Raw genomic sequence first — 60,948 nt, 5'->3', positions numbered from 1 at the left:
TGGGTTTTCCACTTTTCCAACAGAGAGACAGCAGCATCAACACTAGGAGAGAAGTAGTTATCAAAGCACTGTGTGAATACCTGTATGAAAAAAGGGGGACCTGATTAAAGACTCTCCGGTAAGTAGTACCTGGTTTGAGTGGTGAGGACTGTGTATGTACTATTATAATTGTACAGTTTACTTTTTCTGGTTGTTTTCCATTTGGTAAAATGAAAGCTTGAATTTTCTAATTCGATTCTGGTGACATATATGGACTTGAGAGGTAAAACCTACTTTATGGTATTAATAAAAAAAAAATTAAAAACCAATAGTCATTTTAGATAACAGATGCAATTTAACAATTTTAAAATGCTTTGTAATATAAAAAAGCAAGTTATGTTTGTTTTAATGTCTTTCTTGTAGTGTAATTATCTGGGAATCCGTTTTTATTAGGCTACATTGTACTTAATGGCATGTTCACTTTACAGTATTGTTTTTACATTGTATACTTTGTGTTGTTTACATTATGATGTTGGTTTGCTTTGTCCAAGATGCCACTATCTTTCCCTGTAAAATACAGTAGTATGGCTAAGGAACTTTAACTATCCCTGCACCTCCTTGACTGCCCAATGTTATATCAGGTAGAGAATTGCAAGACTAGTGCCAATCATAGTCTGTGAAACCAGCTAATACGTTACTTTTTGTTAGGATTAGACCAGGTCCCTTAGGCTACTGAGACTCTAAGATGTGTGTTGGCATTACAATGGTTACAGTGGCTGATCCCTGAAGCTAGTTCTGTACTGCTGGGCAATGTAGTGCAATCATTATTTTATTCTCCAAGGACTTCACATGTGGTTTGGCCGGTCCAGTGGTGAGGGAGCGTACCGACGGAGTCAAAACACAGGGAGGCAGGCTTGAATGTATTAAATGACAAGTTTATTGTTGCACCGAATGTACAAAATAACAAGCAAATGGACACTTCTCTCTGTTCTTTCATCAATATGAAGTTATAAATCTAAAACCTATGACTAAAGAGCATGTCCAAAGGTCCAAGGCAATGCATGGGTTAGAAAGACGACACATATCCAATTCCAGATTTACTTAACAATAAAAATGAATAAAAACACATTATTTACAAGTCTGTCAGAACGTATACAACATGCCATCTATATATTTATACAGTATATGAATGTACACATATACGTGTATATAAAATATATTATTAGATCAAGTTAAACTTTCTAGCGCTACGAATATCCACGGTACAGTACTGCTTTATTCTTTTTGTATTTTTGTTTTTTTTTGTATTTTTGTATTTATTTTTTTCCTATCCAATTCATTTTTGCCTCGGCCATTTCTTTACCCATTACTTTTTATTTCAAAAGAAAGGATTCTTTAGCCTGTTCATCACAAGCACATGCTTTAAACTGCAATCAGAGCCTTGATCTGATACAGTTTACACATGTGGAATACCCTAACGCTCTTGGCTCCTCTCATTTCACCCAATATCATCTCCAGTATATGCGCTTTAAGGTCTTGGAAAGTTGCATTATCTTTCTTAGGGATGTTCTCCCTGCATGGTTTCGAATCCATTCTGTAAACATTGCTGCATATTCAAGTCTTGGTAGATATACTGGTCTCCACCCCCTTATTATTATTATTTTAAATATTATTAAATGTATTTATTTATATGAGGTAAAATCATAGCGATGCTGTTGTTCCAATACTTAATTACATCTTACATGATGCTAGCCATCATGACAACCCTATGACTCTACCTCAGCAAGCACCGTTCAGATTTATAATTTAAATGAAAGACACTACTATCTGTATAAACAAATGTGCGACTATGGCATCTTCCTTTAAGGGATTGGAACGTATGTATCCTGGACTGTTTGCAATCTCCGAAATGGTCATTTAGTAGAACTCTGTTTACAGTGAACAGCAACTCGGTGATGTAGAAAATGCAACTTGTTGTTTAAAAGAAAAAAAAAAAAGTGTTATTGTATCCCCTTCTCCAAACTAAAAGAGTTCCTGTTTATCACATTGACACAGTCAAATATGATGTATAGCAACTCAAAAAAAGCACCCAAACCCCCCCTCAAAATGATACTGAATATTTTAAATCAAGGAAAAAAAAGAGGAATACCTTTTTTTTTTTTTTTTAAACCTCCCTGTATTTCTTGAGCAGACGAACGATGATGGTGCATTGACAATTCTGCAGTATTTCGAGGCCGTGGTAGCATGTTATCTGTTGTATTCATAAGAACATTTAAGTTTACGTAAACGTTATTATTATGCCCCAAATGCTGCCTTATATTGCATTACACTGCTACTGCCTCTTGTTGCTGAGGTCAAGGGGGCTTCATTCATGTATTTCTCTGGTTCAGCTTCCAGACAAAATACCCAAACCAAGAAGCTGTCCATATTGAGGGTTAAGACAAATAATTTTGATCCTAGTCTCAAACTTGAAACTGTGGATTTGTTCCAAAACTATATTTGTGTTTGTGTTTTTTAATCATCAAATTAAGTTCAAATTGCATGAAGCTTAAATATTAATGGAACCTAAGACAGTTTTTTGATATGTTAAAAATGCATCTTCCAGCTGGCAGGTTGTTAGTTTATTAAGTAAATTCTCAAAAGCAAAACATTTCAGACGTCTTAGATGCATTAGCAAGGCAGATAGCCAATCAGGTTTCAAGGAAATGGTAGTATTACAGGAGTCACATGATTGCCTCTAGGCTAGGGCTGCTACACGGGAGAGATGGACACCCATGGTGACACAGGCCCTGCCATAGGTGACTGAACAGACTGAGACCAGTGGAGATGATGGGATTCCCCAATGAGGATTAATGCAGGAATATGGAGATAACTGTACAGTTCTTTTCTAGCTTGTTTTTACGGTGAGACCAAGTGATGGCATTTTCAGTGAGTGCAAAAATACTCTTCAGACTTACATTGTAACGATGCAAGAACCAAGTAAATGGACTTTTTTTTAAAAAGTTTAAACTTTTAATATACTTTTATTTCTCTTATCTATTTTTAATTTGTACTTTGTATTTTATTTATGTATTTATTTATTAACTATTTTTTATTTATTTTTACAAAATGAGAGACATGGAGATGAACGATTGACAATATACTTTTTTTTTCTTATTCTTCCTTTCAGGTTATTGACATTGAAATAATTTTGCATTTTAATTCATGTAAACAAACACATTACTGAGGTCGAGTTGCAGAGACTGTCGTGTTGCTCGTTCCATTGCAGTCTCCCAGGAACCCCTTCTCTCTGTTTTTTTTCTTTTCTCTGTTCCGTGCTTTTTCTCTCTCTCCCTCCCCGTCACTCTCTCTCACTGCAGCATGGCCCTGATTTGTTTGGAGGTGCTATCATCATTTAGATGCCGTGTGGTGTACCTGTGGGTGAGTTAAGAGTTAAAAGCATATTGGAAAGAAAGAACTAACTGCAATGAAATTAAGGCTCTTTCAAGGTATGTACAATAAACAAATGTGAATTTGGACAGATATGCATGTGGTCCCAGGTTCATGTGTATACCATTTTGCCTGAGAACATTTTAATACATTTGGGGGATGGTAAATTATGTTGTATTAATTCACCCTCCCAATGAAGAAACAACACAACTCACTACACTGCCCATGGCCTCTCCTCAAATATCCCACCCCCGACCCAGCACACTGCCGCCCCCTGCTCCTGCAAAGTACCAACCTCAGGGCGTTCAGCAGTCCCTCCACACTGTTTGATGGCTGCTCTTTCAACACCTTGATGCAGCCTTTCATCTGCAGACAACAAACACAGACAGGGCTCTTTTAGAGGAAAGGTCAACGCCACGGCAACCCAGCCCCTCACTGTCCCCATCAAACGAACCCTTCGATCGCAGCACGTACCAGCGCTCGGCTCCGAGCAGAGCTGCGTGCCGCCTGCGTGAGCTCCCTTTGAGGGGAGTTCGTCTGCAGTGAGAGGTGGCCTGCACTTTTGTCATGCTTCTGCAGAACACAGAGACTCTGCTGCATTTGCAGGGCTGAGTTCCCTGTCCTTTCACAACGGAAATGACACTGGTACGTATGGTGAGCTGTATACTGTGTTAAAGCTGGAGCAATCCACAGAAAAACATGCTTCCACCCCCCATCCCACATTTAATGCTGTTCCATCATCCTGGCTACTGCTTGGCCTGCAGTAGTTGGACTGGCTCACAATTATACTTTAATAGGCACAGGTATGGCAACAGCAGCAGCTTAGCAGACAGACTGTAACCAAAGACGTCCCCCAATAAAAAAAACTACACTGTGTGGGTCTCCTGGTGAATGTAGACGGGTCTCTTACATCAATCTTTGAGGTCTTGGCAAAGGCGCCCACCGGATGCACATGGTCATACAGGATGATCACTCCCACCATCACCCGCATGCAGAAGAGCATCGTGTCTGTGTTGGTGAACCGGCATCGATACTCCCTGCATCCCGAGACACAAATACAAGTCAAATCAAGACAAGAACAGCATCACCCCACTACTATTAGTACTACTATTATTATTATTATTATTAATAATAATAATAATAATAATAATAATAATAATAATAATAATAATAATAATAATATATTATGCTGTCCCCTCAGGGTAACTTGCAGTGGCTGCAACTGCTAAGACCATGTTAAGTCACAGTGTTGTAACTAGTACTTACTGCAAGAGCAAGCTCAGCAGTTTTATAATGGTGGTGATATTTCCAAGAGGAGTCGAATAACACTGACTAGGGAAGTTTTAGATCCTCATTTTAAACCTTTCTGCTTATTAGATTACAGTTTTAGGTTTTCTCCACAGTAGCGTTAACAAAACCATGAACAGGGCGTATATCTACATTAAACACAACTGGTCACCCTGGTAAAAATACAAAATAAATAAACAGAATTTATCTGCATGTCAAATCAAATCAAATCAAGATGCATGGCTTTCATGTGGATCTCATTATCTAAGACTTTTCTTGTAAATATCTGCATAGTTTAAAAACAAACAAAACATGGATTTATACATTTGCCCTCTACACCAGAGAGGTTGTTACCATGCAGACACCAATAAACAATCAATAGATAAAATAAATGGTTGGTAGCAAATATTTGAGCCCTGCATAAAAATGAAAAAGTAACAATTTGATCTTTACGCATGACCTCAGTGACAGAACGGTTTGTTTGCTCCAATTGTTGGTGACAGCTCTGGTCTGGGAGGTCCACCCACAGGGTTTTTAAATCCCCATGCTGCTTGACCTCCTAACTATCACAATTTCAACACAATATTGGTGCCACTGAGTGCACTAAACCACTCTCCACCATTTGTAAGGCACAAGTGATTGGCAGAGACCTATAAACTCCCGTTGGACCAGGGGGCACCAATAAAGGAACAAAGGAATGAGTTTTCAGGGAGATCAAACAGAGATGTTACTCACGGAGTCTCCAGCATGACCCGGCAGACGCACGCCATGGTGCTCAGGCAGTCTGTCGTGTCCTCGATAGGGAGGGTTTTATTCTGCAATGAACCCAAAGTCAGTGTCAGGTCAGTGTCTTAGTAATACCAGGCATGGCCACTAGAGGGGGAGGGGGAAGTGTTCTGAAGTTGCGTGCTGTACTGTGCACTTCCTCACAAGATGGCCTTCTTGCACCACAGCAGAGGACAAAAAAAAAAGACACGAGCTGCACAAACAGTGTTACTACTTCCTTCCTTCCTGGGCCTACAACACATGACCAAGAGTGCACTACACATTCGTCTATTAGGCCTAATTCATAATGTGCCAGAAGTCTTAACATCTCTTAAGGATCATTTTCTGTTTTTTTATTTTTCTGTATTTTCCCAATTACATTTTAAGTTGTCTTCCATAACCTCACCCTCACAGCTGGCTCTACACTCAATTTCAGTGTCTTTAGTGGGGTTCACATGCTTTAATATAAAGTATGTATTTGTGTAGCTATGTGGTCACAGAGCACTCTGCCGTAATGAAGCACTGTGCCACCACAGAGAGTTTTAAATAGGTTTTATGACCTTTCTGTGATATTTAAAGAATGTTTTTCAAAACGGGCAAAATAAGAAGTTGAATATACATTTTTCATCACATAATTTATGTTTTTAAAGCCTGAGAAAGAGGATGCATTTTAGTTTAGCCTTAGAAGTTTAGAAAGTGATCAAATTAGGTTTTAGAATAACTTTGCAAACCAACATGTTGTTTTGCCCCTGTTGAAAAACCTGCTGTTAATGATTGCCATGACTGGGGACAAAACTGTAAAAAATGCAGGTTTCTGATGTGTTGCTGGAATCCTTGGAGTAGTAAGGACTCTCTGACAGCATGGTGTAAATTGTACACTGTCCACTGTCCACTGACTGTTAGGAACTTACCTCTGACACAAACTTGGTGGTGGCATTGCTAAGGGTCTTCAACATAGGCGTGGCCTCCGCATAAAACAGTGACATCCGATTGGCCATCTCATTATTCACCTCATTCTCAGCATCCAACTGCAAGAGTGGTGTGAAAGAGAAGGGTGTAGTGGGCAGACATTAAACTTTAATTTGACTTAATTTAATCAGGATTTGTTTAAATGTATTCACAGTCTATGAGAATGACTTTCTTTGGGCTACAAACCAACATAAGAAGTGCATCACTTTTTTAGGTACTTAGGTAGGATTGGAAGATTAAAAGTAAGATCAAATTGAAGCAGATTCCATGACTGAAGCACAGTTTATTACTTCACCACAGCAGCTCACCTGTTGGTTGTTTAGCCGGTTCCTGCTGATGGTCCTCCTGTAGTAGCTGAAGTCATTCTGAATGGCAGGGTTTGTCATCTGAGGGAGAGAGACAGGGCATTAGGTAACAGCACAGAGCGTGCAGTAACAGTGTGCAGTGAGTGGGAGTGTGCAGTGACGGTGTGGATTGACAGTGTGTGTCTGTGGCAGTACCTTGAGCTCGTCGAAGCTCAGTGTGAAGTGCAGGATCTCGGCGAACTGCTTGGCCAGGGCCTGCTCGCGCTCCAGGTGCTGCATGGGGGCATAGGGCGGGCTCGTCAGCGCCTCCAGCAGGCTACGCAGGGCGTTCTCTGGAAAAGAGAAGCGTGCAGAAGTGGTCAGTCACTCACAGCCTCCCCTGCCGTTGCACACGCAGTAACGCTGCTCTCACTGAACCACCCTCAGCTAATCAAGCGGCGGCTGAGGCCCAGTCCTGTTTTTGTATTCTCCTAATTTCCTAATTGAAATAATATGTTTTTAAATCCATCTCACTGTTTTGCAAACTGTAATTAATACATATAGTTGTATTTGGTTTGTAGCTCCGACCGCAGTTGTACAGCAGTTGTGTTGTGTCTCTGCAATAAGACTCGAGCAGCATTTTAAACCATTAAACCCACTGTGAGTAGGGAATACAGCGACATTATTCTGTTTGGTCTTTGAAAACCTTCGTATTTCACTTCCAGGACCCATAGAAAAGATCGATCAGAAGCAGAAAGGTAGGGCAGTGCCGTGTGACCGGGACGCGCAGGCAGGTGCTGTCGATCTCTGCCTCCTGTCACATTGTCGGCAGCTCGGTGGTTGCCATGGGAACAGTGCAGCGGGTCACACAGGAAAGAGTCTGCTGTTACACCACCCACCTAGCCGAAGGGAGAACTCATAGAAGCGCTTCAGCTTCGCCACCAGGGGGCAGACGGCATTCCAGGCCTTCTCCTGGAGCTGGAGGTCGCTGGGATGCTGAATGGCCTGCGAAGGGGAAGGAGAGCAATACTCATGGACTCTGAGTGGGTACTGAAGGGGATGGCATCACAGGATATACAGTGAGGGAAAAAAGTATTTGATCCCCTGCTGATTTTGTACGTTTGCCCACTGACAAAGAAATTATCAGTCTATAATTTTAATGGTAGGTGTATTTTAACAGTGAAAGACAGAATAACAACAAACAAATTCAGAAAAACACATTTCAAAAGTTATAAATTGATTTGCATGTTAATGAGGGAAATAAGTATTTGACCCCTTCGACTTAGTACTTGGTGGCAAAACCCTTGTTGGCAATCACAGAGGTCAGATGTTTCTTGTAGTTGGCCACCAGGTTTGCACACATCTCAGGAGGGATTTTGTCCCACTCCTCTTTGCAGATCCTCTCCAAGTCATTAAGGTTGCGAGGCTGACGTTTGGCAACTCGAACCTTCAGCTCCCTCCACAGATTTTCTATGGGATTAAGGTCTGGAGACTAGCTAGGCCACTCCAGGACCTTAATATGCTTCTTCTTGAGCCACTCTTTTGTTGCCTTGGCTGTGTGTTTTGGGTCATTGTCATGCTGGAATACCCATCCACGACCCATTTTCAATGCCCTGGCTGAGGGAAGGAGGTTCTCACCCAAGATTTGACGGTACATGGCCCCGTCCATCGTCCCTTTGATGCGGTGCAGTTGTCCTGTCCCCTTAGCAGAAAAACACCCCCAAAGCATAATGTTTCCACCTCCATGTTTGACGGTGGGGATGGTGTTCTTGGGGTCATTCCTCCTCCTCCAAACACGGCGAGTTGAGTTGATGCCAAAGAGCTCGATTTTGGTCTCATCTGACCACAACACTTTCACCCAGTTCTCCTCTGAATCATTCAGATGTTCATTGGCAAACTTTAGACGGGCCTGTACATGTGCTTTCTTGAGCAGGGGGACCTTGCGGGCGCTGCAGGATTTCAGTCCTTCACCGCGTAGTGTGTTACCAATTGTTTTCTTGGTGGCTATGGTCCCAGCTGCCTTGAGATCATTAACAAGATCCTCCCGTGTAGTTCTGGGCTGATTCCTCACCGTTCTCATGATCATTGAAACTCCACGAGGTGAGATCTTGCATGGAGCCCCAGACTGAGGGAGACTGACAGTTATTTTGTGTTTCTTCCATTTGCGAATAATCGCAACAACTGTTGTCACCTTCTCACCAAGCTGCTTGGCGATGGTCTTGTAGCCCATTCCAGCCTTGTGTAGGTCTACAATCTTGTCCCTGACATCCTTGGACAGCTCTTTGGTCTTGGCCATGGTGGAGAGTTTGGAATCTGATTGATTGATTGCTTCTGTGGACAGGTGTCTTTTATACAGGTAACGAGCAGAGATTAGGAGCACTCCCTTTAAGAGAGTGCTCCTAATCTCAGCTCGTTACCTGTATAAAAGACACCTGGGAGCCAGAAATCTTGCTGATCGATAGGGGATCAAATACTTATTTCACTCATTAACATGCAAATCAATTTATAACTTTTTTGAAATGCGTTTTTCTGGATCTTTTTGTTGTTATTCTGTCTCTCACTGTTAAAATACACCTACCATTAAAATTATAGACTGATCATTTCTTTGTCAGTGGGCAAACGTACAAAATCAGCAGGGGATCAAATACTTTTTTCCCTCACTGTAAGCACCACAGCAGTATCCTGACAATAGGAGTCCTGTGTTGTCCTGCCCTTTCCGAACACTGGTCCTCACCTCTCGTATCTCCTGCCCTGCACCATTATAGGACTGCAACTCCGCCAGGATCCCATGGGCCTCCTCCAGCACCGCGCTCACCTGGTTCCACACGGCTGTCTCTGCCTCTGTTGGCTGCGCATCTGGATGGAGAAAGGGGAGGGAGAAGGGGAGGGGAGGGGAGGGGAGGGGAGGGGATGGGGGTGGGGAGCAAGAGTCGGCATCACACCCAGATTCAGAACAAAACACACAAAGCGCACACACACAGAAGCGCCATGGGCAGCAGCGTGAGGCCTGTCTCTGGAGTTCCCTCTATGACAAAGTGCAACTGAGCTGCCTTCAAACCCTCCAAGGAAGCACTGACAGAGTAAAGGGAAAAGTAGCAGGTTGGTCAGGGGCCAGGGAGCACCATGTAGAGTATTATATTATTACTATATTGTGAGTGAAATGCTGAGAATGTCCTTTTCTGCTCCGTCGACTGATTTCAGTTTGCCTTTAGACTTTTCAGCCTTTCTGAAAGTCTTCCAATGAATAGGGTTAGACATCCTGACCATATGATACAAGATACAAGATAGAGATCTGGTGGCAGAGGGCACTGCAGCGTTTACAAGCCATCTTAGCAAGTCTCAACTGTCATGGGGACAACAACAGAGTCAATGTTAATTATCAAAGTTACGTAGCTGACTGCCAGAGAGGGGCTACCATGTCAGGAGTGGGTAGGGGGTGAAGTGGTGGACAGGACTGTGGGCTGTGCTGGCCTGAAGACTGTCCCTGGCTAGATCAGTCAACTCTCCCCGACAGAGGGTGGACAGACAGCTACTTTGCTGTTCGTTCTGGAGTCCTTCCTCTAATGCCATTGGTCATGCATGGCAGTGTGAGAAAAATCACATGAACAGCCATGCAGCAGTAGTTCCTTCTCTAGAGACAGATACTCTTTAAGACAGATCTGTCCAACTGCTCACACAGAAGCTCAGCAGCAATTAAGCAAATAATGAAGGCCAGGTCACTATTATTATTATTAATATTCATATTAATTAAGGGAACAGCAGATGAAGTGCACATTTCAAGTCACAAATCAGAGCCATTGAGCAACTGGAATGGTTCCTTGTTAACTGAGAAACACTTTATCAATGATCCTTAACTCGGTTCCCTCTAGATCCCTCATTTTGGTTTCTGGTGGCATGCCTGTACTGCACCTTGGCATTACAAGAATCCCAGCAAGCTGCCTGCCCCCTCCCTGTGCCACTTCTGTTTCATAAATCAACACATCATTGTTGCTGATGGTTGTTGAATAGACAGCTGAGGATGCAGGGCCATCTTTGTGCCGTTGTGCCCAGTCAATCAGACCACAGTTAATGCCATTCTGATACGAATCATGACATTGCTTTCTTTGTTCACGGGCAGCTCCTGAATGGCTAGGGAACATATTCTGTGTGTCCGTGTGTCTGTATGCATGTGATTGGTAGTGATGGGGGAGTCAGTTTGTCTCATTACTATGGAGGTAAGGATAAGTGTGTATGTAAAACAGGCTGCACAACCAGCTCTTCTTCCCCTTTCTGTGTAAATTGCTGTTCTCTTTTACTTAACCGCCGTTTCAGGAACTGTTTTTAAAAAAGCGGGAGATGTCCAACCCTCTCATCCATCCCCTGTGCCAAATAACAATTGGGTCAATGTTGCTCTGTTTGTGAGTGAATTAGACCGTGCATGTGTATGCTTCCCTTTTTCCTTTGCTCAGTCCCACTTCGCTGCCCCTTACTAGCTGCCCTTGCCTTATTTGATGTGGCTGCTTTGCCTTATCTAAGATTGAGTCTGACACCTTCTAGGAATCTTAGATGAATTGAGTTATTTTGCAGATTTAGTACTGCTTTGGGGAATATAGTTAGTGCTGTACTGTTATGAGTAAAAGGTGCCCCCTGTAGATGTGGAGGAATAGGGATGCCTGCCAGTGTTGCATTACCCTCCCAAGGTAAATTGGCAGTGCTTTGAAATGTAGCTTTACGGAAGCAGCCTATTGTGGAAAAAAGTGGGGTCTATAAATCCAGCACATAAATAATCCAAATTATTTTACTTAAAAAATTAAAATGTTTGAACATCATAATAGAAATGCATCAATGTAAAAAAAATGAAATACATAAAAAACACTAAAAACCAGGTACTCTTGGTGGGATAGGGATGTCGAATATTCAGTGGTGCACAGATTTACTGCCAATTTAAATTGGGAGGACAGCGCGGCTGTGGAGAGTGTTCTGCTCTGTCATAATTTAGCTGATTTCGTCACAGCTTGTTCTCTAGGGCTTTTATAAAATATTAACTTGGGTCGAAACAACCCAAACCCAAGTTGAAAAGGCAGAGTGAGAGCTGTCAGCGGGTCTGTAGGGGTTGAAGACAGTTTGAGTGCTGTTGGTATTTTGTATGGGACGTGACTTGGGCTGAAGCTGCAATAGGGAAGCATTATATAGGTGAGAGTTCAGAGCCACTGTAGAGGATAATGAAAGGAGAAAGGATTAGCAAGGTTAAGTGAGGAAACACAACAGTGTGGTTTTAAGATAAAGCAAACTATATATATAATATAATATAATATATATATATATATATATATATATATATATATATGAATATTAGCAGCTATGTTATGTGTAAACCCAGTTTGATTCACTCTGCTAACATAACAAAAGAGAAGGGCAGAAAAAAGTAAAAGGCATGGCAAGGAACTGGGCACAACTGATGAATAGTTTGCAAATAAATTAAACAAAAAAATAAATTATATTATATTACATGATTGTAAATAATTGCCACTACTATCCCAACACAAAACATTATTGTTAAGCAAAACAGGCATGATATTCAAAAGAAAATAAGGAAGAAAAAAGATCACACTCAGAAATAAGTGTCAGTTCTTTGGGTAATAGTGTCCATATGCATAGAAAGCAATTGTAGGAAGCCTAACAAGGACATTGTCTCATGAAGGTGAAAGTGAAGCCACTTTAATTGGGAAGAATGCGTTAATCTTGCATGGCTTATAAATTTATATCTGGCCGACTGACACTTATTAGTAGGAGTGAGAAGACTGCATTAACCAAAGCATTTTTCCCTGATGTACATTTGCACCAGTTTTTCAGATTTATATATGCAGCATCTATAAACAACCATGTCCCTGAACAGCAAACCAAACAGAGAGAGCCCAGCAGTTAAGTAAGTAGTTATGCAATGAACATTTTGTAACCCAGCCATTGCATACACAACATTTTCAATATCTATTCTTAATCTAGATTCTCACTGCACACCTGTCTACAGATATACAGTCAATTTGCTATGTACTGATCAGATAAAGGTAAAGGAGAGAAACTGGTGCAAAGTAGGGAGGATGAAAAATGCTTTTTGGATGTCAGCTCCCCGACAAACCCCCCCAAAATAATGTGGAAAATAAATAAATAAATGAAAGAAAGAAAGAAAGGAAAAAAACATAAGAAGCCAATGGTCTCACGTTCAAAGTCAAGGAAAAATATTTGGCCATGCTCAAGTTCGGTGCAAGCCAGCACTTTCAGGAGATTCCCCATGAGCGCCCTGGAACAGAAGAAGGGAGAAGCGTGTGGGTGATGGAATGGAAGTGTGCGTGGGACGAGGGGGAGGGGTGGGGGGGCAGGGATGGGAATGGGGATGGGACGGGGGGTTGGGTGGGAAGGGGCAGTTGTGGCAGTTTTGGGGGGGAGGGCTGGGGGATCACCCTGGGTGATGCAGACGGAGCGACACAGACACACAGACACTCTCCCCCCCCTTTCTCCATCCTGTTATCCCCCTGTATGCCCTGCCATCCACTAGGCACTTGAAGTCAAGGTGGGAGATAGGGGAGGGGCGTGTTGACGACTCAAAAATGTCACATGGGGAAACAAAATAAACTCATTGAGGTCTCGAGGTGGTGGGACACATTTGATCTTTCTTTGATCTCTTCTGGGGATGGGGCAAGTGCTGGGAAAAGGGGTGGGCAATAATTTTAACACAGGCTATTGAGTTTGTGTGTAAGGGCTGGGCTTATAAAGAATTGTAAAACCAGCAAAGAAAGACTGAGGGTCTTAAATTAGCAGTGGATGAGGTAGATTTGGAACCATAAACCACTTCTGAACTGGTTGGAAATGCATCCCCATACACACACAACTAAAACATGCTACTGATTGCACTCGGAAGAATACAGAGACTAGCTTATTTTCTGTTTTGTTTTCTTCTGTATTTTTCCCCCCTCTTCTGTAATTTTCAAACAGGGAAAGATTTCCTGGGAATCAATTTTCTGCATGCTGCAGGGAATGGAGTCTGTCTGTCGGTTTTTGAGACAGAAGGTGTGATTTTGGGGGCTTGGGCTAGGGGTTGGGGGGGGCCAAGGGGGATCGGATGGTCTGAAGCGAGATGGGAGAGCGTCTGAAGAACTGCACCACGACATCAACCCCCCCTCCCTCTTCTCCTCCTCCTTCACCATCTCCGTGTTCCTCCACCTCCCTCTCACACACACTTACTTTCAAAGTCCAGGAAAAAATGTGGACAGTTCTCTAAATCCTTGCCAAGGACCTTAATGAGGTTCCCCATGGCCAGCACACCTAGGCAGGAGAAACAACAGACACATACAGTACAGCACAATACCACACCATCTCAAACCACGCATGGGGGCTGACTGCTTTACACTCTCTTTCGCAATAGGGAGCGGTGTCAGATTTGCCGGTTTATAACCTATTCTCGTGTTGCTAGGATCCCACTTTAACGGATGTACGCATGCATTAATGAAAACATTACGGCAGAAATCTGAAATCTAAACAACACTAAGAAAGCGCCAACACAAAAGGTGTTTGCAACACGGTTACTTAGCATCCATGACTGAAGGGGCAGTGCTGCTGAGCAAGACACAGCATGTGAGTTCAGGGGCCGGAGTCCTAGCTAAAGAGAAGACTCAACTCAAGGGAACTTGGATCGCAATCATAACAGAAATGTGCAAAATAATTCCCAGCATGCCTGGTTCTTCATTCAGTGTTGCCTGTGGACTGATCAGTCTCTATAGGCAGCTAACAGTAGGACTTCCACACTCTCAGGGTCAACAGACATGCTCCTTGAATGTTCAAGAATCAGTCAATCTGCAAAAACACTGTGTGTGTGGTCATGCTGCTTTATTGCTGTTTCTCTCACACTGAACATCCGCAAAACTAACAGACTGTGCAGCACTTCAGATAAAAACAAGTCAGTCACCTTTCCTACTGCAAGGGCACTGAAAAGTCCTCATGCAAGAGGTAGAATGTCAGAGTTAATAGATAATAGTTAATGGTTAATTAGCTATGATGTCTGGAGCACTGGCACTGTTAAGAATAGTCAATGCATATAAATGTATAGATATTAGAGAATTATAAATGTTAGATGATCACTTCAGGAGATGACAAAGGAAGCAGTTTTACCAGTTTCCAGTAGGGCCAGTGTTTGAACTAGGACGGTGGAGAGGATACTGCGGCAGCCTCACATTTAAAAGCATGACAGTCAGGGGGGGCGCTAGAGAGGATCCTTGTTGTGGAGATGGGGGGAAAAAAATGATAGTGGAAAGAAATGACCCAGTCATGGACGAGAAAGCTTCAGTGCCTCTGCAGTTTGGCATAAGAGAGCAATACATAAGGATCCAAAAAGCGTAGCAGACCACGCAACAGTCTGAGATTTACAGTCCTGTTAAATGACAGCCAGCATTTGGAAAAAGAGGGCCTTGTGAATCCCCTGGCTGTGTGTGGGTTTACTAGCAAAGCGCCACTGTAACAGGGGCTTTAAAAGAAAGAGAAGAAAAAAAGAACTGAAAAAACAGAGAGCTTTGAATTCTGTTGTGAATAGCTGCCTTATGCCTAATACAGCATTTGCGACAAGCAGCCTTAGTTAGGTTAGGCCAGGCTGCAGTCTCTTTCTGACTCTTTTGTCGAGCAGGGCAATTTAGTGCAAGTCTTGCCAGGAGTGACTACAGGGCTGATCTGACCTCGTTGCTGAAAGGATGTAGAGGAAGAAAGCATTTGCAGGAAAATAAGAAAGCCATGTCTGTGTCTTAATTGTTACGGCTGGTCCCTCACTTGCGATTCACTAAGAAGGCATTATGACAGCTCAGCGCTGGGCAGAGAGGGAAACTGAAATGCACGTTTCCCCCAGGCGCACACCTTCTCTCGCAGTAATGGAAAAGGATCAGCTAAGCCTTCACACGGCACACGAGCAGGAGATTTATTTGGAAAGGTGCACGTTACATTGACGTTGTTGATGTTGTTGTTGGGCATAAACAGGTTGGCTGTAACTCTTCTCAGGTGAGATTGTACAACAAAACCTGCCTGGAGAGTTACCTTTTGGTAGCAACTCCACATGCACAAATGCTTGGAACCTTTGTAGTTTCTGTCAGTATGATCTAGCAGTATGCAGTCTGCACTTCACAATGCACCTTGACACACATGGTCATGCACTATTGAACTATTGGAAGGACTAAGTAGGGTCTAAAGGATTTTCTTGGCTAGCATAGGGATGCATGGTTATGGAGAACGGAGGCCAAGATTGCGGGCAAGGCATGGTACTAAACAACATAGCCAACTAAGATTCCATAAGATAGGGACCAACCTCAGGGAAGTTTGGGAAAACCTGGAACAGGCAACTAATGGTGAAAAACAGGCCCACAGGGAAGCACACTGAAGTCTGATCAAAGTAACGAAAAGACACAGCTGAACAGCAGCGGCTGGAAATTACATTTGGGCTCGTTCAAGGGCTTCAACAAAGCAGCCTTTAAGGGAGTAAAAACTGCATCCTAAACTGTTCTGATCTCGCCCTTGATTTTAAGTTTAACTCACAATACCATACAAATATACACATGTCTGCATTTAAGAAAAGTATGTTAGAATGCGAGCTAATCCTGAATTGCTGATAATGAATTTGGGACACACACAACACATGCATTGACCCCGAGGCCCAATACAGGATAGAGCAGTATGGTACGATATGAGTAGGGATAGTGGGAGACGCGTGATGCTGCTGCAGAACAGTGAGAGGGGAACCCACAGGTCAGTATCACATCTTTTCCAGCACTTTCATTTCTCACATAACCATGCCCTCAACAACCGCAGAGGGCTCACATGCCAAAAAGCATCTGAGGGTTCTGCCAGACGCACTGTGAGGCAGCAAACCCACGATTCAGGAACAACACGAGGGCCTTAAACACGTGAAGAAAAATCTACAACCCGCCCCTCCAATCCACCTCCCGCAAATGTGGTGGGAGACATGGAGCTCCTTCACAGCACCAAGAGGAAGTGAAGCCATGGAAGGCCATCTTAAAATGGGTGGAGAGAAACTAATTTCCTCCTGCCGGCGACTCGTGAACACAAGAGTTGGGAAACCACCCGTCCACTACAATCTCACTCTTCGAAGGGCAGTCTCTTCAAATGTTGTCGGGGGCTGTCAAACAGTAAAACAGACACTCACATAATAAGCCTCAGTGCACAAACAGACTTTCCTCGTCCCAACCTCGTCCACTCATCCCAAATGAGTGAAAGGAGATGGTAAACTAAGAAGCCAGCTCATGGTCAAGGGCAGCTTATTGAATGTGTGATAAATAAATCACATCACCTGCAACTATGACAGTCACTCAGTGTGCCTGGTTGCTGACTGTTCCTGCCAATTGGATCATCCATTCTGGCAGTCATTATATTACATAATTTCAATAGTACCTATTTGTAAAAGTAGCGATTTAGGGGTTGTGAAACTGAGCGATACTTGTGGTTTGATGATTCAGTGCCGGAGTAGGTGGGAGGGGAGGGAAGTTCCCAGGCTAAGCTCTGAGCCCACCACTATCACTGGACTTCATATCGCAAGACTCGCATATTCTAAGATTTGCAGACACACAGACTAACAGATACGCAGACAGACACACAAAACAACAAATAAACAGACGTACACAAAAACGCCCACCCACAGCCAGCAAGGTCAGCCCCCAACCAGGTGTAAGGAGGACCCCCGTTTGCAGCTTCACACCATCTCTCCACTCCACACCTGCCCTCAAAACAGCTGCTGAACATAAACCCGGCCTATCAACCACCACCACTACTACTACAACTCCTACCATTGCGCCAGCTTATCCTATTTTTCATATTCTTATTTGCAATTACCATTCATGTCATAACCACTCTAACTAACACACGTAGAAACAGCAGGAGCTGCAGGAGCATAGTCCCAGTCTAACCAAAAACAAATCGTGTACAAAGCACAATAAGAAACCAACTTATTTTTTTATAAAACAACATTCTTTTACCGTCGAGAAACCTGCACCCAGAAGTCTTCTCAATGCAGTTCTTCTTTTTCTTTCCCTTTGTTTGCTCGCTTCTTTCTTTCCTTTTCTATCTTTTCCTGTCCTTCTTTCCCTCCCTCCTTGCCTCGCTCCCTGTGTGCTACAACTCTGCCTAGGTCCACCAGTGGCAAAGGTGGATGAAGCAGGCAGCGGGTCGAGGTATCTGCAGCGGCAGGGGAGCTGTCGGTCGCTGGGAGAGGCAGCTGCGAGATTAGCTCTCAACAGCAACCCAGCCTGCGCACAGCAATCCCCTCACACTTCTCTTTTTTGGAGTCTATTTTTAAAAGGTTAGCAGCTAGCAAAGTCTTTTTTGTTGGTTATGCTGCAAGGGTAGATTTGGAGGGAGGGAGGGGGAAGGGAAGGTGTCTGTATAGCTTGTGGCTTCCTGTGACCATTTCTGAATCACTTTTTTTTTTCAAATCAAATGATGTCAGCTCCTACTTCCTCAAAAATGCAAGTGCTGCTTCTCTTTTCTTTCTTTTTCTTTTTCCTCTCTTTCAAAAGATTGATTCAAGTGTTTCGGCAAAGTGCTATGCCGTTGTTTTGTCTTTACTCTGTCGGCTGTGAAGTCAGGGTGACTGAATGATTTGTAAAAGGGCCAGCTGGAATTGAAGTTAACCTAGAAACTGCTGCCCAGGTGAGTACGTGCCCAGTACCCAAGCTGAGAGAGGGAAAGCCAGGGGCAGCTGAACAGAGGGAAGTGAAGCAGGTGGTCAGAATGCATTTCTTGCTCTGACACCTCAAGACTGGCTTTGCATTTCCAAAATCGATGGAACAAAAATCACTGTCAGTTGTAGACCAATGGTTAAGATTAAGATCACCATGCAAGTCTCCAGAGTGGTTGAAGGATAACTCTTTCCCATCCCAGATTGTTTTATGTGTTTTTACAATTAATACAATGATGTGGTTGTGCAGCAGAAGCTTTTATCTGAAGTGACTTCACAAAGGCTTGGGGCCAAACTTTACATTAACCGCCACTGCTCAGTCGCTTACAGCAGGTTCTTGATTTCTAAGACTGATCTGAAGGATAGCGCATCAAGAAGGTTAAGGTTAACACATCGAGTCAGTCGCTGAACTGTGTTGGAACCCACTATTTTTTAGGAAGGATTCCCTTATCTTAACCCCTGGATCAATAAGCCTCCCTTTTTCTCAGCTATGAATCCTTGATTATTATTTTTTAACAGTATCAAAACACTGATGGCTGTTTTTTGTCATCTAATTAGGTGATCTTTGTAAAAGAAGTCCTGATCTGAGTGGGTGGTGTCTGGTGCTTGCTGAGCAACCCTGTATTCTTTGTTTACAACTCTTTAATTCAGTGATCAAGATAGTCTGTCATGGTCTGTATTTTTCAGACTCTTGGTCAGCCAGGTAGCTGGTGAACATGGAACCTGTCATGTAAGGAGGAGGAATTTAACTTGAAAGCCATAGTAACCCATAGGGTTCACTTCATTGTACTAGTCAGGAGGCTGCATTGCAACACTCCCAAGATACGGAGCCAGGCCAAATGTAAAACTCAACAGGCATTCATTTTGAGGTGTGTGTGTTTTCTCTTACGTTAGGCATTGTCTGCTTGATTGGCCACAATTGACCACCCTGAATAGAACAAAATGGATCATCCCTGATTTAGAGAAAAACTTTGCCATAACTTTGCAGTTTCCATTCCTGCAGTGACTGTCTTTTTCTCTCTATTTTATGCCATTTCACTTTCACCAGGGGATTGGGGTGTTGCTGTAGTGAATATGCTGCACGGTTGCTAGCATTTTAGATACCTTGCTTGCGATTTCTCTCAAGGGCCACTTCACTGCATCAACCGGGGTTGTTCTCTCTGTGTAAATCACTGCATCAGCTCTGCACAACCGATAACTGTGATGGAGAGAGAGAGAGAGAGAAATGTGAGACCAAAAATAGAACTAGTAAATTTGAATGTTACCTTTCCTCATGAGCATGGATGGCCGTGTCCTTGACGAAAGGAGACTCTATATTCCTCAGTGACCACCCTCCCCCAACACCCTTTCCAGCCAGTGCACCATTAGGATAGGATATCCCATTCTTTCACATAAAGCAACAGAAACTCAATTTAAAGTGGTGCCACGCTCACTGTTTTGCACTTTTACAGACATAAGCAGAGAGAGAGAGAGAGAGAAAATATCAAAATACTAGATCAAACTGTGCACCACTGGATACCAAGACTCCTGTATTTCTCTTTATCACAGAGGGAAAATTAATTAAAATACTTATCAGAGAGCAAAATCTGATCAACGTCTCACACTTTATTTTGCGTTTTATTTTATTTTCACATTTAGAAGGAGAAATTAATAAATGCATATCAGTTACAATACATAACAATCACCCCCTCCTTTAACACTCCAAACCAAGATGAATGAATAGATGGATGGATAGTAAGATAGATAAATATATATATATATATATATATATATATATATATTTAGATAGACAGATTGATGAAAGGAAAAAGATCAATGAACCCCTAAATAAAAATGTCTCTATGCTTTTAAAAAGGAGCAATGCATTTTTCCACTTTAATATTTTATATCTTTCAATGAACTTACAACATGTTTACAAAGAGGTGCTCAAATATGATTTCCATCAGACCTTGTGGTTGTTGTTAATTAAATAATTTATTTTTGCTGTCCTGGAATTCTGCCTGCTCCAACTACATGTACCTGCCCCCCGCCACACCAGCATCCCTGCGCTCCCTCCCTCCCTCTCTCTCTCTCTCACTCCCTGTGCTCTGCAATCCCAGCTATCAAAGGCAGTATTTCACCAATTTGCTCGCAGTGGTGAGCACAATAAAGAGCCGTGCCATCATGTTACATAATCCTCGCATTGAGTTAAACAATCCAGGAGGGTGGCAGAGGGGCATAGGAAAGAAAAAAAAAATCAACTCTGGAACAGTGCTGTGGCACATAACTCTCAATGAAGTGTGCCACTGAATTTGCATGGACACCTCGAATGGGAAGGGACGCCAGACTTAGGCACTTTGATTATTTTTAAGCATGTCACTCTGTAGGCAAGCCAGAGGACAAAGGACAAATACACTTTTACTACAGAACTGGCCTTCTCACCTATGGGGAGTGCCTGTGCTGTTTAGAAGTAAGATCTGATTTCATTATTTGGGGAAGTAAAATAATTTGAAAAAAAAGAAACACAAAACCACATAATGCTCCTAGTTTTCACACAACACAACATCAATGTCAGTTTCTGAACTATTTATTGTTAGGTGCTGAAGGATGTGCAAGGCCAAGCTAAAATAGATACTCTTGTGTTTGTGTGTGCTCCATTAAAGCTAGGTATTGAGCTATAGCCATATCTTTTCTATCTTTTTTACAGTTAAGCACTGACACTGAAGTACACAGACCCAATGAGCTCAAAGGACACAGGACAGCATGTGTGTGTGAGTGGTGATTATTCATGTTCCTTGATGCAGCGGTGCAGTACAAGAGAGATAAGAGCCGCATGCATCTACTCAGGAGCAGTAAGACCAGAGCAAATGGATATTAACGTCACTTCATCACCAGTCAATCAACAGATCAGTTTTGCTCCGCATTGCTTTTTTCCCTCCAATGTGAGCTTGGCGCCACTTGGTTTTACATGCCAGGGCACCTATACAACACTGCAACACAAGGCACAAGTCATCAAGATAATATACATTATAGTCAACAGACGCAAGAAGAATCGCTCATAGGCTTGACACACCAGTCATAATGGACTGAAATCTGCCTACTTTAGGTGGCACACTTTAACCACATTTAGACACTTTCCTGAATAAACCAGAAGCTGACTATTTCAAAGCAAGATTTTCTGTGGATTTAGAAATTGAGAACAGACAACAGGAGCAGAAATAACCTATACAATTTGCAGAAGCTTAGCTGATGACAGTTGGAGCCCACGGAAACTAGAGAATGCTTCATTGTGATGTCTGCACCGTCTAGGCACTAGGGCTCTGGTGGTGGCTGGATTGGCAACACTTGCAGAAAGTGTTGGGGGGGGGAACATCAAGGAGCGGCTGATCAAGAGTAGAGCAGCACTTGGACAGTAGAGCAGCACTCAGATTACAGCGAGCAACCCACTTTTGCGATGCTTTTTTCCGTCTTTCACTTTCACACACATTGTATCGTTCAGATCTTTACTTCAAACTCCCCACAGTACAACACATTATTTCATTTATTTCACTGCTACACCCTGTGTGTTTTCAAGATCTATGCAGCAAGTACTGCATCGCCTGCATGTTAAACTCTCCTCCCTGTACAGCAAATCTAGTCCAGTTCTGCCCTCTGGAACTCCAGGCATCTTCTGGCACTCATTAGCATTAAGGAACGCTTAACTGCACTGATAATTTGCTGCATTAGACCCATTTAATTGCTCTGAGCTACCAACAAATCTTTAGCCTTCAAGTTGCTTTACTTTATGAGTAAAAGTCAGGCAGTTTTAGAGTTCAGAACAATTACAAATTAAAGAAATGTTTAGATCAACTTAGAGTTCAATTAAGTAACAAAGATATCATATGGACAATAAACCAGCAAATACTGCAGCACAGTCGAACAGGAGTGAGAAATCCTGCTCCCAAGCACCATTCTAGGCGATCTCTGGAGGACCTCATTTTCACATCATTGTTGCTTGATTGTGAGGATTTAACACATTTCATTTTCAAAAGGAGAACAGTCCTATACACAGGACACGCAGTCATGGACTTGACATTACACTTTGCTCAGTGCCTGGAACAAGAGAACGAGGGGGACATAAAGGAGAAAGGACCAGGGTATGAACTATGGCAATGGTGGGCTATAAACTGTCTCCACAAATATTTCACAGATAGGCTGTAAACTCAAGACTGCAGGTGCCAGATTAGTCCATAAATCAACACCCCTCAGTGAAAGAATTAGCACTACATGTGGAATTGATGAATAATGCATGCAATCTGATTCAATAAATCTCATCCCTGCCACATGCAAGCAAGTGACACACAAAAGAATTGGTTGAATCCAGACTGGCTGTATGACGCGTGCTATAGTCTGGCTTTTATTTTGCTATTCAATCAACCATCCGACAATAGTTATGGTGCACTCTGATCACGGATCATTACAGGATTTACTCCTGGCAAGATAATAAATAAATACTTTTTTCTAGAAAAGTGTCCACTGTCTTACAAAGAATGGAGGTTTTCCCATCTATGAAGCCTACGTTTTTACTTTCGGTGGGATTGTAATAAAGCAATGAAGCTTAATATCATCAGAGCTTATTGAGAGCTTGTACAAGATGCTACTAAGGACAACCACTCCTTTTCTTGTGAATAACAGCTATCTTAACATAAGAACCGCGAAATCTCCCATGACCTGAACGAGAATACGGTTTTAAACGGAATAATTAGTCCAGATTTTCCGCACCTGTCACATACTCACCCCTGCTCCCGGGCCGGTACTAAGACTTGATGAGACTGCAAATGCACGCTGACAGAACAGTATGGCACAACACAAAGTGATTAGCCAGAGGCAGTGTAAAGAGGAGTCTCAATAATCCAGCTAATGAATATTTTGCTGATTTTTAAACAAAATCCTTGAGTGTTAAAACAATAATTGTGATTTTAAATGAGGAACAAGCCGAGATCTCTTCTCACACATGGAGCTGTGGCTGACTGAGCCCCCTTTTCCGACAGTTTCACTAGAAATTGAATCTTACATGACTCATTCCTCCCTCAGTCCATCACTGCTGTGAATCTTGTACATGACGTTACAGTACTTTTTTTTTCTTTAAATAAGCAACAATTATGAAATATGATAAATCTGCTATTTTGAAGCATATATCCAGCGACATTACAGAATATGTGATAATCTTTCTGTCTGCAGTGTACATGTGACCTGTTCAGCTGAATTGTCATATTTAAAGGCAGGTGTTTAAATAGGTGAAATATTATGGCAAAAACAAGTCAACCTAAAAATTTGACAGTTCAGTCAAAATTAGCAAATTTTAGATATTTGACTTCAAGGTGAGCCACCCATTCTAAGAGAGGAGTGGCTATTTGTAGCTTTCATCAACTCCTCATCTTTCCTGTCAGTGTTCTCTACACCCCCCCTCAATAAAACACATACACACTCACACTCTCTCACACACATACAGTTCAATAGAGAGTAAGAGGATATGAATGTCAGCCTTAGAATTGTATTAGACTCGACCCTCTGAAGGGAAAGTGCTTTTTGCTCTTGTTTATCAAGTCGTCTGTCTGTCTCAGTCATGCAATCCACTAGAGACCTGGGTTAGGCTGGCCCATGCGGTGTATGGAAGCCCAGTCTGGGAGCAGGTCTCATGCCTCATAGCCCAACAGAGCCATCTCGCTGACCAGCCCACAGACAAGGAACGCTCTCCATGGCAGACATCCACAAATAAAACATTGGGGGGGGGGAGGGGGTTACAGTCCAAGCATCCCAAACTTGCTCTTTAAATAATCAGCATTATTATTATTTTCTTAGCAAATGCCCTTATCCAGGGCAACGAAAAGTTTACATAAGACACATTTCAAAGCATCACAAACATCTTAACACCAAGGCTTAAATGATTGGCTCAATTAAGCAAATCACTGATTCAGTTAGAAGATTTAGAGATCAGTCCCCGCGGCCCTTTGGAACCAGATGTGAGAACCTCTGGACTATGGGGCTGAACCTTAAAAGCACCGGACATTAAAGGGACCTTCCACATTCAGGTTTCAAATACAAGACAGCATTGCATTATTGGTTTTAGAAAAAAACCCAAAACAAGCCTTGAGGCTGAACAATATCCTGCCCCTAAAGTAGATTCTCCTTGATAATGATATAAGGCACACCCATCCAATGCCCCCCAGTCTCTGCTAAAACCTAATAGAACCATCCTTATGGTATCTCATCACATCTCAACAAAGGTGTAAATTATAACAATGCTGCATCTACACAGTCATTACAGCTATACAGCTAACTGATGTACTGAGTCACTTGTGAATATTTATACACATAGTGTGAATAATGACTTGCTGTTTAACCAGTATATCCATGGGATTAAACTGAAGAAAAGATTCCTTTGAAATCACATACATGTTGAGTTATTCTCAGAGTATAGAAAATGGCTGGGCATACAAAGGGATATCACATAGTGACGATATTCATTTGTCTTTTCGTAAGGTGCTGTGAAGGATTAAACCACCAGATTTTTCAAGGAATGTGCCTTTGAAGGCTGACAGATCCAGAATGTATCTTAGAAAACACACTTATTTATTTTTACATAAAGAGGGTGGAAAAAAAATATAGAAGAGAGAAACGCAGTCCTGACTGAGGAGAGAACAAAGGACAGCTGTGGGAGGGATTGTGCTTGTATGTCTATGGCACTTTACTCTTATTAATTCTGGTCAGCGAACAAGAATGTTCCAAGGGAGAAGATTTTCTTCTTCCTATCCCCCCTCAGTAGAGAATTCTGCTCTAGCAAGTGCAGAGCAGTCATCCTTTCATGCTGTATAATTACATGTTAAAACGATGCAGATATTCTGCATGCATTTACTGGGAGCGAGTACATTGCTATTGACAGGGAGTTGGGCTCTTGCATATATCTGGGCTGGCAGTGTCAGAACTGGCTAACCTTGCAATGGATTGAACGCAAATGCAAAGTTACAACTGAGCTAACTTGGACAATACTGGCTACCACCACAGAAACCCTAATTTTGCAGGAGAAGAGAAGACTTTATTGGTGATAGCAATGCCATGACTGGGATCAGAAATGGACAGCAGTGGTTATGATAGGGGCTTTAGAGTTTGTCATGAAAAAAATTGCTTTCGTGCTATATGGAATATACTCCGGGAGTATACAAATATGAAATTTAAAAAAATGAACTAGACTGCAGGAACAATTCATCTGTCTTTTTTAACTGTGCCATGTCTGGTTTTCATTTTTGTGAGGATACAGTGTATCCTTTGAGACTAGCTTCCCCTGGAAAACACACCCTTTCTTAACCCATTATGTGAACTACTTATTTGTATCACCTGTGTAGAAGACCAAAATGGATTCTCCTTCTTGATCATCAGTGTAAAAACACTTGCAGGAGAAATGCAGAGAAGGTTATCAGAGTGCTGTGTCTATTTCCTGTCCTACATATTGATGCACCAGACTAAAGTATACATCAAAAATGTTCATGTTGATAGAGAACACTGGTCAATCAGGGGCTTTGTGGTAGATGCTTAAAACAGACTGTAAAGATGGGTGCTTTAAGTTGATGCAAAAATAAACATCAGCAGTTATACCATGTATGTCTGTATCTTTTATATATATATATATATATATATATACACACACACAGACACATACGTGAGTAGATCTACATGTCAAGGTCAAGTAGGAGTGCTTTCCCCAAGCACTGTATACAGTAAAGTCCAAGGTCACAATAGGGGTTGGCATAATCCACTGCAAAAGCCAGTTCTCATGTCCTTGATTGACTACAGTTCACAGAAACACGAGGAACCCAATTTCAACACACAGCAGCACAATAATGCAGACTGTTCTTCTGGAGAGAAGCTGGGACCAAGAGGTTGATGTGTAGGCGGTCGCTGACATATAATAAAGTCCAGGTACACCATGCTCATCCAAGGGTATTTTTGGATAGATCTACTGCAGATATTTTCTTCAAGTATTACAGATTTTTTTTGGTTGTTGTTTTTTTGTTTTTCAAAGCTGAATGTTTGAAAACCTGGTGGATGAATCATCTTCGGTCAAAAGCTTAAAGAGAACATCGCGTAGGTGGAATTCTCTTTCTCTTTCTCCTGCTCTCTCCCTCTCCCTCTCTCACTCTCAAAAGTAGGGGCAAACTTTTTGTTTGGTGTCTCTCCACTTGCTAATCAGAGAGTTCTCCACTCAAGTAGACTTTTAGATCAATGGGCCTTCAGACATGGCATAATTATCATAAAAGGAAAACAGATGAAGAGCTGTTCAATCCTCAGGTCTACATTTCCTGGAGGGAAAACGTGCTGATACATAGATGGGGATAATAGTGATCTTCAGCAGTGGGGACTCCATAGCACAGTAGTCTCCAAGCCTAATTGACTTAATACGTGAAGGTTAACAGGGTCTTAAGCCACTGATTGAAGTCTTGTACAAAACGCTGAAGGGCGGGGGACCGCTGCCTAAGTGGTCTGTAGTTTCTCAAAACAACACTTGCGAGTGCAATTAAGAAACCTTTCCTTTTTAGGGCTTGTATGCCAAGGAGCACCTGCATGATCACATTCAGAAGCAGGTCGTTGGCCATTCTGCGGGACGGTTCATAATCGGAAACAGTCGGAAGAGGCATTCCTCTGCAATCTCACCTGCTGCTGCTAGAACACTCGTCCACTTCACTTGTTTGACTGGTGACGGGTGAATTATCATACAGTTGTATGCGCTGTACTACACTAAGCACCTTCACTCAGAAAACCAGGATCGGGATTTTGGAAAAAGAACAGGAGCAGGAACAGTGACACATTAGTCTTCTAAATGAACTGATGTCTTGGGATATTTCCTATGGTTTTAATACTTTTGGTAATATAGTGCTGTTCCTTTCATTATGTAATCAAAGTTATTATCAGTGAAACATGCATTACAGAATTGGTTGCATAAACAAAATTCACCTAACGGAACTGTCTGGAAGAGTTTGTAATCAGCTGCATGCAGTGCTGTAGAGACAAACTGAGTTGGTTAAGAACCAGCAATGGGCCCCACCCTGACTCCAGGAGGGCCAGACAGCTGCTGCAGAGTAAGCCCAGATGCCCCTGTGTCTCAGTCCAGCTCTGATCAGCAGCTAATAAAATAGGTCAGCGCCTCGCTCCCAGTCTGCAGCCCTCTATCTACCTGCACTGCTAGGCAACAGCTAACCACTTGTGCATAAAAATGTGCTACAGCAACAGAAAAGCAAAGGCAGCACAAAGAGCCAGATAGATGGGTGAAGCGATATGAGGATGTATTCTCTTCAGATGCTAAAATGTTTTACTTGTCAATGCACATGACGACTCGTTAACCCACCCATGGATATTTGAGCACGTGGCATGGGTAGACCAATTTATTGATTTGCCTTGGAGAGAAATGAGAGGAACCAACAAAAGACAGATCGAGAGCCTGATGAATTGATGAGTAAACAAATCGGTAGGCTGACAAAAATCGAAAAAGGTAGTCTGAAGGCTTTCTAGGTCAGGACCCTTCGGAAAAGAGAAAACACACAAAAAGGGATTCAAAAAGAGGGAGAGGCGGATCGATAGACAGATAAACATGCTCACCTAAGCCTTTTGTATAACAAGGTCACAGAGTTATGCGGGGAAGGCGAAAGCAATGGCTACTGTATTTTTAACTTACTATTTTTAAATAACCACATTATGTGCTCTGTTAAGCTCTGCACAGAATTAGCACAGAAATGGTGCAAGTTTCTGTACCTGACACCCCCAACCGAAGAGCAACTTTCCTTCGAGGCTTCCCCAGCGCTAAGAGAACGCATGGACCAATGTCACCCTGGTACATCCCTCCTCTTGTACAGCCCCCTTTTGAGAAAACTGTGTCAGATAAGTGCACTGAAGGACCCAGACTTAAATACTCAACCACCACATCTGAATTGAGTACCAAACAGACCATGGGAAATGATATCACTATATATACATTGTACTGGAATATACTACCATGAGAAAGGGGTACGAATGAGATATAGCATTCTGTACATTTTTTTTTTTTTTCTTACCTGGTTCATTTGGTTACTCATTTGCCGGGCAGTTGGTTTTGGATTCCCATTACTTTTTGTGTGAAAAAGTATCTCCCTTATGCTACTGGATTGTTTTGTTTCCACTATACAGTATATTAAAACCAGTATCAGACCCATATCCAGCCATGTAGGTGTCCCAGTTCACTGAATCCTTCCAGTTACAGACAAAGTTGCCCATGAAAGGAAGTACCAGCACAATGGTGCTTAGGTAACTCATCACATTCAGATGCATGCTTAATGTTGAACACCTATATTCTGACTGTAAATGGATAACATTTTTCTGAACTGGTCTAAATCCACCTCTATGTATTAACCAGTATTTTAAATAATATATTTAAACCAAATTATTATTATAATTATAATTTCTTTCTTCTTTTTTCAAGGACTGCAGACAGAGGCATTATTAGATGTGAAGAGGTTCACGATTGGTCCCATCGTTGGTTTTGATGGAAACGTGTGGTATGTCGCAGTACAGTGAACAATTGACCTGGAAAATTAGAGATAACCTTTTCAAATGGGAATCTGCATCCTAGATCCAGGAAAGAAAGACGGGCAAGTGAGGACATGAGTAAGTACCATTACAGGTGCAATGTTTGTAATAAATAGCAACCAATTTTGATGGAACAGCTAAAACAGAACCTTCTTTTAAGTCAATAATGAGATCTGTTATTCCTTGAAATTTGAATAAAACAACTTTTTAACAGTGAAAAAGGCTTCATTATATTTAAAAAAAACAAATAAATAAATCACTGGGAAAGCCTCAGAATGTGAAATCATAAGGTACAATGAGTCACCTTTATGTAACTGTCTCACAAAGCCTGGCTTATATGTTATAAGTTGTACTTTTTTATTAAGAAAATGGGGATGGGTCCATAAACTTAACAACTGATATTTCTAATTTTTCCCCACATTTCTGAGCCTATCTCCAAAATCTGGGCTTCATTATTTTAAGATATTTTAAAGGATTTGGACAATATTGCCTGTCACTCACTGTGCTTTAACAAATACCTGTAAATCCCAAGTGATGCTGTGAAGAATGTCAGATGGATATGCCAATTTCTAAGAAGTCAATTTACCATATAATACCATAAGGAACTTCCTTCATACTAAACTTGCTTAACCCAATCCCCAGGAAGAGGCCTCTGTTTAAAAAACAAACTCAATTAACTTTGGCTGTTTTACCTGCTGGTAGTGGGTCCTGAGAGTGGAGGGACTGTCATGGCTTCTCAATGGTCCAGTGTTTTGGACCATCATGTCATTCGATTTAAGTTTAATTTGTATTGAATCATAAACCAAAAACATACACACTGCACTCTGCCAATACTGTCTAATGACAAGTCACACCAAAACAGGCAAACACAGCCACTGAGAAAAGCATTACAAAAGATTTTTGTCTGTCTGTCATTTGTCTTTGTCATTAACTTACATACAACTTTCTTTTCCTTTTGACAGACTTCTTGGTAACTGTACATTCTAGCTGCACCTGACCTGACGCTGACCTGTATTTCTTACATGTGTGAACATATTGAAATAACTGCGAGGATACTGTGCATGATCTCACTTCAACAATGGAAAGCAACAATTTCATCTTTTCCCATCCTGATCGAAACAAAGGATAAATGCTTTAAATGCTCTTCCCACAGATCTGTTTCTTTTTGTATGAAAGGCTCTATATGAAGTTTCATTATTGTTAATATCCTTCCAAACCGCTCCAATAAACCTTTTTTGGGGTGTGAATGTGCAGCTGTTGTTTCTAAACCTGTTGGTGCCACTACCAGCCCAGTTCAATCCTTTGCTTTAATGGGATCGGGCAAGTGACTGTGACAGACTACTTTTGTATCCATCACATTTGAATTTAGAATCTCTGGTGTGGAGTTCTGTGATACTGCTGGCCCAATGAAATGTGCAAAACAAACACACAAATAACTACAACAATCTGGTGCTTTAAGATGCAGAGTCTCCCTAAGAAAACAAATCAGAAAAAATAATAAGGTAGGTTATAACCCTAACACTGTAGGCAAGTGGGGATTACTAGATATATGGTGTACTAATTGGATCAGAAGTGAGGCCTAGGTATGGTTTCCAATTCCCGGCATCTCTGTGGATGGAGTCAGTAACTGACACCTTGGATTAACAGGTGTCAACCAAGCAACAAACACACTGCATTCCTGGACAAGTAAATAAATCAAATCCTCTGGGCTTTGGCCTATTGGAATAGGTCTGCTGTGTGACTTGGAAGCCCCTGTCAAAGATAAGTGGAATTAAGCAGCTGCACTGAATATTTGACATTTTTAAGCCATGGCTATGGTACACACCTGCAGCATTCAAGCCCAAAAGTGATCTGGACCAGTTATATGTTTCAAGACAAAACATCTCTGATTATTACAGTAAAGTTAATAACACCAATAGCTGAAAGTGTTGGATGTTGAATTGTGATAAGATTATAATCTTTATTTTATTTCACCAGCGGAATGGAAGAGGAATGTTATGACAGACAACAAGGGTTGTGGTAAATTGCACTGTTTCCAAGTCCAATTCCAAATCCAATTTCAATTATTTTTGCCATTGAAATATTAGGCTCTGAATTAAAAAATGAATTACAAAAGGAACTGGAATCGAAAAAAGTGGAACTGATCCCATTCCTGAAGACGAGAACATAGTCAATAAATGAGACTCCAGTGCCCATTCAGCCCCACCCTGGAAATAATACTGCAAGAGTTTTCTACTCTGGTCTAAGTGATACATTTTTTTTTTTGCTTAAATAGGACCGATGGGACAATTCCCCCTAAAGTCTTAAGCAACAGATGATTTAAAGACATCTAAAAATGTTCTGGACTCTTAGCTTCTCAAGGACTGGTCTTCAAGGAGCTCTGAAAATGCTGTGCAAACTTCAGCCAGGTTCAGTCAGTGTGTTGCTCAGTAAGTTCGTTTTTTTTGCACTGTTCTTTGGTTATGTAATAGTTCCCATGTATCAAGCAGAGAGGTTTTTGAGGAGTGTGTGTGGAAAATGGAAAAGCCAGTACGGGAAAAGAGGGCTGTACCCATGGACTGTATTAGCTGAGCAATTCCTTCTAATGTGCTAAATTCATTAGAAGTGGGAAGGGGGGAGCTAACCAGTTTGGATTAAGGTTTTCAAAAGACCATGCATCAATGATTTTCAAGCTGCTACACATTAGTGGTGCAGTTATAGAGCATTAAGGCTTTGGATAGCTTACTGTTAGTCTTTACCAGCAAAATACACTGTTAAAAAATATGAATATGTCGCTAATGAGCTATTCACTGTAAAAAGAGGATTAATTACCAAGCCTACATAACTCATCGTTGCCAAACTCCCTAAACTAAAAATGTTTAATGCCAATTTGAAGTTCAGTGGCACTAAAATAATGCACAGTACCTAATGAAACTCTTACTGGATTCACAAAAGTATATATCTATTTTATGTTTTCTTTTGGCTTCTATTGTTCCGCCCCCTCAAGAGGCATTCCAGGTCTATGCACGTACCCTGTTTTTGCATATTTCCCGCTCTTTTTTGCACTTCGATGTTCCCCTCCCACCTCCCCACCCCTTCCCTGCGAACTCCGCTCTCACGGGCTGTGCTTCCCCACTGTCTGCCCTGGCTGCTCTCACCCTCGCCTGCTCCCTGCTGCAGAGAGGAGGCTTCGTAAGCTAGTCTCAAGGTTAAGAAAGACACACAGGCAGATACCCAACCCCTCACCCCTCCCCCTTCTCACATTCGATATGCTTTCCTATCAGCAGAAGAGCCCGTCAGATCACATAATCACCCGGCGATTGGCCTCCGTCATTGGCGCAGTTGTTGTTTAAAATTATTATTTTACTATTTGGTTAATTTCAAATACATGAATATGTTTCTAGTATGAAAATATCATGGTGTGGTAGCCCTGTCATACCCACAACAGGAAAAAAAATAGATATATTTATATAAATGTCAGATATAAAGATCTCTTAATAGCTAAACCACAACACCACATAGGAGGTTGACTGCAGAAGCACAAACATGCTCACCTATTAATAGAAGCAGAGACTATACAAGCAAACTACACATTGCAATGCCCCTTTGATATCACATGCATCATCACCCCATACAGATGTATCCACAATGAATAGGAAAAGGGAAAATGGGAAGTGAAAGAATGGAATAAACATATATATATATATATATATATATATATATATATATATATATATATATATACATAAACATATACATATATGGATATAGTGAAACAAAAAGCTATCTAGCTGGCAGATAAATAGTACTATACAAGAATGGCAGGTTGAGCCCGAACACACTGACAACAAGAAGATGAACGAATAGATACAGTACATATAAATGGAAAAGCTGCTTAGCCAAGAGACAGATATACATCTAATCAGCTTAATTAGTTTCAAAGATAGACAGACAGACAGACTGGACGGAAGAACAGACAAGGCAGGCATGTTTCCATGGGCAAACAGAGGGATTTGGGGTGAGAGCTCACATCATCAAAAGCAGCCAATGAGAAGCTTCCTTTAAAATGTTCAAAGGGAGTGTCCTAGCAACAGAGGGCTACATGCAATCTGCCAAAAATTATTAATTAAATAAAAAAATTATAAACTAAAACACAATTAAGCTACAAGAGTCGTATGGATCCCCTACCATCCTCGATTGTGTTTCTCAAAAGCAGTAATGAAGCACAAAGACAAACAGGCAAATAAAAAACCACCCCCTCTGCCTCTATGAAGTCGGTTTGGTATACACAAGTGTGGCAATGATACCTCAAAGACATCTCCGCTTCCTTGAAGTGAGAGGTGTAAAGTGATGGACATATTGGCTATTGCTGTCTGTTTTAATGCCCCACCCCTACTTACACCACCATTCCCCCTGAAATAATGAGGATGAAAATCATAGCAAAAAAAATGTATTTATGTTTAAAAAATATATATTGAGCCAAATAACCGAAAGCATACTTCTGAGTGAGGTGGGAATGTGGCCCTAGGGGGGGCATGCAAATGATTGTTGTGTCTTATCATTCACTGTCAAGCCTCTGTAAAACCATTAAGATACAGGGATTACTGGCACAGTCCTGTCAGAGATGGGCTGTATTTCTGAAACCCAGCTCCAGCAAATCTCACTGCACCCACTACGGAGAATCTACCGCCAACTCTGTCTCTTTCTCTCTGCCTCACACACTCCCACAAACACAATGCAGAACTCCCCATAAAACCAGCAGTCCTATGAGCTTGGGTCTTATTAGACAGCTATTGTTCTTCATTCAGCCTATTTTTCCTTAAATATATATATATATATATATCTGACTGTTTGCTTAAAAAATCATAATACAAATACATACTATTATAAAGGAGTATCTCCGATTTAGTTAAATCCAATCATTCATTCTTACATTCATTCATTCATTCATTCATTCTATGTCCTGTATCTATCTGGATGCTAGTTCAAGCAAGCTAGGCTCCCCTATTGTGTTCATGTGGTTGCACGGATGGAAAACACACTGTCACACACATTCACACACACCTCCATGTATGTTTCATTCAGACACTGGCACTCTTGCATCTACACATATGCATCCCCTGCCTTTGACAGGTGAGGAAATTAAGGGCTATCATTTCAGATTTCAGAATACAAGCCCCGCGTCTCTGTTCCCACCCTCAGAGCATGTTTGACCAGAGCTAGAAAATATGAATGATTATTCTATGGCACACACAAATGCTGTATATGCATAGAAAATGTATAAACACACACACACATCCATATATATATTTATATTTACACCACTATATTAATTAAGCTTTTGAACAATTGAATATCTGCTGTAGACTGCTGATACACTGAGCTATGCAGATGCACCTCGCACCACTTAGTCCATGCAAAACAATGTGTGTGCCTGGGTATGAGTGTGAGTGCTAGTGTGCCGTGTTAAATGCATTGCAGATTTGGTAAGCTCACCTTAGCACAAGGCTTCCTGTGCAGAACACATTATGAATGCGGCTTCCCTGTCCTTTCGCTGTATTTGTCTCTTCCCTTGTGCCCTGAACACACAGCCCCCCAAAATCTGCCTGCAAGCACGCCTTGCCGCCACTCCACTGCTAGCCACTGCACCGCACAAAATGCAAAAGCCCGCTAACAGCATTCTTTTGTACCTTGACCTGAGCCTGTCAGAAGCCCCCTTTCTCATTGACTGGGAAGCGCGAGAAAAAGGAGCGGAGAATGAATGGAAGAGAATGACAGGAGAAAACGAGACGCCTGTCGCAAAGGCGGATGGTACTTACTGCCAGCTAAGCTGTGGAGAGAGGGGCTGTCCTGCTTCCTTTGCTGGGAGGGAAGGTGGAGGAGTTTTTTTTTCTCACTGAAGTCAGGATGAAAAGAAATTGGTCAAATTAGACAAGGAAAAAAAAATCACCCCTCAACAGTACTTATTTATCCAAATGACCCAGTTTGGCGTAGATTACCAAACGCCTGCTTGCTTCTTCCACAACCTCAAACAGTGCCTCTCTCTCTCTCGCTCTCTCTCTCCTCTCACTGTGCTCAAGACAGTCCCTGCCCAACAGCTGCTGCTCTATGTGAAATAAATTGCAGCGCTCTTCTCTGACTCTCTCTCTCTCTCTCTCTCTCTCTCTCTCTCTCTCTCACAAAGACCACCAATCCCCCCACCCCCTCCTTAACACCCCCCTCCTCCTGACTAACAACTGACGTTTCAAATGAGCTTGCTGGCACAAGAGAGGAGGGGGTTGGGGGGCTGTTAACCCTTCCCCTGCTGGGGCCTCAGCTCATGCATCTCAGCAGGTGTCGGTATGCGCTAGTGAATGTGTGGATCCCCCAGCCTGCTAGTTAGCTTCAGCAATAGAGGATAGTCAATGGGCCATGCATAACTACATTGTAGCACATTAACAGAATGGCCATTGTTAATACCTCTGTCTTTCACACAGTTGCCTGAAGCCCGGAGTGAACGACCCAACACACGACACCATCGGCAGTAGGCTGGACTGCTTTAGGATGTGAGCAGAGTGCTTCTGTATTGGGTGTTGTATTTGACATGGAAGCTGGGCATTGTGTGTTAGTCTTTATGTGGGGAACTTGACTCCTACTGCATGCAGTTCCTAACATGGTCACCATAGCAGTACATACAGCAATGTAACACGACAGAGGAGCGTAATGGAGGAATGGCAAAGTATCCAATGTGTGCAACAACGCCATGGTTTATTTGATCTCGTCTATCTCTTATACTTGCCTCTGCTTTTGTGGTGGAAAGACAAAACCATCAGGTTTATTAAGTACAGAACTCAGGGCCATCTCCAGAGCAAATTCCAGTTGGTTGCTCAATTCCTACACTCTGCATGCTTGCAAAAATCTCAGATGATTTCCCATAAATAAGGAGAATATGCAGACATCAATTTCTCCAAAGTCACTTTAACAGAAAAACTGAATTCTATAAGTTTGCATGTATATACATTTACACTGTATATACAGGATCCCTGTGTGTTTTTAATGCATCTGGCCCACATGGTGAACTGGTGTATTGACAATAATTGGAGATGATGGTGATGACAACGATGACAAAGTACATTTCAAATTTTAGAACATTTGCCTGTTCGTAAGTGCTGCTTCTATAGTCTTGTAAGGCAACCCTTGCTTTTCTAAGTGTGATTTTCTGACAGATCTGTAAGGGAGACGTTGTCATAGTAGAACCAAGGTTGCAGACTTGCTGGATTAAATCTTCTTCCTTTTTGTTTGGCTTATGGTTGTTGTGGGGCGGTTGTGACTGGCTGTGTAGAAAGTCACTCTAATTATAGTTCCCAGGGCCTTCCTGTAAACCCGTGCTTACAAAGTATACTTTGAAACATAGATGTAACTTTCAGATGCTTTCAGTTCTTTATTGTTGCAGTCACTATGTTTCAGGTTTTCACTTGCAGCTTAAAAGGCACTGGCCCACATCTATAACGCTCAGGTCAGGGGACATCAGACACACCCCCAAAAGACAGATAGTCGGCATGTAATTCATATGGTGTGAGCTTGACCATTTCCCCCCCTGATGTCTTCAAGCTTAGACATGTTAATTAAATGCACTGGTTCCTAAGGAGTATTATATAAATGGTACAGGTACGGCAGTATTAGAAAATTAGCGTTCTGTTTTTAAATGAAGTCAGTGTTGTGGTGCCCAGTCCTGTTTCTTGTGGGGAAGTAAGTAGACATAGATTCCTAAAGCACTTCCACTAAATAGAACCGTAAAGGAGAATTAAAACTTTTACACTATTTAAAATGGAGACTGTGAAATATATATATATATATATATATATATATATATTTTTTTTTTTTTTGTTAAGTTATGGTACATTGACATAATCCTTTCCCACGAGTTGTGATGATTAATTTAAAATGTTTTCAACTGTGTCTGTACTGTATCTGTCTGTGTAAAATAAATACATTAATGAATAAATTAAAAAAATATAGGCAACCATGTTAAATACACACGTACAGGAAACAGAGCAAACTTTTCTTCCATTCACAAAAAAGTGTGAAAAGCATTTCATTTCTCTTCTCTACACCTACACTTTGCCTCACTAGATTTACAACTTTAAACATTAACAATTGCCTTTAATAAAAATTGTCCCCAGAGCAAAGGGCTTTTGCCCTACTTGAATGAAAAAATAATAATAAAGTCAACATTCTCACAGCTAGCATCAACCTTTATCTTGAAGTTGCCTTCCTGGTCTTTTAACTAAAGACTACAAATACCCAGAATGCATTGCTTAAAAAGCCAACTTGTGCCAGACAGATGGAAGCAGTTGTGATGAATCTAAAGGGACTGGATCTGCAGGGTCTGACATGTGACTCTCGGGTGTTGTGGACAGATATTCCAGTTGCTTGTTTGCAAACAGGTCTTTAACACTGACATCGTAGCCAATTCAAAAGTATTACACTACATTGTATTGCTTTATGTTGCATCATTTTTATTTAATGAAGATAAAAGAGACTGGAAATAACCTTCCACCACATATCTGTGTCACAGAGATCTGAAAAATCCTGAAAGTGAAACAAATTCTGTCTGATCCACACTGCAGCATCAAACAAGAATCTGGAATAATGGTTTGAGTCAGACGACAGGGGAGAAAAAGCAAGCCACTGTTCGCTTCTCCTTCAGCAGGGTAATGTGTCCAAGCCGTTTATTAGCAGGCATGCAATGAGATTAAGGGTGTTCTCATTTTGGAGTCTGGAGCTACCAAACTCATGACTTGTAGCAGACTCCTTTTGGTTCTGTATAGAAAAGGCTGGATATGATTTTGGGACTGATTAGCTGCTAAAATCCAAAGGAGCGCAATAGCTGAAATGCCCAACTCTTGGTTTAGATCCTTTCATTTGTCTGAGTGCTGAGGACAAGAGAAAGGCAATGCATGCTGGGAAGAGCTTTTATATTCAAGGAGCTCAGAAGCATGCATGTTGTAGTTGTTTTCTTTGTAGTTGCATCAGCCTCTGAGTTTGTGTGGTCCTCCCTATATTAAACTATAATAAACAAGCACTACACCAAATCCAGGACTCTTGGAAGCACTTGTGTATTTGAAAATCTCATATATAATATTATCTGACAATAATACTAATTTTGAATGTATCTCAAACCATCACTTCCCATACCTGTCCCACTGGACCCTGAAGGAGTTAAACAAAAATTAGATATGCACGAGCCATGCGGAATACGTCTGTTCCCGCTTCTCTAAAAATCGAGGCCGTTTTTTTTTTTTTGCTGACTGTTGTCTCGTACGGTGAGCTATGAATTCACACTGGCACAGCCACCTACGCACACAGTTCTTGTTCTATATTTACTTGCTTGTGAATACAGAAAATGCTTTACGCAAAGGTAACTATAGCTTTGAAAGCACGGAATTCAGCCAATCAGTGTATGACAAGAAAGCTACAAGGAGTTAGAATCAAAGTGTAGTGCTTTACATGAACATAGAGATTTTAATGAAGCACAAAGCTTCTGGGTGAATTTCCATTTAGGTTTCACATGATTTTTGGTTGAATATATGTGGAGAATCAGGAAATGAATGTACGTAAGGTTTGTGATTTACTTTTCACCTTCCCTTGTTCCTCTGGCAGTCTTAAACAGGGAACAAAATAGGACAAGTACATATCAAGTATGATTTCACATGGTAAATATAGAATTACAGTGACTAGAGTAAGCATTCATACTGCTTGGGCTTTTTCACATTTTGTTGTGTTACAACCTGAAATTCTGATGCATTTAAATGGGATTTTTTCCCCTTTGATTTACACAGCCTACTCCACACTATCAAAATTGAAAAGTCTTCTCTAGATAAATATTCACCACCTTTGTATGACATTGCTAAATGAGCTCAGGTGCAACCAACTGCCTTCAGAATTCACACAATAAGTTTAATATAGTCCATCTGTGTGCAATAAAAGTGGTTCACGTGATTTCAGATTGTGTAGTGCAATGAAAGCAACGATACTAGCATGACCAAGGAACTTTCAAAGCAACTCTGAGATAAAGATGTTGAAAGGCACAGATCAGGGAACGGGTATTAAAAGAATATTGCATATCACTTGGAGCACAGTCAAGTTGATCATTAAGAAGTGGTATGTACACGGCACTACCCAGAATCTGTTTAGAGCAGGCCGTCCTCCCATACTGAGCAGCCAGGTAAGAATTACATTGGTCAGAGAAGCCACCAAGAGGCCACTGACAACACAAAACATGTGGTAAAAGATTCTGAAACAAAAATTGCTCTAAATTTGCTCTAAATGCAAAATGTTTTGTCTGGTGCAAACCCAATACAGCACATCACCCAGGTAAAACCTATTGTTAATGTCTATGTTAAGGAATTAAAGAAAGTGGATACGTACTGTAGTTATAGTATAGTATAATATAGTAAAGTATAACTTGATGCCTCCAATGTATACAGGAAAAGAAAGATAAAAAAATCTGCGGCTGACTGGCTGCTGGGCTAATTGTTGTATATGGATTTATAAATTAAATTGCATCTCTCTCTCTCCCTCCCTCCCTCTCTCTCCTTCCCTCTCTCTCTCGTCTTTCCCAAGGGCTCTCTATCCCCAGGCCACAGACACATTCCCCAGGCACTGTGGGTTCAGGTGTCAGCAAGTGTGTGCACTTATCACTGATAGAGGAGGGGGGGAGAGAGAGTAAGTGAGAGGAGTACAGGAGTTTGAGGCGTTACATTCCCACAGTGCACCATTTCCCCTCCTATGCCAATGGCAAGAAGTAACACCTCTGTTAAGATACACATTACACTACACATTAGACTCAGGCTGAGAGAGTGAAAGGCAAAGGAAATATGCTCACAAAACAGAGAAATGCAACATAACTGGCTGGATGGAAGACACAGAAGGATGATGATCTGCCCTCTACTGACTGTTTTGCTTTTGTAATTGAGCCCTGTCACATTAAAAGCCTTGACAATGAGATAATACAGCTCAGGGAAAACAACCATGCACAAAACAAAGCAGGCACAAACATAGCCATATCTGGGAGCTGTACAATGTAAGGCACTGATGCATGTAACCATTTGTGGATTTGGACTATAGGCACTGTACAGGTTCTGTGGAAAAACTAGACAATTTCACTGATTTTGGAGGGGCTGTTCGTTTAAGCATCATGCAGCTCGTCCAAGTGTTAGATATTTGGTCTGCACTTGAAATGGCAGCTTGTGTCTGAGAAGAAAACCAATTAAACCTTAAAGGTGCATCTGTGGTTTTGGGTGTCAGATCTCCATCATCCTGTGAGGGAGATAAGAGCAGCAGGTGCTCCTGTGGGTAATTCCCCCCACTATACTCATTCACAAGGTCCACACCAGCAGAGGTGTTAAATACACACTCGCCAAGAGTCTTGGCCAAGGTCTACTGACCTCTGCTCTCAACTGGTTAAACTGGTGAAAATGTAGTACTTAGTTCAGAAAATAGAATATGTGTATTAATTAATATATATATATATATATATATATATATATATATATTATTTGCTTATTCAGAGTAAATAGCCAAAAGGGATAAATGCACAAATCCTCACAGTGCCGTATGAGATTTGGAGTGAGACATTTGAGGGGTAGCATCATAATAAGGCAGACAAGGAAACTACCTTGATCTTGTGGAGAGATGAAACTGTTGATATGTATTTGTTAATTGGCTGTGATGCTTGGTGGCGGCTTAGCGCTAGTGTGATTCTCTTTTGTACCCCTAACAGCGGTCGATTTAAGGCCTCAGACCATAGATCAACAACAACAGACATAAGACCAGTGTTACTAGGGCCTTCATGGAGCAGGAGATTAATTTATCTTCTCTCAAAGATATTTTGCAGAAATAGATTCAAACCTAAACCAAGTCGTTTGAGTTACACAGTCCAAACTTAGCACCAGGTAAACAATTGCAAATGCACACTATAATAGCAACCACAGTGGGACAATAGTGCAGGTAATGTGATGTGTACAGGTGGTGATTGAGATCGAATGCATCTATGAACAAGATAATGTCATACCATAATGGAGATGCAGGTTGGGCCTAGCTTGAAATTCTAAGTCCCATCCCATCAAATAGAAATCATACAAATCCTGTTCAGTTTCACTTTGCAAAACTAAACCTTGCTAGTTCTGCACATTTATATAAAGTCTGAGAATTATGAACTAGTCATAAATTAAATACATAAAACACCTTGCATAAGACCACTGTTAAAGAGTGGCAGATGGCTGCAGGGTCAGCCCATATACACTTTATGTCACGTGATTTAAAAAAGCCTCTGAGACCACCCTGAATAACAAACTAATACAAGTGCTTGACTACAGCAGACTGTAAGGCCCTAACCTTTATGTGAGCACTTATTTCATAACCAGTGCGTGACCTTACAGGTCTTTAAAAGTAGCATGTTTTTTTATAGTTTCCAGAGGGTTGTATGGACAGAAAGTTTATAAGTGTGAACAGAGATATTTTTACATTGCACAGCTTATGTTCACCGTGCTTTAGGTGTGAACACACAGTGCAGAGTAAAAACCGATAAAACATCACATTTCCTGTGATTCAAATATATTTTCTCTCTTTATACAAAGACCCTTTGCCTGTAATATCAACATATTACATATTTAAACATATAACTAAATATTGTAATCTATTTACTTTACATTTGTAGCAGTGTGCGTTTGGATAACTGGGCTAGATCTATACCCTGCAGAATGAACCTGGAAACGATTCCATTTTATTTAGAAAGTTTCTTTTGAAGGGGGACGGGTAACAGTCTATTTACAGTTACAATCTGATTATTCAGCTTTCTTTCCAGGAATAGAAGTTCATCATGTCTCCAGTCTGGACTCTGTTGGTACAGTGCAGGATGTACCAACACAGATGTGGTTCAAAAATAAAAAAGAGCAAAAAGATCAGGGCAAATCCAGTTATTGAATCATCAGTGCCCCGTCTGATTTTATTAGAACAACCACAAACACTAAAGAAATCCTTCATCATAGGTCACAAATCAAATGCATTTGTTCACTGTCCAGTATCATTATATTGGTTTTCACTATGGAGTCATTAAGTGATATACACCAGTTATAGCCTTGAGATTCAATCAGTATTAATAAATATTCATTCTCTGCCTGGGCAACAGTTTTTTGTTTGTTTTTTGACTGGCTTGTTCTGAATGCTTCACATGGCACTGCAGATAGTTCTACTTTTCCTTTTCTAAATCTTTCTCAGCTACTTCTCGATGGCAATCAGACATCCCTAAGCAGCTTTCAATCTTTACCTGCCAGACTACAAAAGCACATTTGCAAAGAATGAATCCAGCTATTAAGATCCTTTTTAAACTCTCAGTCTGAGACATTAATGCCCATCACAACGGTTAAAAAATGAATGAAAAAGAAAGCAGTTTTTCTGAAAGGGAATTCCCTTTGAAGTCACAAGATGCTCGCTTCTTCAAAAGTAAGGTTAGGGTTTCTGTAAACAGCAAAGAGCAACAACACCAACTACACTGTATTGTACTGTATTTCATTCCTTTTAAAGGTGTACACCAGCATTTGTGCTTCATTATTTTAAAAAAAAAATGTTAATTGGGTTTATGTTTTCCTGGCTTAGTTCAACAGAGCAAATTCAGTGTCTTGTACTTTGCCGAAGGAACAGAAAATAAAATCATATTCCCTGAAATATTTATACCAGAGAATTATTTCCTCACTGTTTAAAGTTTGGTTTCTATTATTCATGGTGTGTCCATTATTTTTTGGGTCAATTGTCCCATGTTATGAGGGATTGCGTGCCTCTTTGAACATTGAGGTTTCCATCTGACTTTTAAAAGATGAGGAATCTTTGCTTCAAACTCTGCCGAAGGGTACGTCACAAGTTTCAGTCTGTATAAGAAACAAGGTTACACTTGGGTAAATATAAAATTTAGGGAAAAAATGAATAAACAAACAAAGAAGCAAACACAAACCTATCCATGTAGTTTGCAATAGGAAGGTAATGTTTGTTCTCTCACATAAACAAAGAGCAGCAAAGTTTATCACAAAGCCCAGCATTTCTATTAGAATCTAGCTAAAGGGAAGCACCCATGAATTTGCATGGACAGTGGTACAATTATTGGCATAGCTAAAGAAACCAGGCCTGTCTTTACTAATGCTGCTGCTTTGAATGCCAAGCCACAAGAGCAACAGCAACTTTCAATTCCTTGAACTGTAAAATCTGAAGAGCGGCCGAGGGAAACGAGAAATGAGAGAGCACTGGCCCTTCTTTCTTTCTGTTTCAGGCAGGTGACGGAAAGGTGTCATCTAAGCTTCGAGAACAGGCTGGGAATGAGTGTTTCAAAGATTTGTACGAGACCAACACAAAGCCTTAGGTAGCTGGAGAAAGAATATGAAGTAGAATGGAGAAACGTCCGTCTGATTAAACCTAGTTTTTACCTCTCTGAGGTAATTGTCTGTCACTTGATAGACTTTAAACTTTTGTCCTGCATGACACATACAGAAGTCCTATTCTGCAGAATTTCTTACATTGTTAATGGGAAAGTCTTTCACGATCAGAATCCAAGGACATTGGTCCCAAAATCCCCAAATCTGGGCAAATTCAGAGACATTTAAGCTATAATAACACCACATTAGACTAACATGACCCATTCAGGTCATCTTCATCCAGCTTAGCAGGCACACAGATCAATTGATTTTAATAATTTCCCATCCATGATAGGAAGTCTCAACATCAAAGTTAATTGTGAAAATTAAGACTCTGCCTGCAGTTGTTTTACAACCAAGGGAAACAAAACACAGAAAAAAATAATCTGCAAATTCTCTTTAGAGTAATCCACACCCTGATCACAGTTACAAATTGAAACCCTAAAAAACAGAAACATTAGACAAAAATAACGCAATCCAGTAAGATGTAGGCAAGCAGGGTGACATCATGTGGGAAACGAAAGGCACAGGAAGATAGGAGGACAAAGACATCATCCTGCAGAACCACACTGGTGAAGGATGAACTGAGGGATGGAAAAGATGGGAATTTCCAAACAGGGAGAATTTAGATGTTCTCAGATTTACAAATCTACACCACAGTGGAATAAAATACGAACCCTCTCTCTGCCTCAAAACTTGATAGCTGCAGGTGCTCTTCATTCTCAGATCGGAGACTGTATTTGGAATGGGGGATTTACAAATTGACAGCCTTTGCTATTCTAAAACCTCCTGTGTTGGCAAGAGATGTAATGTAGAGCAGTCTTGTATCAAACCTATCAATCCAAGCCAGGACACATTCTAGGGAGTTACCAGATTATTAATTAGTTGGCTGATTGACATAATCAAGTTGCTGGTTGGTATAAAATTGTGCTGCAGAATGGGTGGCCTGAGAGGTCAGAGCCGTCGTATCAAAGGCACCTTTAAGAGAAACAAAAATTGTGAAACAGCTCTAGCACTGTGCTTTTATGACTGTAAACGTTCTCCACATCAAACGCTGCAGACTTCCCTTTTTAAAGAGTGTTTGTTTCTTGTGTCACACGATGCCGCATTGGACTCTTACACAGACACTGAGGAGCTCTTTTCTCTTGCTCAGTACGCACAGTAAAGACTGCCCAGCTCTTTTCCCCCTTTCTCTCCCTGTCAGTCTTCACACCACATAGCCAATTAAACTGTGTCATCACCACGCTCCTCATTTGTCTCCTTCCCTCTCCTTTTCTCTTTCTATCTCTCTCTGCATTTCTCTGCCATTCTGAGGAGTTCTAACTGGCAATACCACCAAAGCCCCCCCCCCCCACACACACACACGCATACACACACACACACACACAAAACGCATACACACTCCTTGACTCCCCCACAGAGACTGTGCAGATAGTACATTCTATCTCGCCCAAGCCTGGCTCTCTCTCTCTCCTTATATGGGCAAAATGCACTGAGCGAGGCAGCATGTGGAGGCTACCAGTATAGCAAGGCAGGCAGGGGACATTGGTCTTGTGCACAGTGGGGAAGGGAAGAGGTGGTTGTGGTGGTGGTGTTGAATGGGGGGGAATAAGGGGTACAAGAGCAACAGAACCATTATTTCCACATTCGAGTAACAAAACAAATTATAGCTACACAAGAAGTGTGAAACATCAGGATTTGACATTTGTAAACCCTTAGAATATTAGCAGAGACACTTTGTGAAGGTAATTGTCTCCCCCCTCCCACCACCACTTGCTAGGGAGTGCAGGTGGAATTGTCAGGAGTCTCATAGCAATTCACAAAAGCGATTCGGGGTCGCTTGCAGTTTGTGCGGTTACGGACCCATTCATGCGCTACACAATCTCTGCTACGCGTCTTCTTGACCTGATTTTCTATACCTCCCCCCTCCCTTCCTTCGTTCAGGCAGCAGGTGTAGCCGGTATCCGGGCTCATTCAGAAATACAGACACGAGACACTGAGAGTTAACATGAAGGGGGCCCAAGGAAGCATCAGATGTTTCAGCGCCTCCACATTTTCATAGAGCTAAACAATTTTGGCCGGCTTTGCAGTTTGGAAACATCAGTATGCTTGTCTCGTTCTTCGGGGGTGTAAATTTAAGACGTCTGCGCCGCTCTCCATAATTAAAAACTCTCTATATTCAGCTGGCCACTAATGAAGTTGACGTTTCGAAACGCTTTGAACAAAATGTGACGGACAATACCTGTTATGTATGCTATCAATACCTAATAAAACAATAATCGGACTTCAAGGAGCAAATGCCGGTTCAGCACTTCTTCAAAGTGAGCTATGACAAAAGCAAAAGGATGGTGGTACAGTCTACTATACGAGTGGCTCAGCTTCATTAATTATTCGAATGCCCTGATGAGATTCAACAACCCACGTGGGTTAAACAACATGCTTTATGATCTGTGTCATGTGTAAATGCAGGAATCTGCTTAAGCTGACAAGAGCTGTCAATTAAAACAGCACTGCCCCTCTCTCCTCCAGCTCCTGCTGCCGAGCCTCCTGCAGGGGTTAACATGGTGCAATGTCATTGGCAATGCAGTTATAGCGTCTCATGGGAAGCTGCTATCACTTCCTTACAGCGCGGATTGAAAAAGGATTAGACGAAGTCAAAAGCTGACTTTGAAAGTAAAATAGAATTTCAATTTTGACGCAAAATAGAAGCTCAGAAGCAGCCATTAGTTCAAGGTAGTCGGAGGGAAAATATGATACCCTGTTATTCCAAGTGAAGCCACTGGGCTCTTGCCTACTGCAATCAGAAAATCAGTTTTGATTTGAAGTAATGGGACAAGCCTACCTCTGCTGATATTGGATTGTAGCAGAGGGTGTAGGTTGTGTCGTTGTCCCAGTGTATTTCCACAATGGGATATTAACACCGTTCATGTCGTTTTAACAGTGGTAGTGTACTTCAGGCGGTGTTGGAATTTGATGCTGAAAGCCCCTTATGCCTACCAACACCATATCACAAAGCTAGGGCTACTAAACATTGGGTGAAGGGGAAGAGCATTGACTACAACTCAGTGTATAACCTCAATGTTATAGAACACCTCTGGGATGTACTGGAGCAGCAGGCCATGAAGAAAATTAAATGAGACCAACCTCTGTCACTGCACTAGAAATTGTGCAGGAGGAGTGCCACCTTAGTCCTCCCATGACCATCTATCAAACAGGACTGCAGGGCCATTAAAGCTATGGCCTAATTATACACATTCTCAGACAGGACAGAGTTTGATTGCAATGAGTTTTGGGAACCTTTAGTAAAAGGCACTATATACTCACAAATTGTCGTTGTTGTCATATCAGTGTCCGCTTAGTGTAATTGAAAGGTTACCACCCAACACACGAGCTTCTGTGTGTATACTTTCACACTGCCATCTATTCATTCATTTCCAGGTCTACATTTTTTTGTGCTCTCTCCAGTTATGAAAAAGCTTTTGAGATTGAGATTAGGAAATGCTAATCCTTTTAGTCACAGGTCTAACAAAAAATAAAAAGGGAAGAAAGAAAAAGAATAAGAATGGAAAAAAAAGAAAGGCTAGCTGTCTTTCAGAGTAGGAGGCGGCAGGAGGGTGAAGTGGGGGCTTATTTGTTATCAGAAGACAACATCTGCTCCTGAAATCGCTGTCAACCTGTGGGCTCTTTGAGGGGAGTGCGCCATAAATCTGAATACAAAGTCTAGCCAGGGGGGACGAGTCCAGAGTCAGCCAAGATGAGAGAAAATATATCCTTTCAAGAAAAGCTTGGCGGGGCTGTCTTTAGAGCAGGGCCTTTTCAGATAAGCACAGCTCTTACATGGTGGAGGACACCCTGAGAGTGACTTGCGGAGACGACTGTGAAGGACTGAGGGCACAGAAGATGCTTTTAACATCAGAGACAAAAATAGGATCTGTACAGTAGGTAACACAATACCCCCACACAAACCAAGTGTATGCATGTACACCCTTCAAGTAAGACTCCTACCTAGGGCACTCTCTCTATGGAAAGAAAAAAAACCTGCAAGCTTCTTACACTTGTATATAGCACCACAATGCTTTATAATGTCCAGAATTAATTAAAAACCTATTCAGGAACAAAACATAGGAAGTATTTCTTTACAGGGAAGATAGAGGTGTGAGCAGAACAACTAACCTGGCCGAAATGCATCTTCCTGAAGGGTGGGGCTCAATCACTCACTCCCAGCTGCAGGCTGAGCTATCAGGAGCAAATGGTCTCCTGCCGTCCAAGTCTCCTGATTTATTTCTCAGCAACCAGTGAAACATAACAAAATGTACTTGATTTTGGCTGAGATATAAGCAGGATTTTATTTTCTTCTCCTTCTTCTCGGTGAGCTATTAACTGCAGATGATGTGCACTGGCATTAGTAAACTAAATATTGGAAAAACAGAAATAAATACCAAAGAGAGCTGCCTTCTTACCTAAGCAGTCTGTTTTTACACTCCACCATTCGTGTTTATCCCAGAGGTGTTCTATGGCATTGAGGTGAGCACTTTTTTCACACAGTGACATCTTCAGTTCTCATCACTCTGAAACACATAGCTGCCCTGCTGACTTTGGGACATGGGGGGTTATTGTGCTGGTAGATGTAATGTCCAACTCCATACAATCCTATCAATGTCAGTACACTGTTGACCGAACAAAACATACTGCAGATGATGATGCTTCTAAATAGCAAATGACCTCTGCTGCAATCCATTTCCAATAAAAAGGGCCTGTCTGGTGCTCTTGGTAAGACATTGTATTTGCTAACATTTCCATTGCCCATTTGTAAGCCTTTGTAAATTGCTAAATACTAAATAAGCCACTTACAGTGAGGGAAAAAAGTATTTGATCCCCTGCTGATTTTGTACGTTTGCCCACTGACAAAGAAATGATCAGTCTATAATTTTAATGGTAGGTGTATTTTAACAGTGAGAGACAGAATAACAACAAAAAAATCCAGAAAAACGCATTTCAAAAAAGTTATACATTGATTTGCATGTTAATGAGGGAAATAAGTATTTGATCCCCTATCAATCAGCAAGATTTCTGGCTCCCAGGTGTCTTTTATACAGGTAACGAGCTGAGATTAGGAGCACTCTCTTAAAGGGAGTGATCCTAATCTCAGCTCGTTACCTGTATAAAAGACACCTGTCCACAGAAGCAATCAATCAATCAGATTCCAAACTCTCCACCATGGCCAAGACCAAAGAGCTGTCCAAGGATGTCAAGGACAAGATTGTAGACCTACACAAGGCTGGAATGGGCTACAAGACCATCGCCAAGCAGCTTGGTGAGAAGGTGACAACAGTTGGTGCGATTATTCGCAAATGGAAGAAACACTAAATAACTGTCAGTCTCCCTCAGTCTGGGGCTCCATGCAAGATCTCACCTCGTGGAGTTTCAATGATCATGAGAACGGTGAGGAATCAGCCCAGAACTACACGGGAGGATCTTGTTAATGATCTCAAGGCAGCTGGGACCATAGTCGCCAAGAAAACAATTGGTAACACACTACGCCGTGAAGGACTGAAATCCTGCAGTGCACGCAAGGTCCCCCTGCTCAAGAAAGCACATGTACAGGCCCGTCTGAAGTTTGCCAATGAACATCTGAATGATTCAGAGGAGAACTGGGTGAAAGTGTTGTGGTCAGATGAGACCAAAATCGAGCTCTTTGGCATCAACTCAACTCGTGTTTGGAGGAGGAGGAATGACCCCAAGAACACCATCCCCACCGTCAAACATGGAGGTGGAGACATTATGCTTTGGGGTGTTTTTCTGCTAAGGGGACAGGACAACTGCACCGCATCAAAGGGACGATGGACGGGGCCATGTTCCGTCAAATCTTGGGTGAGAAACTCCTTCCCTCAGCCAGGGCATTGAAAATGGGTCGTGGATGGATATTCCAGCATGACAATGACCCAAAACACACAGCCAAGGCAACAAAGGAGTGGCTCAAGAAGAAGCACATTAAGGTCCTGGAGTGGCCTAGCCAGTCTCCACACCTTAATCCCATAGAAAATCTGTGGAGGGAGCTGAAGGTTCGAGTTGCCAAACGTCAGCCTCGAAACCTTAATGACTTGGAGAGGATCTACAAAGAGGAGTGGGACAAAATCCCTCCTGAGATGTGTGCAAACCTGGTGGCCAACTACAAGAAACGTCTGACCTCTGTGATTGCCAACAAGGGTTTTGCCACCAAGTACTAAGTCGAAGGGGTCAAATACTTATTTCCCTCATTAACATGCAAATCAATTTATAACTTTTTTTGAAATGCGTTTTTCTGGATTTTTATGTTGTTATTCTGTCTCTCACTGTTAAAATACACTACCATTAAAATTATAGACTGATCATTTCTTTGTCAGTGGGCAAACGTACAAAATCAGCAGGGGATCAAAAACTTTTAATATATGTAATATAATTTATATATTAAATGTTTCAAATAACATAAACTGTATGGATACAAGCTTGATTTCCATCTACAAGAGGTTTTTTTACTTTTGAAAAAAAAAAAAAATGGAAAGAAAATTAAACTGTGGTCTCCTGGCCTGGAATGAGATGCTCCAGTCAAAATAGTCTACTCAAGTGCAATGCCAAAATCCCTGTCAAAATCAATTACTTGAAAAGGGCCACAGAAACTACACTTACTTTGAAGGGGGAGAGGGAAAGAGGGAGACAGAGAGAACGTAGATTTACAGAGTGATGCATAGGGAGAGAAAGAAGTATTAGATAGTAAAAGTATAAGTAACTACAGAAGGGAATGGTGTAACTAGGCACCAATGGTATATTTACAATTGGATATAATGGTATATAGCAACTACAGCCATGTTCATACATTTCAAATTCAGAACGATCCAAAAAAGTCAAAAGCAGGGGCCAACTGATGGCATCAAATGGCATTAAACATTTAAAGTACAGAGGTTACATCTGCGCCACAGGTCCTGCCCCAACACACACACACACAGACACGCACACACAGACACGCACCCGCACCCTCCCCACCATAACTCTTTCTTCACATTCCCACCCCGTCACCACTCGGAGATGCAGTGATCTGGCAGTGCCTGGACTGGGCTGATCACACAGCAGCTGTTGGAAGGCCTATACTTCCATATGGACTTATAGTCTCCAGGGAGCCGTTTGGCCCGGCAGGAAAAATACATTTTTAATGCTCCAATTAATTGCTATTACTAACGTGTTTAAAAAAGCATACCCCACGCGAGCACCCTGACCCCCCTGCAGGGATGCAAACAAGACAGCACACGGCTAGCAAATTTAGGAGGAAAAAACATTATTACTATCCCGATTGTTATTATGTACTGAAGACATTATTTTTGTAATATCTTTTCAATTACAAAATTTGCATCTCCTTAAAAATCCATTCTCATCGATTCCCTAGTCAGGGGCATCGGTTTTCCTGTAATATGAGGAGACTCGATGGCAAGGCACGCGTCCTGCCTTTAAAAAGGAGATCCATAATCACATTTTGTTGCAGAAGAAAACTGGGACATTAAAAGGACACTGAAGTAAAAATAATAGATTTTCTGATTGCATTATTCTGCTGGATTCCAGCCACAGGATTTTTCTGCCAATATAAGCAGCCCAGCTTATGACCCCAGTTCTCAAAACACACCAACATTGTGAAAAACAGGGAGCAATGAATACATAAATATATACATATATACACACACATAGATACAGTACCAGCACAGCCTAAAGGAAGATTAAAGTGTGAAGGGAGCCCCATTCACAACCCTGTCAACAGCTACAACAGGAAGGGGGAAGCTATGTAATATTCATGTTATATCAATCTGAAAATTGGTAAATCGTCTCTGGGGCAGATTATGCGCACGTCTGTGTTGACACGGTATCTGTGGCACTTTTCAAGCCCAGACATGGAGCAGCATTTGTGGGGCTGCACCAGGGTCTGTGAGGGGTCTGTGAGGGGTCAATCAAACACAGGCTATTCTCCACGGAAGGATTCTTTTCCTCAGCATTTTCTATTCTTGAGTTCAATCTTTAGAGTGGTAAGAAGAATTGTGCATCAATATTATAATATATCAATATTATATATATATATATATATATATATATAAAACAAATAAATACATAGATTATCCTTTCCATCCATGATATTTATCTATCTTTCTGGCTTTCTCCAGAAGTCAATGATTGATATTGATGTTCTGTGCTGCATTTTGAAGTGCAGAGGTCCATATATGGTTTCTGGTACCTTCATGTGTTACAGAATAACTTAAGTAAGAAAACACAAGCAAAACAATATCTTATATCTTGGAACTAGGAATAAATAAATATTTAAATTCACAAATAGGCTGCAGGGAGACATTACTTCCCAAGACAGCAGAACTACAGGTGTGCCCCACAGGGGGGGAGCCCTCTCTCAGTCTGGCCATTGTAGACTTTCATGTTGGGGTGATGTTCATTAGCTACAGTGACAATCTGCTAGTGGTCAGTCTGTCTTTCACAAAAGAGCAGTGCCCCCTGACCTCTACCCTCTGTCCATCTGGCACTATGACAATGTGGCAGTCAGGAGCAAAGGAGGGAGAGCTATGGGATGGAGGGGAGGGATGCTCCCTCGGCTCCCATTTGCAAGCTGTTGTTGGTGTCTGCTGGCCAGTGGCCCCTCTGAGATAGCCCTGGCTGTGCTGACCACATGGCTCTTTATTTAACAGCACTGTCTGAGGCAGGGGAGCGTGTACAGCCCCACTTTCAAAAGACAGAGTGCAGGGGGCCTACTGCACAACACTAACCTGACCAACATGGATACTCTGCCCAGTGCTGACCAATGTCTCTTGAACTGCAGTCCTCGGAGGCCAAACTACTCAGCATCCCTGCTGGCAGTACTCACACACCTCACCCATGAATACTCAACAAACATGCTCAGCTTCTCTCAAATCTAATGGTATAGTGCGCACACTACCGATGTATAGGCAATGGATTCAAAAAGAATGCCCCAAAGCGATGCTTTTTGATTGACTCCAGTGCACACAAACAATCCAACAAACATAGCAAGGCATGCCAAAGAAAGCAAGAGCCTGCTGACAGAATGCAGAGTGAAAGATAAGTAAGGGGAACTTTGGACAGCGGAGACGGGGAGAAGCCCAGGATCCTCCTAAGTCCTCGTTTCCAGACGGTCTCTCCTCTAACGAGCTGGAAGATATTGGCAGCAAGGGCCTGGCAGGAGAAGGAGGGTTGAGGGCACAGGTCTGACGCAGACAGGCCGGGCAGAGACACGCTCTCTGTCACATCAAGGAGGAAGGAGTAGGGCTCGTCATCAAGGACGTAATCCTTGGCACTTCTGAGACCCTGTCTGTCAGCATGGGAGACTCATAGACCCTGCCAGCACTCCGTCTTTCAGAAGAGATATGAAATCAAGGGCCCTTTCTCACTGTTCTGCAGCCACTGTTGTTAATGCGAATTTTGCCCACCAGCACATCTCTGGGAGTAACTGTGGACAAAATCATCTGCAAACTGTGACAGTTTATGGTGAAATAACCCGATAAAGGCCTAGACAATAAATGAAAGTGAAATTAGCAAGCATTGAGATGTATGATGAAGTGTGATACCCACCAAGGGAAACTACGCTGAAGCATAGTAAATCAACATTAACACAGGAAACTCACAATGTGAATTTTTCAGGTTAGACTTTTGTGCGATCGCTATGGGCTCAAATTAGCGCCATAAGTAACAAATTCAACATAAACAATATTGTAAACAAAAAAAATAAAGTTGAGATCAAAAATAAAACAATCGAAGGCAAAATGTATAGAATTGTAAACAAAAATAATTATATCAAAAGCAAAAAAATAATAATTGAAAGGAAATAATGTAAAGCGAGAGCACTGGAGTCCCCGTCTGTGGTTGTGATGCTGTGAGCCTCGCTTTCACTCAAACTGTCACTCAAGCATAGTGGACCAATGGAGAACCATGACCTACACCTCCCTCTAAGCCCCGCCTTCACGACAAAACAGTGTCAAAACTCATAAATGAAAAAAAGAAAACGAAAGCAAAAAAAGTGGCGGTGAAAGCGAGGCTCGCAGCATCACAACCACAGACAGGGACTCCAGTGCTCTCACTTTAACATTATTTCCTTTCAGTTTTTTTTTTTGATATAATTATTTTTGTTTAAAATTCTATACATTTTGCTTTCGATTGTTTTATTTTTGATCTCAGCATAATTTTATTCTGAACTTTTTTTTTTTTTTTTTTACAATATTTTTTATTTTGAATTTGTTTCTTATGGTGCTAATTTGAGCCCATAGATCACCATCTGTAAAAATGCAGATTTATATGTTCTGAAGCATCCCCCTCTCAGTCTCTTTCCTGAGTGAGTGTATCGGAATAAAGTTTGCTAAGAAAGTATCAATCCATCTGTGCCCCTCCGTGTCCTGGAGCCCCAGGCACTGAGTGCAGCATTTAGAGGAAAGCAAGGGGTCAATAAACAGCAGCTGTTCTCAAAGAGAGCACAGCACCATTTCTATACATGAAGGGAAAAAAACACAAACACAACCCTGTTCTGTGTAGCGCAGGGTTACAGAGAAAACCAATAGTCTCTCTCTCCTAATACACACAGGCACAGTCATTAATATATAATATAGTGTATGAACAGACCTCCCGCATGAACTCTTAATTACCATTCATCCCCATAAAGCTTTTACACCTGAGGTACGACTATCATCCTTCAGCACAATCATCTGTGTGAGGCCCTGTGTGACTCAGAGCCAAACTATACCTGAGGCAGCTGAATTTGAGGTTGCTCTGTTTTGTGCTTGGCATTGTGTTGTCCCTGCCAGACCTCTGAGTGCTCACATGCTTTGAATATGCTGCAATACTACTCCAGTATATCTTCTCTAGCCAGTTATCCTTTGTAATGCCTCTGCCCAATAAAGCAATTGCTGTGGTGATGAATTTGGAAAGTAAAGGGTTAATGATAAGACCCGATTCTGCTGCACTAGGTCGAGATACAATTACCTCCATATGTGGACCTGGGGAAGAGCCGGGGGTGGAATAAGACAAAGGAAGAATATCTTCACATTAAACAAGTCAGGAATGCTTCATTTTCCCTCAAGCTTACAGTAGATCTGCGAAGGCTAAAGGAAATGTTTAAATAGTTCTTCATGAAGGCATTATACTAAAGCTGCATTTTTACCCATCTTAAACCTGCCTACCACTTTCCAGTATGTATCTGTGATCCTACCAAGCCAAGATCATTTATCTTGTGTTTATCTGCACTACTTTAGCCTATATTGCATATAGAGACTCAATTCACCCCCCACTGACCTCTACATATTATGTAATAATGCATGAGGAGAAGTAAGTGTGTTATTAGCATCGTTCAAATAATGGAAATCAGGTGTTAGCTGGAGCTGGAATGCTAGGAGAACGATGGAGGCAAGACTGGTGCCCTCAGTGTTCCTGGGAATATTACTGCTCTGTGGTATCACATATGGGCCCTGAGCCCTGCCCAAACTGCTGCTGTTTGAAGTGTCTCATTGTGGTGGAAAATGTGTTTGGACAAAAATAAACCAGTGACCATTCACAAGAAGAACTACAGTCTGAAAATGACAACAAAAACACATTTAGATTTAACATTTCTACCTAGACAAGCAGTGTTTATTTTTATGATACCGAGGTCATAGAACGAAGCTGCAATAGGGTGACATGAGTGCTGCTAGTCCATTAATAACTGGGGTGTGAGACAGGCCCCAGAGACCTCTTATCTTATCTATGATGTTTAACAAAATATTTAATTAGGGAGCATAATATATGTCAGCAGATAAGTGGTGACAGGTGTCGGTCGTACTGCGTGGCTGTCACAGTGTGGGCGGCAGGCTTGTGTATTCTGTATTCTGCAGAGCTGCGGCCTCCGCTCGGCTGGTGAGGCCGCAGACACACACACCAACGACGCGCCGTGCTCTTACAGATAGTGCTGTCCGGGATCTCTCCAAACAAACGCACAGAGCCATCCTGGCTCTCTCCGCGGCTCGTCTGTGAGCAGCAGGGGGTACACTGGCACCCCATTGTCTGAGTGGCTGCTCCGGCGTCTGGGATGCCCAGCGGAGCGAGGATGGCAGATGTGCCCTCCGCTCACATCCCCGCCAGCCTGGCATTAGGCCGCTCGATCTCTAGCTTGCATGCTCCCCTCTTACTTTCTTCATTGCTTTCTTTCTTTGTTTTTCTCTCCCTCCCTCCCAGCACCACTGTGGTCCTGTCTCTTCCAATTGCACGGCTACACTGAAACACCTTTTCTGTAGTAAGAACGTATCCTGGCACAGACAGTAGTTACAGAAAATCAATAAAACAGTTATACAGTGGGGGAAAAAAGTATTTGATCCCCTGCTGATTTTGTACGTTTGCCCACTGACAAAGAAATGATCAGGCTATAATTTTAATGGTAGGTGTATTTTAACAGTGAGAGACAGAATAACAACATAAAAATACAGAAAAACGCATTTCAAAAAAGTTATAAATTGATTTGCATGTTAATGAGGGAAATAAGTATTGTTGTGGTTGGCCACCAGGTTTGCACACATCTCAGGAGGGATTTTGTCCCACTACTCTTTGCAGATCCTCTCCAAGTCATTAAGGTTTCGAGGCTGACGTTTGGCAACTCGAACCTTCAGCTCCCTCCACAGATTTTCTATGGGATTAAGGTCTGGAGGCTGGCTAGGCCACTCCAGGACCTTAATGTGCTTCTTCTTGAGCCACTCCTTTGTTGCCTTGGCTGTGTGTTTTGGGTCATTGTCATGCTGGTATACCCATCCACGACCCATTTTCAATGCCCTGGCTGAGGGAAGGAGGTTCTCACCCAAGATTTGACGGTACATGGCCCCGTCCATCGTCCCTTTGATGCGGTGCAGTTGTCCTGTCCCCTTAGCAGAAAAACACCCCAAAGCATAATGTCTCCACCTCCATGTTTGACGGTGGGGATGGTGTTCTTGGGGTCATTCCTCCTCCTCCAAACACGGCGAGTTGAGTTGATGCCAAAGAGCTCGATTTTGGTCTCATCTGACCACAACACTTGCACCCAGTTCTCCTCTGAATCATTCAGATGTTCATTGGCAAACTTCAGACGGGCCTGTACATGTGCTTTCTTGAGCAGGGGGACCTTGCGGGCGCTGCAGGATTTCAGTCCTTCACGGCGTAGTGTGTTACCAATTGTTTTCTTGGTGACTATGGTCCCAGCCGCCTTGAGATCATTAACAAGATCCTCCCGTGTAGTTCTGGGCTGATTCCTCACCGTTCTCATGATCATTGAAACTCCACGAGGTGAGATCTTGCATGGAGCCCCAAACTGAGGGAGACTGACAGTTATTTAGTGTTTCTTCCATTTGCGAATAATCGCACCAATTGTTGCCACCTTCTCACCAAGCTGCTTGGCGATGGTCTTGTAGCCCATTCCAGCCTTGTGTAGGTCTACAATCTTGTCCCTGACATCCTTGGACAGCTCTTTGGTCTTGGCCATGGTGGAGAGTTTGGAATCTGATTGATTGATTGCATCTGTGGACAGGTGTCTTTTATACAGGTAGCAAACTGAGATTAGGAGCACTCCCTTTAAGAGAGTGCTCCTAATCTCAGCTCGTTACCTGTATAAAAGACACCTGAGAGCCAGAAATCTTGCTAATTGATAGGGGATCAAATACTTATTTCCCTCATTAACATGCAAATCAATTTATAACTTTTTTGAAATGTGTTTTTCTGGATTTTTTTGTTGTTATTCTGTCTCTCACTGTTAAAATACACCTACCATTAAAATTATAGACTGATCATTTCTTTGTCAGTGGGCAAACGTACAAAATCAGCAGGGGATCAAATACTTTTTTCCCCCACTGTATCTACCACGCTAACATTATTAATTACATTAATTAATTCATTACATGGGACACTGGAATTAAATAATTTACGAGAGAACGTCCTGCAGCTCAGCTATCCCCTGCCCTCTTGGATTGAACAGCACTGCCACCGCGCAAGACACACATGGGCTGGCCTATATTCAGCAAGGGTTAACGCTAAATTTAAAATTGCCTACAAATCTTCCAAACTGCACAAAATACACATTAAACTCAACACAGCAATGTCTTGGTGCTTTATGGTTGATGTACAGATGCCATGTGTGAGTGAAACATTTTTAATTAATTTAGTGGTTCATTTGCAAGTCATTTTTAATTAGAAAAGTGGTGCAAAACTCTTACTGAATTTAGGCCCATACGCCACTGTAATGGCCTATAAACTACTTCGATTTCAAACCATATTGCCCATACCATCAGTCACTTCACAATAATCACAGACAACTACCCCATTACAGCCGCCACCGTCTTTTGAACTCAGCTTTTGAAATGGGCTCAGAATGCATGCTGTATATACAAGTTAAGATCAGAATTTCAATTTGGAAGAGTTGAGCAAACTAAATGTGCAAAAAGGCTAATCTACATGATCCATGGAGGGGGGGAAATGGAAACTAAACTGAACGGCTGTCAAGGACTTAAAAAAAAAGCGTGTTAGTAATACTGAAGTAAAGTATTGTAAAATAAAGACTTGGTGTACCCTCTATTGGTAGCAAGGAGCCATTGCATTTTTTTCAGGGAGTGTCTGCAGTGCCGCTGGTTGGAGGGACTCTCTTTCAACACTGGAAAGAACTGAAGAACACTTTTTGTTGTGTGATTTCCTCCCCCCTAGATTCTCATCACTCATTATACTGATGTCTATCACAGTTCCTGTCACATCACCACACTCGAGACAGTTAACTAGAGACAGTGAGCTTCGATCACTTCATTTGGATGGCAGTCTGAATGAATGACTCTCAGCACTGAGCAGGCATCAGATGATGAACAATCATTCTGTAATGGAGAGAAAACAGGTATGGGGGAGGAGGACACATCGATGATTCTTCAACCCCAGTTAGCCATTTTCATCAGTCGGCAGTACTACTGGTCTCCAAATCACACCAGGTTACAGCTGAAAAGCTACTTGCAGACAAAACCAACAGACTGATTGCAAGAGTCTCTGGGTATCTAATGGGTATGAAACGACACTGTATTTTTCAATGCAGAGGCAGATTTTAGAATTAAACTGAAACATTAATTATGACAGCTTTGTCCCAGGCACACAAAACAATAAATACAGAGGGACGCTTCAGTCCCTCAAAACAACACAGGCTGAAAAGTAATTAAAAAAAACACTGTACAAAAACAACACAGATTTTGGAAGCAAGTCTAGGCAGCTTCACTTGTTATAGGAGTCAAAGGAGCCATAAAGCCCCACAGGACCTACTTGGGAATCCAGGACCCTGCTGTAAATGAGGCTTTGTTCTCCATGGGTACATTTCCTGTTTAAATACATACAGCCTGCCATGTCCCAAAAGATAACTCAAGCTGTGTGTTTATCTTCCAAGCACTGAGCAAAAAGGTGTGCTTTTGCCACAGATATGCCTCTACCAAGTCTTCCCAATTGCTCTTTATTATTAAAAATGACAGTGCCACAATTTCGAGCTGATCTGGGTGGATGCAGGTGTTCTTGCATTGTTTCACCATTAGGTGGCAGGGCCCTATTGCAAAGAGAGCCCACTACAGCATTGATAATTGTATTCTTTCCACAGGCCTTCGGACACTGCAGCGAGACTCACAATTGTATTGTACACATTTGGATAGCAATGCATTTTATCTCAATAAACAATTCAATACATACATACATACATACATACATACATACATACATACATACATACATACATTTATAAATAATGCATACAGTGCAATACAGAGCCTGCATGTTCTTAGGCTACCCATCTTTGGCCACATACAAATAAAGACATCTTTGGCCACATAAATATTTTCTTCTTTTAGATTTAATTACTGAACTCATCATGTTTAGTTGTTTACTGTGCAGGGAATGTCAAAAAATTCACTCACTGATCAATCCGACTGCCAGTCTCTGCATTCGGTCCTATCTCCAGTGTTGTGCCATACTGAAGACAGCATCAATGGTGCTCTGTATCAGATGCTTATTCTACAGCCTGGTGGGACCAGGCACATTTCTTTAACCTGTAAGGGCCCCTTTTCATACATCAGTTGTATTCCTTCATGTGCAGAAAACCAATAATGTAGAAAAGGGAACATACCTGAACAAATACCATATGAATCATTGGGAGCAGTCTCTACACAGAGGTGTGGTTCCCATGCAGTGGGGTCATTGCTCACTGGCTCTGGGGGGGTAAATGAGAAAAACAAAGCAGTGAGCATTGTAAACACTGCATCCCAAAAGGGGAGCTATAAAAAGCTGTAGCAGAGGGACCGTACAGGATGCAAATGTGCTGTGAGCCTGAGCGTGTGTCTGTACATGTATGCCTGCTTGCAAGCGTGTGTGTGTGTGTCAAAACATGCATGCATGTGTGGGCGCTTGTGCATCCCTGTCTGTCTGTGAGTCTGTGTGTATTTGTGTGTGCAGGTGTGTTTGTGTGTATATTTGCGTGCAGTGTTCTGTGAGTAACACACATGGAGGTCTCTCTCTGCTGCGCTCAACGAGGGGAGAGAGAGGCTGCCACTGTGTTTCCATGGCAACCTGTGGCCACGAGAGTTGAGCCATATTGATGAAGCAACGAGAGGTTTGGGTTGGTGGGGGGGGGAGTTGGATCCTGGGAGTAAATCTTCTATTATGAATGAGCAACCAGGGAAAAAACCAACAAAAACAAAAATCAATCAATACAAAAATAAATACATAGCATAAGGAGCTGGCTGGGTTCTTGGCCTCTGGACTCTTCCTGGTGTGGAGCAGATCGTAGACACTTCCCTGTCAGCTGTTCATAGTCATGACCACATTGAAAATCCCTGGGCACTTCTGGCAACCTTTACGAAAGTTTGCAGCCGTGAATCTGCACTGCAGTTTTTGCATTTGCTGTGCTGTGGTTTTCCTTTACTGTGCCCTGGCTGTCATTCATCTCATTTGCTTTGCAGTAGCTATTAACAACTAGTGACTTAATTTAAATGGTCATGATTATAAACCACTGGTTTAGAAACTCGAATTGTCCTGGTTTGCAGTGTGCTTTACCATGATCCCACTGGATTGCACCATACTTGACTTGCTTTTTCCATCTCATACTATGGCAAATGATTACATTTGAATGGCAGGTCGGTTAATACCGCTATCCCTTGGCACACACAAAACCTGATTATGAACTGCGCTCTACCCACCACTTCACTGCCAGCTGGACCGGGAGCAGCTTATCATCTCGCAAAGCTGGCAAAGGGGACTTTATTGAAAGCTTATCATGTTTGGTCAATTTTCTCTATTAGTAAACAGTTTTTTTTTATATTGTTGTATATATTAGCTGATATGACTAGTGAAGATTAACAGAAGGAATGAAGACATTCAGATAAAGAAAGATAGACAAGAAAGAACTAAAAGAAATCGCAAAAAGCCACTATACATGTGATGCTTTCAGACAGACCCATTTCGCTGCCAGCCGGCCTGGTCACAAAATCCAAACCTTCCCTTGACAGTGGGC

The 60,948-nt window shown here is 41.8% G+C and overlaps 1 protein-coding gene and 1 long non-coding RNA gene across 8 annotated transcripts; one reads left to right on the top strand and one right to left on the bottom strand.

Annotated features, from left to right (window-relative positions):
* Positions 1 to 893: 893 nt before the first annotated feature.
* fam49al (family with sequence similarity 49 member A, like) lies at positions 894 to 35,117 on the bottom strand. Of its 7 annotated transcripts, XM_066717322.1 has the most exons (13): positions 34,965 to 35,117; positions 34,785 to 34,861; positions 19,519 to 19,612; positions 12,911 to 12,990; positions 9,448 to 9,569; positions 7,613 to 7,718; positions 6,930 to 7,066; positions 6,738 to 6,815; positions 6,372 to 6,488; positions 5,431 to 5,510; positions 4,319 to 4,445; positions 3,704 to 3,774; positions 894 to 3,393 (listed from the first exon to the last, which is right to left on the bottom strand). In XM_066717322.1, exons 4-13 carry the CDS (start codon positions 12,981 to 12,983, stop codon positions 3,330 to 3,332), a joined length of 975 nt encoding a protein of 324 aa, XP_066573419.1. In that variant the 5' UTR covers positions 12,984 to 12,990; positions 19,519 to 19,612; positions 34,785 to 34,861; positions 34,965 to 35,117; the 3' UTR covers positions 894 to 3,329. The 7 variants fall into 7 exon arrangements, with proteins under 7 accessions (XP_066573419.1, XP_066573422.1, XP_066573417.1 ...); XM_066717325.1 differs by lacking the exon at positions 12,911 to 12,990 and adding an exon at positions 13,932 to 14,012 and having other exon boundaries at positions 34,785 to 35,103; XM_066717320.1 differs by having other exon boundaries at positions 34,785 to 35,102.
* On the top strand, positions 18,276 to 30,200 carry LOC136763365 (uncharacterized). Its single transcript, XR_010820975.1, has 3 exons — positions 18,276 to 18,386; positions 28,880 to 29,064; positions 29,949 to 30,200. It is a non-coding gene; the product is annotated as an uncharacterized LOC136763365 (long non-coding RNA).
* Positions 35,118 to 60,948: the final 25,831 nt, after the last annotated feature.

Source organism: Amia ocellicauda, chromosome 11 (assembly GCF_036373705.1).
Source record: "Amia ocellicauda isolate fAmiCal2 chromosome 11, fAmiCal2.hap1, whole genome shotgun sequence".
Classification (NCBI taxonomy): Eukaryota; Metazoa; Chordata; class Actinopteri; order Amiiformes; family Amiidae; genus Amia; species Amia ocellicauda.
Note: the sequence above shows the minus strand (reverse complement) of the source record. Positions and strands in the feature narration are given on the sequence as shown.

What these genes read in the sequence shown, in the direction of transcription:
- fam49al (XM_066717322.1), bottom strand. Translation starts at nt 12,983, where the DNA reads ATGGGGAATCTCCTGAAAGTGCTGGCTTGCACCGAACTTGAGCATGGC. An exon ending in CCACCAAGTTTGTGTCAGAG is followed by an intron (nt 5,511 to 6,371) that starts GTAAGTTCCTAA and finishes GGTTCATTGCAG; the next exon opens with AATAAAACCCTCCCTATCGA. An exon ending in CGGGTCATGCTGGAGACTCC is followed by an intron (nt 4,446 to 5,430) that starts GTGAGTAACATC and finishes CTCGGGATGCAG; the next exon opens with GGAGTATCGATGCCGGTTCA.